Source organism: Hyperolius riggenbachi, chromosome 5, assembly GCF_040937935.1.
Source record: "Hyperolius riggenbachi isolate aHypRig1 chromosome 5, aHypRig1.pri, whole genome shotgun sequence".
NCBI lineage: Eukaryota > Metazoa > Chordata > Amphibia > Anura > Hyperoliidae > Hyperolius > Hyperolius riggenbachi.
In genome coordinates this window covers 243717948-243790036 of record NC_090650.1, presented here as the reverse complement: position 1 = coordinate 243790036, position 72089 = coordinate 243717948, and the positions used below count along the sequence as shown (strand labels likewise).

At 44.5% G+C, this 72089-nt stretch overlaps 1 protein-coding gene across 1 annotated transcript; it reads left to right on the top strand.

The window, feature by feature from the left end:
* The first annotated feature begins 34073 nt into the window (after nucleotides 1-34073).
* LOC137517602 (protein SON-like) lies at nucleotides 34074-62155 on the top strand. Its single transcript, XM_068234594.1, has 7 exons — nucleotides 34074-34081; nucleotides 37777-37956; nucleotides 39260-39446; nucleotides 39634-39828; nucleotides 39996-40088; nucleotides 42534-42827; nucleotides 61956-62155. The coding sequence occupies exons 2-7, from the start codon at nucleotides 37777-37779 to the stop codon at nucleotides 62087-62089; spliced, it is 1083 nt and encodes a 360-aa protein (XP_068090695.1). The 5' UTR covers nucleotides 34074-34081; the 3' UTR covers nucleotides 62090-62155.
* Nucleotides 62156-72089: the final 9934 nt, after the last annotated feature.

Sequence of the window (72089 nt, the reverse complement as noted above, 5' to 3'; positions counted from 1 at the left end):
TGTGATACCTAGAGGGAAGTGTGGGCAAGCCCTGGACCTCTCACCTGTAGGGAACTCACCCCCACCACCTCTAAACTGAATGCTAACTGCAACAAACACAATTGCTAACTTCCAGCTAGAGCAATCTCCTGCCTTTATCTGGTCAGCAGACGCCAGTCAGCCAATCAGGTGTACTGTTATACACGCTTTGCCTGCTGTACCAAATCTAGCAGGAATTGCATAAATTAGCATGCTCTTTAGATTGCTCTACCTGGAAGTTAGTTTGTTGCAATGTGTATACATCAATCAGGTAGTGTAATTAGTGTACTGCTTCACACTGACAGACCAAACTCACTGTGTAACGCACCGCAAACAGCTGTTTTACTGTGTAGTGATGGCCGTGCTGGACTGGTGCACACCATGGCGAGAGTGCAGGCGATAGCGGTTTTCAAGCACATATGGTCGCCGGGCTGAGGTAGCTTAATGATAGAACAGCAGTGACTGTCCAGCTGATCGAATTTGGTCTGTCCACAATGAAGCAACGACCTTATTATCTTTGGTATGCCCCCCAACACTTTCATGTAGCCAGCAGTCATTGCTTCATTGTGATAGACAAGCCTCTTCACCACGGCAAGGTAACGATCACAAAGGGGAATTGACACATATATTGTACATGCCTTTTGTTTTGTTGTTGCAGCCACAGTGCAGCCAGAAAAATTAGGCAGGCATGTACATGCACCAAAAAAAATTGTTATTGTTTTGTTAGCAGGCCTTAAAAAATCAGCAATTCACCTGGAGTCCTGGACCCTGTTGGGGGTGGCAGAGAAGGCAGTCAAGTGGCCTGCAGGCAGAGATGCTGTGTGGGGAGCAACGTAGTCTTGGGGCAGGCAGTCACAGGGCGTGCAGGCAGAGATGCTGTGTGTGGGGACTGACTTAGTCTTCGGGCGGGCAGTAGCCCTCCGGGATCCATGCCTCATTCATTTTGATAAAGGTGAGGTACTGAACACTTTTTTGACCTAGGCGACTTCTCTTAGCAGTGACAATGCTTTCAGCTGCGCTGAAGTTCCTTTCTGGCAGGATGCTTGAGGCAGGGCAAGCCAGAAGTTGGATGGAAAATTGTGACAGCTCTGGCCACAAGTCAAGCCTGCGCACCCAGTAGTCCAGGGGTTCATCGCTGCTCAGAGTGTCTACGTCTGCAGTTAAGGCCAGGCGGCATTGGTGGAGGGTGGATCCGGAAGGGCTAAGGCGAGACGTTGGACTAAAGAATGTCCACATGTCCGACATCACCATGAGATCGCTGGAGCGTCCTGTCCTTGCCTGCGTGGACATGGGAGGAGGAAGATTACTGGCAGTGGCACCTTTTTCCATTTTGCTGTGACATCACCCTTAAACGCACTGTAAAGCATAGTTGCCAGCTTGTTCTGCTCCAGTGTGACTCTCCGCTTTGAGGCAAGACATGTCTAAGATGGCGTGACAGCGTCGTACCTGGCATGCAGCATAGGCACTGGGGATCTGGGGTTGTGTAGCTGGAGAGGAGATTTCAGCAACAGTAGAGTAGCACTGCCACTCAGCTGAGGAGGACAACAGCAAAGAGGATTTAGCAGGAGGAGTAGGTGGAGAGGGAGAGGAGGTAGCAGCAAGCCATGGAGGTGTCACAACTAGGTCCACTGCACAGCCATGTACTCCCTGCTTGCCAGCGGTCACCAGGTTGACCCAATGGGCTGTGTAAGTGATGGACCTGCCCTGATCGTGCTTTGCAGACCAGGCATCTGTGGTCGGATGGACCCTTGACCCAACGCTGTGTGCCAGAGATAACACCACTTGCCTTTCAACTTCATGGTACAGTTTGGGTATCGCCTTTTTTGAGACGGAAGATGAGATGTTCTGTGTTAAATAGTCAACTACGTCCTGCCAATCTTGGGAGTTGATGGCACATGCTTTCTTCTGATCACTGTACTGTGGTCCAGGGCTGCACGAAATCACATCAGCATGACCTCAAACAGACCTGCCGGGTGGCCTGCCTCTGGCTCTGCCTCTGCCTGTTGTTTTTGGGGAGGATGAAGTGAAAGGTTTGCACTCACTTGACTAATTCAATGTGCAGTCACACAGGTGCAATGAAAGTTATGCAGTGACTGCTATTACAATACAATGTGCAGCTGTCCCACAGGTGCAGTTAACATGTATGCACGGACTGGTATATAAAACAGTGTGCGGTCACACAGGTGCAGTGAACAGGTATGCAGTGACTGCTATATAAAACTGCGTACTGTCACGCAGGTGCAGTGAATAGGTATACAGTGACTAGTATCAATACAATGTGCAGCTGTCACACACAGGTGCAGTGAACAATTATGCAGTGACTGGTTTATAAAACAACATGCGGTCACACAGGTGCAGTGAACAGGTATGCAGTGACTGGTTTCAATACAATGTGCAGCTGTCACACACACTGGTGCAGTGAACAGTTATGCAGTGACTGCTCTTATATAACACTGTGTGCTGTCACGCAGGTACAGTGAACATGAACAGGTATGCACGGCCAGACTGGTATTACAAAGGTGCAGCTGTCACACACACAGGTGCAGTAAACAGTTGTGCAGTGACTGCTGGTATATAGCTGTGCGTGCTGTCACGCAGGTGCAGTGGACACGAACAGGTATGCACGGTCAGACTGGTACTACAAATGTGCAGCTGTCACACACACAGGTGCAGTGAACAGTTATGCAGTGACTGCTGGTATATAACACTGCGTGCTGTCACGCAGGTGCAGTAAATATGAACAGGTATGCACGGTCGGACTGGTATTACAAATGTGCAGCTGTCACACACAGGTGCAGTGAAAAGGTAGGCACTGAATGTGCTGGGCTTGGCAGTGGCACAGTATAGGAATTAGCAAGGGTCAGCTGCGACTGACAGGGCTGTATATGCAAGTGTCAGAGGGACACACACAAAAAAAAAAAACAGATCACAAGAACAACATTAGCTCTCAAAAGAGCTGTTGTGGGGTGCTTTTTAGCAATAAGAAATAGCAAGGAGCAAGCTAACAAGCCTAACAACAGCCTAACTAAGTTTTCCATAATCTCTGCAGCAACTCTCTCCCTTCTCTCACTAACTACACAGCACACAGAGTGATATCATGGCCGACGCAGCTGTTTTTATAAAGGGGGGGGGGGGCTCCAGGAGAGAGTGTAGCCTGATTGGCTACCATGTGTCTGCTGACTGTGATGTAGAGGGTCAAAGTTTAGCCCAATAATGTAGTATAGGAGGCGGATCAAACTCACATAAAGTTCGCGATTCGCATGCGAACCGTTCAGGCCATCTCTAGTATTCATGAGTAGAACTGCTTCCCCAGGCAATAGGGTAGTAGCTAAAAGACACAAACATTATACTAAGAGGTTGTACTGTAACTATAACTTAATATATACTAGTGTCTGACATTCACAGAATATAAATGTAAACCAAGGCATACAAATTATAAAAATGATTACAAAAGATATATCCCGGTGTTAATATGGCCATATATACAAATATCACAAAAGTAATTGTCAACCGACCTGAATACAGACATGCACATAAATATGGTAAAACATATAAAACATATAAACAATACAACAATGTAAACAGTATAAAAATAACTCCATCGCCTATGGATGTGCTCTGGGCCTATGTATACAAGGGAAAGAGCAGTGAGAACAGAAGGGGAGGGTGGGGGAAGGGGGTTGATGCACAGGAAGAATTAAAAACGTGGCAATCAATTGAAAAAAAAATGGAGAAGGGAGTGAGAGGGAAAGGAAAAGTGTATACATTTAAACTGCTACTAGAGTATAGACATGAGTATAAGCAGTCTGATAATAAGATGAGAGCTGAATGTTATGCATTCATTCTTGGTGAGACTGTATTGTTAGGTTACATGGTGTTGGTGTTATGCATTGTTTCTTGGAATTGTACAATAGCAGGTTAGTCCAATTGGGTATGATGTATCATCTAAAAAGAAATTCTCTTATTTTGTGTTAATATTTTCAATATCCTTAAATTTATGTTCACGGCGGACTGTCATGAGACTGCATGCGATGGAATAATATGGCTTATATAGTCTAAGAATCAATGTCATTCATGAAAGCAAACTGATGAATCAGGGATGAGAAAAGGCAGGCATACAATTCAATAAAATATGTACATTAAAAGTGGATTGAATGTAAAGCAATCAAATTCTATATTGATTAATCTAAAGCTCAGATAAAACTGTAATGAAGGGTTGAGAAAATAATATAAAATACGCCTAGAGACTGAGTATTAAATAAATATATAAATGCAATCTAGATGTGAAGGAGTGAAACAGGCTGCATGCTTTTAAGAAAGAAAGAAAGAAAGAAAAAAAATGTACTTCCCACTGTTATATTTTGACATAGTGATAGCAATGTGCTGGGTAGACCATGACTGTGAGAAGCCCAGTTTTAACCTAGATCAAAATAGCAGCAGAGAAACAGTGACAATGACAAGTCTAATTTATATTCATGTAGTGCTTTTTAGTACTGGTAAATGAAAAGTATCACTCAAGCTGCTCAGGATGCAGTCATCAAAATTTGATGTGTGAAACAAAACACGCTGGTTCTTAAATGAACAGGAAAAGTCATACAGTAGTGAAAATATATACTCTGCAGCTTAGGCAATGTACAAGAGACTTTAACATAAATGTCCTCTTGACCAAGGATATGTAATGTTAGGAAATGCTGCACATCAGAATACTGTGGGCACTTTTCCTGCAGGAATTGTTTAAGATGGATTTAAAGGGAATCTAAAGAGAAAATGAACTTATGAGATAATGATTTGTATGTGTAGTACAGCTAAGAAATAGAGCATTAGTAGCACAGATATGAGTCTCATATTGTTTCCAGTACAAAAAGAGTTAAAGTGTAACTGTTGGCATAAAATAAAAAATCACTTCTTTATTTTTATCTGGTAAACAAGTAATAAAGATGCTAGCCAGGCAATCCAAAAGTTAAAAATCACTATTACTTTTCTTGTTAATAAATTATAATTCCCCACTTTACCTGACTCTTATTTGATACATTGCTGCACAAAGGAAGTTGCAGGGCATGCTGGGTTGTCTTTTTTTTTTGCTTCTTTTCTTTCCTTTCAGACTTAACTAATGCAGCCTGATTGGCTGAAACCTTTTCCCCTCCTGTTTTCCCCTCCCACACCTCTGTTCCTCTTTGATTGGCCAATATTTCTCATGCTGAGACAATGCACTCTCTATAGTGAAGGGTGGGCAATGCAGATAGATGAGAATAAGGGAGGAAATTACATCAGGATTGGCTTCAAAATAGACACAGTTAAAATGGAGAATCCTAAGAAGGATTTTCTCCTTTTTTACTATAGAAAAATCACTAAGATCAAAATGTGGACACTGCAATACATATGTTATGTAAGTAGAACAAATATTTATCTACTTATATGTCTTTTTTTTCTGAGATAGCATGGCTGACAGCTCCTCTTTAAGAAACTTCCATTGTCGTCTATGCAAAAGAGCTTCTCTGAGCTCTCCAACTAATTTAGGCAGAGAGCAATGCTATTTTCTAAACCACTTATCGCAACCTGTCTCTTACTGTTTCTTGTTTATTTAAGGTTATTCTGCCAGGAAGTTCTAAGGGTCATTAGCTCTGCGCTCTTTCATCATTTAAAATACAGAGTTTAATTTACAAACTGCAAATATTAGAGAATGATGCAATGTTATAGAAAAACAGCTATATAACTGAAAATAAGAAATATAAGAGTCTTTTCTGTTCTACTAATATTCATTTAACCACTTGAGGACCGCAGTGTTAACCCCCCTAAAGACCAGGCCATTTTTACCTAAATAGGCCACTGCAGCTTTAAGGCCTCACTGCAGGGCTGTCCAATTCAGCACACTACTCCCCCCCACTTTTCTCCCCACCAACAGAGCTTTCTGTTGGTGAGGTCTGATCACCCACCGGATTTTTATTTATTTTTTTATAAATATTTGTTTTATTATTTTTCTCATAAATGTTTTTTTTTTTTTTCCTCTAGCACCCTCCCTCCCTCCCCCCGCCAGCCAATCACTGTGATCAGCTGTCATAGGCTTCAGCCTATGACAGCCATTCACCCCCGAGCCAATGGAGGGGACAGCCATGTCACACGGCTGTCCCCAGTACAGCGCTGCCTTAGATCGCATTAACATTGGTATAACATTGGTGACCTTATAAACATGTATAATGCATCCAAAGACATAAAAGCTTGACAGATGTGCCTCTAGGTCTGTATAAAGGAAGAGGGGGCAGGATATACAAAGGAAGAGGGGACATGATATATGCATCAGAGAAAGGATAGTGTGGAAAGTGTTATGCACCATGAGAGTGGTTAGATTGTGGAATATATTGCCACAGGAAGGCCCGTTTTTAGGAGCGGGCAAGGCGGGCATTGCCTGAGGGCACATGCAAAGTGCACGGTGTGTAACATTAACACACCTTGCTGGGATCCACTCATCCGCACCACATGTACTTACTGGTCCCTGGAGTTCTGTCTCATAGTAACTGCGCCCCCTGATGACATCATAGGTGGGGCTGTTACTATATTATGGGATTTATAGGACCAGAAAGTAAGTACATGTGGCATGTGGATCCCAGCAAGGTGAGTTTACATAGCCCACTACTTACTTTGCGCTACTTAGATGGGGTGCTCACTAGCCACCTAACAGAGGGCTCTTTGGCCACCCAATGGGAAGGGGGACTACAAAACTGAGGGAGGGGGAAGCTGTATGGTCACCATACTATGCCTGGGGGGTGCATCTGGCTAACTAATACTGAAGGACTTCTCTTGCTAACTGTTTGGGGGGCTACTTCTAGCTAACTAATAATGGGACATCTGGCTAGCTATATTGGGGGCTACCTAATACTGAGGGTACCGTTGGCTAACAAATCACAATGGTGTGCCCAAATTTGTGTGTGTGTGTGGTGGGGGGGGGGGATGCAATTTGTACACTCTCCCCAAATTCAACAATTGCATTTAGAAAGAGTTTGGATGCTTTCTAGAGATGACTCGAACCTCCAATTTTTGGTTCGCGAACCTCGAACACGAACTTCCACAAAAGTTCGGGTTTGCGCGAACTTCGCAAACCGCAATAGACTTCAATGGGGATGCGAACTTTGAAAACTAGAAACATTTATGCTGGCCACAAAAGTTATGGAAATGATGTTTCAAGGGGTCTAACACCTGGAGGGGGGGCATGGCGGAGTGGGATGCACGCCAAAAGTCCCAAGGGAAAGTCAGGATTTGATGCACAGCAGCATTTTAAGGGCAGAAATCACATTGCATGCTAAATTGGAGGCCTAAAGTGCTTTAAAACATCTTGCATGTGTATACATCAATCAGGTAGTGTAATTAGTGTACTGCTTCACACTGACAGACCAAACTTACTGTGTAACGCACCACAAACAGCTGTTTGTGTAGTGACGGCCGTGCTGGACTGGTGCACTTCATGTCAAGATTGCTCTTCCTCAGTGATGTCAGGTAATGTGTGACTGCCTTATCAACTTTCGATGGTTCTTTCTCTACCATTGTTAAAGCTTACATCTATTTTTTTTTTTTCTGCTGACTGTTCAGTACTTTCAACGAGAATCTTATGGAGGGCAAGTTTGCCATTCATTCAACTGTGTGAAACTTAGTAATGTACCTGCCCTGACCGTGCTTTGCAGACCAGGCATCTGTGGTCAGATGGACCCTTGACCCAACGATGTGTGCCAGAGAATAACACCACTTGCCTTGCAATATCACGGTACAGTTTGGTTATCGCCTTTTTAGAAAAATAAGGGGATACCACTGCAGTGTCCCAATCACCACAAATTTTCGGAAAGTCTCAGAGTCCACCAGCTGGTATGGTAACAGCTGGCGAGCTAAAAGTTCCGCCAAGCCAGCTGTCAGACACCGGACAAGAGGGTGACTGGAAGACATTGGCTTCTTCCGTTCAAAGATTTCCTTCACGGATACCTGGCTGCTGCTGTGGGCAAAGGAGCAGGAACGGCTACCACCACACATCCAAGGAAGGCAGCAGGCACGCTGTGGGCAAAGGAGCAGGAACGGCTACCACCACACATCCAAGTAAGGCGACAGGCCTAAGTCCTGACTCAGGGAGGTAGTGACAAAAAATAACAATACAGGAGGACTCTTCCAAGTCCCTGCTGTATATGAGATGAATAAACTTTAAATCCTTTAACGACAATCTGTTATGGAGGGCAAGGACTGGCATCCATTCAAGTGAAAGGTATGCACTTATAACACTACAGGTATAATACAATGTGCAGTCACAGATGCAGTGAAAGGTATACAGTGACTGCAAACAGCTGTTTGTGTAGTGATGGCCGTGCTGGACTGGTGCACATGATGGTGAGAGTGCAGGTGATGGTGGCTTTCCAGCCCATATGGTCGGGCTGAGGTAGCTCAATGACAGAACGACAGTAACTGTCCAGCTGATCGAATTTGGTCTGTCCACAATGAAGCAACAACCTTATTATCTTGGGTGTGCCCCCCGAGACACTCATATAGCCGGCGGTCATTGCTTCATTGTGATAGGCAAGCCCCTTCACTGCGGCAAGGTAACGACCATGAAGGGGAATTGACACATGTACATGCCTTTTGTTTTGTTGTTGCAACTGCAGTGCAGCCAGAAAAATTAGGCAGGCATGTACACACACCAGAAAAATTATTATAGCAGCGGCCTTAAAAATTCAGGAATTCGCCTGAGTCCTGGACCTTGTTGAAGGTGGCGGAGAAGTCAGTCAAGTGGCCTGCAGACAGAGATGCTGTGTGGGGAGCAACTTAGTCTTGGGGCAGGCAGTCACACGGCGTGCAGGCAAAGATGCTGTGTGTGAGGACTGACTTAGTCTTCGGGCAGGCCTGACCGTGCTTTGCAGACCACGTGGTCAGATGGACCCTTGACCCAAAGCTGTGTGCAGGAGATGACACTACTTGCCTTTCAACATCACGGTACAGTTTAGGTATTGCCTTTTTTGAGAAATAATTGCGTAATTGTATCTTACACTGCAGTGTGTGGCTTTGCTTTTGTGTGCTGCTTTTCCTCAGGTGGTCATCCCATTGCAGTTTGTGCTTTTTCATCATGTGCCTTCGTAAGGTAGATGTCCCTACACGGGTCTTGGTCTTTCCATGGCTCAATTTTCGGTGGCAGAGAGAACAGATGGCATTGCTCTCATCTGAGGCAGACACACAAAAAAATTCTGGTGCAGTGAAAAGGTTGCAGTGACTGCTGGTACAACAATGTGTGGTTACACAGGTGCAGTGAACAGTTATGCAGTGACTGATATATAATATAACTGTGAGCAATAGCGGAGCTGCCGCCATGTAGGGCAGCGTGGCGGCGGCCTCCGCATCCCAGCCGGCGGTTTCCGAAATGCCCACGGAGCCGCCGGCACAGAGCAGGGCGGGCGCCGCCACGGCTGACAGGATGGCGGCGGGTCCCGCTGCTTAGCCGGCGGACTTCCGTGTGTGGGCGTGCGCTGACCAGGGACCTGGCCTCTCAGTGATTCAGAGGCAGAGGGTCATGCGCACGCGCGCGAGGCAGCAGGATCTTTATTCTCTGAGGAGACAGGTCAGCTAATCCGGCGATCAGCTGACCTTAGCCAGCCAATCACATGCTGACTTCAGCTCCAGCCCCTTGGGCGGGCTGGTGGAACTGGGCATCAGCATTTAAGCCCACAGGTGTCATTTGCTCACTGTCTGCTGTTGTGAATACTTAGGTGTAAACACTCAGACCTTAGCTCAGTTCCCTGGTGTTGATATCAAGGACATCACTCCTCAGTCTAGGATTGTATTGCATATTTATCTGTGTCTTGACTTTGGCTATCCCTGACTACTCTCTCCTCTTCTCGATTTTGTACCTTTGCCTATATGATTCTTAGTTGCCGACCCTGCCTATTTAACGGACTCTGAATCAGCCTTCTGTTCTTGTACTGCTACCGTCTCTCTGTTGCCGAACCTCTGCCTGTCTGACCTTTCTCTTTTCCCCAGTGGAACGTCTCCCACTGGTGGGATATCCGAGACGCCTGCCCTAGCAGACGATTACTGCCAGGTGCTGAGATCCCAATCTTCACTTGGGCCGAGGATCTCACACACGGGGTTCCCATTCAGAGGTAACCACACCTCTGAGGAATCACCGTGTGGTGGACATTTCCACAGTCTTGTATATTGTACATGTTGATTGTTATTCTTTCTGCTACAGTATCCAGAGGTTAGTCACATTTGCATTATTGGTGATTCTGCAGATCATCAATAATCGTGTGACATCTGCATTATTGGTGATACTGCAGATCACCAATAATCATATTCTCTCTGCTTACTAACACCGATCATTACAATAACACTGCGTGCTGTCACGCAGGTGCACTGAACAGGTATGCTGTGACTGGTATATAATATAACACTGCGTGTAGTCACGCAGATGCACTGAACAGGTATGCAGTGACTGGTATTACAAATGTGCAGCTGTCACACACACAGGTACCGTGAACAGGTGCAGTGACTGGTATATAACACTGCGTGCTTCTGTCACGCAGGTGCAGTAAACATGAACAGGTATGCAGTGATTGGTATAACAAATGTGCAGCTGTCACACACGTGCAGTGAAAAGGTAGGCACTGAATGTGCTGGGCCTGGCAGTGGCACAGTAGGAATTAGCAAGGGGCCAAGAGCCAGCTGTAACTGACTGACAGGCATGTATATGCAAGTGTCAGTGGGACACACACAAAAAAAAATAGATCACAAGAACAACAATAGCTCAAAAGAGCTGTTGAGGGGTGCTTTTTAGCAATAAGTATCAGCAAGGAGCAAGCTAAGAAGCCTAACAAGAGCCTAATGAAACTTCCCCTAATGTCTATGCAGCAACCTCTCCCTTCTCTAATTACTGCAGCCACACGAGTGAGGGAAATGGCCAATGCTGCCTGCCTTTTATAAGAGGGGGGCTCCAGGAGGGAGTGTAGCCTGATTGGCTACCATGTGTCAGCTGACTGTGATGTAGAGGGTCAAAGTTTAGTCTAATTATGTAGTATAGGAGGCGGGGCGAACTCGTATATAGTTTGCGGTTCACCACGAACGCGAACCACCGAAGTTTGCGCATTTGTGTTCGAATGCGAATCGTTTGGGCCATCTCTAATGCTTTCTTAAATTTAAAGGAAATACATAGTTATGACTGCTAAATGTAGCACTTAAAAAGAGTTTGCATGCTTTATTTACTTTGAAAGGGATAAACACCTCACCTGATTTGTGAGGTTGAACTTGATAGGCATGTCTTTTTTTTTTGAACCTAGATAACTATGTAACTATGTATGTGATATTATTTCTTGGATCCTGGATGCCATGTAATTCCATTGCAGCTGTTACTGCTGTTCCAGCGCCAATGTATTTTGGGTGCAGTTCCAGCATACCATCCAGTGCCCAGACACAGATCTAGATATGGAAACTACTTTGATATTAGATCTCCCACTTCCAAGATTGTTGAACAAATAATACTTTTTGACTGATTTTTGTTTTTTCACTTTAAGAATAGCAACAGGAAAAAACAAAATTATTCAATGTATGTACTTTCTTATAATTTCATATACATTAACATGCTGACAAACTGGTGATAAACAAACTTCCATCAACATTTGTCTTGGGCTTTGTTTGTGTACACCAATGGAGAGAAAGATAGATTGAAAAATAGATAGACTTATACTTCAGATAATTAACTTTTGCTAAAATGATAGCAAGAACGATTTTTGAAAGTGTTTAATTCAATCAATGATGTGTCGTAGTATGCTTTGGAAAAGTTTGCTTTTTCACTTGACATACTGTGAGATCAGAAGGAAATGAAGGATTAAACAAAGTGTGAGTGGTAATAATTAAATGCAGCTGCTTAAAACCTGTCTAAAAACCCAGCTATATCTGAAGGACAGATAATCTCTTTCATTCCTGATTTGCAATTTAACCTTTCATGTTTATTATTCATGTACGTACTAGTAAGATAAGTAAATCCAGATGAATAACCTTATTAGCCTTGTTATTTTATTAGAAGGCTCAATACCCTAATCACATTCTTACTATGATCTTTAAAAGTTTACCAATGGTTGATATTGAATCTTCAAAAAAATTACACTGATTACTAAAATTTCATATATGGGTATAAAGACAGATTTGCCAAAAGCAGATGTGCAAACAACTTAATATCTGCTCCGCCAGCAGTTCCAAGTCACCCAGTTGAGAAAAGAAATGGTATAAATGGTAATAATAATGGAAAATAAATGGTAATTTGAGAAAATTATGGAACATCCAATTGTTGATATTCATCTAACAATGTAATTAGCATCCTGGTACCCAGCTGCAGCCCAATTGATCATCTGCCCTTGGGGATTTTGAGTCAACAGAGAAAAAAATATCCTGGTGGCTTGTTCTGGTCTCTAAGTAACCAGTGCAGCTGCCATATTAAAGAAAGTAGTAGCAGTAGGGTATTGTACCGTGTTAGCCATCAGTAAAAGCAAGAAGTTTTAAATCAGGATGATACCATTTATTGGCTAACTGGAAAACATCTTGAAACCTCGTGTCTGTAAAAGACCCAGCTACTTACAGGATACCACCCACCTCCTGAACAAACTGACAGCCATTGGCCCAGTACCTGAGGGAACCATACTGGCCACAATGGACGTGGAGTCCCTGTACACGAACATTCCCCATGATGATGGTATTGCGGCCTGCCGTAAATATCTTCAGGGTCAGGGCATACCTGTAAAGCCTATTACTGGACTGATCAAATTCATTCTCACTCATAATTATTTCACTTTTGGACAGGACCTCTATTTACAGCAGATGGGCGTGGCAATGGGTTCGCGATTCGCTCCACAGTATGCAAATCTATTCATGGCCAAAATCGAAGAGGAATACCTCAATGCATGTGGCATAAAACCCTTGGCCTACTTCCGCTTCATTGATGATATTTTAATCATCTGGTCCGCAAGTGAGGATGATCTTCTCCAGTTCCACAGGAACTTCAATGCCTTCTATCCTACAATCAAATTGAAACTTACCTACTCTCACACAGAGATTAACTTTCTGGACACCACCATATACATCAGGGGTAACAACATACAAACCTCTGTGTATCGCAAACCTACAGACCGTCCCACATACCTAAGATATGACAGTTTTCATCCCAAGCACATTAAGAACTCTATAATTTACAGCCAAGCTATAAGGTACAACCGGATTTGTTCTGACAGGATGGACAGAGACAAGCACCTGGATCACCTTAAGAACACTTTCATTAAACAAGGTTACAGTCCTCCCATGGCTGAGGCCCAAATCAGGAAAGCCAGCAACATCCGCAGGACTGAACTCCTGAAATATAAGCAAAACCAGAAAGAGGAACGTGTCCCTTTGGTTGTCACCTACAACCCACACCTGGAAATCTTAAGGAGGATTGCTAAGGAACTTCATCCCATTTTACACAAGGATCACAGACTGAGAACGATATTCCCTAAACCTCCACTCTTGTCATATCGGCAACCACACAATCTAAAACAGATGATTGTCAGGAGCTCTTTGAATAGGCCTCAACAAAACGGAACATTACCCTGCCGACAAAAAATATGTGGGACCTGCAGACACATTTACTCCACTGACAGGGTAACGATACCAGGTTCACAACAGGAGTACAGAGTACAAGGTAAATTTTCCTGTGGGCCCACTAATCTGGTATATCTGATCATGTGTGCTAAATGCCCCAATGTTACGTACGAGGGAGAAACTGGACAAACACTGCGCAAACGTATGAATGGACACAGGCACACTATTAATGATACCAAATCTGGACTCCCAGTTGCTACACACTTTCGGTCCAACGGACACAGCATGGATGATCTTCGTGTCACTGCCCTGAAGGGCGGCTTCAAAACGTCAAATAACTGATTAATAGCAGAAACAAAATTTATAAATTGGTTCAAAGCTGTGCAGAAGGGTTTGAATAAGGACAACAACTTTCTATATTGGTATGAGATTGATGATATATGAACTGTCTCAGCCACTCTAGCTGAACTTGTGAACTAAGAATTTACGATACCTCTGGGTCAATCCTAAATACCAGGTCTGTGAGCATTGGAGTAAACAAGGATCCTTATCTTACCCCATTTAGATGGTCTGTTTGTATTAAGGCATCTTAATGACGTATTTATGCTTGAAAAAAATATCTGTTTTCCCTTTTGATGTTGCATGTATATAAGCTGTCTGTAACACCAGCTTGCAAACTAACAGGATGTAAACCTGACGAAGGCTGCAAGGCCGAAAGCTTGTTTATTCTTATTCATTTGTAGTTAGCCAATAAATGGTATCATCCTGATTTAAAACTTCTTGCCCATATTAAAGAAAATGACACAAAAAACATAGAAGCACCTATAATAATGAATGACTTTTAATTAGTACGTAAAAATCAACAAATGGACAAAACCTCCTAAAGCTTTTTCTTTTCTCAAATCGTGCTGTAGTGCCATAGGAGGAGGCATTTTTCTTTGCATTTAGTTGTATGTGGTGACAAACTGCTGATCTTGAGCCATTAGTTTCTCTTTCTGTGTCTAAAATGTTCCCTATTTCTGTGTATATCATTCATATATAAAGTATATGTCATATAAGTAAAAAATTTTTTACACTTTTCTTCTAGAACAATCTTTACAAATGTTTGTCTATGCTCTAATAGCGCATAGTGACTTGGCAATTGCAAATATGTTTGTAAACACACCTGAAGTGACAGGTAACATGAGATAAACATAGGCACATATAGTACTAGCCCTACTAAGAAATTGTCTAAAATCCCTTTCTAACTTTTTAACTTTAAAATCGACTACCGTGTATCAGTGGTGCTCAGCAGAGCTCGAATATTCGAGTAGCTCGAATATTCGAGCTCTTTTCCAGCTATTCGAGCTCGGTATTCGAGCTCCGAATAGCTGTAGCTAGTTGAATGGGCTATTCGCGTACACTCGAATAGCCCATTCACTATTCGAGCTATTCGAGCAAACGGCGCTATTCGAGCTCGGTACCGAGCTCGAATAGCGTCATAGCCCAGATTGATGTCCTTAGAGCCAATCAGAGGGCTCCCAGGCCCTCTGACGGCAGCCAATCACAGAGGGGGACCCTGGCCAGCCCCTACCCTATAAATAGCGGCCGCCATGTTACGTTTCTCCGTCCTTGCCTGAGACTTGCATAGAGAGAGAGTTGCTCCTTTGTGCTTTGGCTTAGCAAGAGCTTTATTGTGGTCATTTACCTAGCGTTTTTGCTCACATACACCTCCTATACACACCTATATTGTTGTTAGTTAGTTAGACATTGTATTTTAGTTAGTAGCTTTTGTGTTACATAGAGACAGGCCCGCTGCTGCAGGCTTACAGCTTTAGGCCTCAGGGCCTTGCCTGTGTGGGCAGCTGTCCTCCTGTCCTCTGTTTATTTCTCTCTATTCTATACCAGTATTTCTGCTGTCCTTTACTACTGATTGTATTAGTATTGTAGTTATATACTGTAACTGTACTAGGACACTCACTGTCACTGTTCATAGGCTACTAGCTGCTCCTGCGTGTGTGCACTCACTTTCTGTGTACACACTACACACACTCTATTTCCTTCTGATAACTGATTGATTATTGTAATTGAATATTGTAATTAGTTAGTTGTACTCACTGTTACTACTTACTGTACTAGGAGTCTAGGACACTCAGTCACTGTTCATAGGCTACTAGCTCCTGCGTGTGTGCACTCACTGTCTGTGTACACACTACACACACTCTATTTCCTTCTGATAACTGATTGATTATTGTAATTAGTTAGTTGTACTTACTGTTACTACTTACTGTACTAGGAGTCTAGGACACTCAGTCACTGTTCATAGGCTACTAGCTCCTGCGTGTGTGCACTCACTGTCTGTGTACACACACTACACACACTCTATTTCCTTCTGATAACTGATTGCTTATTGTAATTAGTTAGTTGTACTTACTGTTACTACTTACTCTTACTGTACTAGGAGTCTAGGACACTCAGTCACTGTTCATAGGCTACTAGCTCCTGCGTGTGTGCACTCACTGTCTGTGTACACACACTACACACACTCTATTTCCTTCTGATAACTGATTGCTTATTGTAATTAGTTAGTTGTACTTACTGTTACTACTTACTCTTACTGTACTAGGAGTCTAGGACACTCAGTCACTGTTCATAGGCTACTAGCTCCTGCGTGTGTGCACTCACTGTCTGTGTACACACACTACACACACTCTATTTCCTTCTGATAACTGATTGCTTATTGTAATTAGTTAGTTGTACTTACTGACTGTTACTACTTACTTACTTACTGTACTAGGGACACTCACTCAGTCACTGTTCATAGGCTAGCTCCTGCGCGTGTTTGCGCGTGCGTGCACTCACTGTCTGTAGTGTACACACACACTAAATTTACTTGTGATTACTACTGATTATTGTAACTGCTAGTTGTACTTCCTGACTGTTACTACTTACTTACTGTACTAGGGACACTCACTCAGTCACCTCACCCACCAACCCACTCCATTAAAGTACCCCACTTTTCACCCGCCCTTTTAAAAAACTTTTGTCTATACGCCCAAAACATCGAAGATGTCTGGAAGTGGCAGCCAGCGCGGTTTGAGCAAGGGGAAGGGCAGCAAGGGAATCAGGAGGAGAGGGAGCAGCATTGTGGCAAGCCGCGGGCGCGGGCGCGCCACCATGCACAGTTCCGCAGCAGCAGCAGCAGCGTCCGTGGCTAACATTCCTCCCATAGCCACTGGCCGTGGACGCCTTGGGCGCCGCCCAGCAGGAGCATCTGCAACTCACGCTGCAGAGACACAGCAGCAGCAGCGTGTAGCACCTGCTCCGATTTTCCTCCAGCCGGGTCGGAAACGTCCCATTGAGGAAAAGCATGCAGACACTGTGGTGCAACTGATGACGGAGGATGAGCAGCCCGCCATCAGCTCTGCATCCGAGGCCTCCACCCTCACCACCACCCCTGTTCGCAGCAGCCGCCCAGCAGGGCCTGGGGAGGAGGCCAGTTCACCGTCAGTTGGCGACCTGTCATTCAGCAGTCTTTTGACCCCAGGCATCATGAGTCAATTGTCTGCTGTTGTTGGCGATTTTGAGGAGGAGATGCTGATGGGCACTTTGGGGGATGAGGGTTTGGACAGCAAGACTGTAGCGACAGTCAAGCAGCCCATCCATGCATCAGGAGAGGAGTTTGGGGGGTCCTCATCCCAGCAGGACATGTTTCAGGAGGGGGAGGATGATGATGACCCGGTGACAGACAGAGACTGGGTGCCACCACCTCCAGGGGATGTCGTCCTCAGCAGCTCTGAGGAGGAGGAGGAGGAGGATGCTCTTGTGGGCCTTGCAAGGAGGCGCATCATTGCAAGCATTGGCAGCAGCAGTAGGCAGGTCCCACAGCCTGCTTGTGTCTCAGGCTCAGCAGCAGCAGCAGCAGCATCTGCCAGTACCACCACCAGCCGCACCCAAGCCCCCCAAGCCTCCCCCCAACCACCACAGGGAGACAGGCAGCAGCGCTTCCATGCCGTAGGGGGATGTTTCTGTCACCAATCTGGCGCTTTTTCACCATGCCCACAGTGTACAGCAAGTACGCCACTTGCAACCACTGTCAGCGGAAGTTGAGCAGAGGTGCAGACCCCTTAAAGTTCTGCACCAGCTCGCTCATCAACCACCTTGCTGCGAAACATTTCCACCAGCATCAGGAGTTCCAGAGGCTGAAGGCATCTGGTGCTGGCAGTGGCACCACACCCATCACTGCACAGCCTTCAGCAGCAGCAGCAACAGCAGCCACCCGCCCTCCTGCTCCTCCAGCAGCACCAGCAGGAGTGCGGAAACGCACTGCTCCTCCCCCCTCTGCAACTCCTGCCGCCGACACTGAGGCCTGTTCTGGCAGCCAGTCCTCAGTGGCCTCCTCCGCTGTGTCTGCTGATTCCCGTGCCAGCAAAAGGCCACGCCAGAGCCTTTTGAGCGTGTCCTTCCAGGGGGTGGTTAGGGCTCTGCCTCCCAGCAGCCGTCGCGTGCGGCAGCTGAACGGCTTGCTGGCACGGGCCATGTGCTCCCAACTCCTGCCGTACACGCTCGTGCAGGAGGGGAGCGACATTCGTGCGCTGCTTGCTTGCGCAGCCCCAGACTGGCAGCTCCCCAGCAGACACTTTTTCTCCCGCAAGGCCATTCCTGCACTGCACCGCTTTGTGATGGCCAATGTGGAGCGAGGGCTGGAGCACGCGGTTGGTGAAAGGGTCCACGTCACCATGGACTCCTGGAGCAGCCGCTTCGGGACAGGCCGCTACCTGTCCTTCACTGTCCACTGGGTCAGCTTGGTGGAAGGGGGTGAGGATGGGAGAGCAGCAGCGGGCACAGCAGCAGCAGCAACACAGTGGGTGGTGCCACCCCGCAGGGTCAGGGGAACTGCAGCAGGTTCCTCCGATCCTCTGCCATCCTCCGGCACACCTGGCCAAACCCCCCGCCTCAGCAGCAGCGTGAAGGCCCGCCACTGCCAAGCGCTGCTGCACTTGGTCAGCCTTGGGAAGACCAAGCTGACGGCAACCCATGTGTTGGCCAAACTCCAGGAGCAGGAGAGGATTTGGCTGACCCCCAGAGGCCTCAGAGTCGGAGAGGTGGTGGCCGACAATGGGGCCAATCTGGTTGCCGCAATAGACAGGGGAAACCTGACCCACATCCCCTGTCTTGCCCACGTGCTGAACCTGGTGGTGCAGAAGTTCTTGCGCACCTACCAGGGGATGGGCGAACTGCTGGAAACGGCAAGGAACGTTGTGTGTCACTTCCGGCGCTCGGCTGCAGCCTGTGCGAGCCTGGAAGACGTGCAAAAGGAGCTGGATCTGCCACGCCATCGGCTGATCCTTGACGTTCCGACTCGCTGGAACTCCACCCTGGCGATGTTGGAGCGTCTGGTTGAACAGAAGCGCGCTGTCAAACAGTACCTTGCCCTGGCCACTGTTTCCGCCGCTCAGAGAAGGGACAAGACCAGCAACATCCCGTCCATCGTCCCCGATGATGACTGGAGGCACATGCAGCAGGTGTGCTTAGTGCTGGCTCCCTTTCTGCAGGCCACTAACATGGTGAGCAGGGACCATGCTATGGTCTGCGAGTGGGTGCCCCTGGTTTGTCTGCTGAACAGGGCCCTCGATGCTTTGCTGGAACAGGGAGCGGCAGCCTTGGACCAGCAGGAGCGGCAAACAGCTGCACAGTCCACCTCTGAGGGGAAGGAGGAGGAGGACTTGGTGGAGGTCCCTGACCTTGCTGCTGATGAGGGGGATCAGCACAGTGCAGCTGAGTTGGTGCGGGGGTGGAGAGAGGATGAGGTTGACGAGGCAGAGGAGGAGGATGAGGACAGCAGCACTGCCGTCGATGTGCCAGCAGACGTGGCCCGCCTTTTCCCAATGGCAGCGCACATGCTGACGTGCCTGCGCAGAGACCCCAGGGTGATCCAGATGAAGCAGAGGGAGGACATCTGGATCAGCATGATGTTGGACCCACGCCTCAAGGGGAAGTTGAGCCAGTTCCTGCCGCCTGCAGGAGGAGACCCAGCGCAACAAATAAGGAGCTTGCAGCAGGCCCTTGTTGAGCGCTTGGAGGAAGCCTTCCCCCAGCCTTCCACCCCCACTGTCCAGCAGCCAGCACAGAGGCAGCAGCAGGTGCCTGCATCCAGCAGCAAGCGCCCCACAGACCTGCTGTCTCTCAGCCACGAGCTCTACAGGACTGTAGAGGCTCCGGCAGCAGTGACTAGAGAGGAGGTGCATGCAGCAGCATCCTCCACCGGTCACAGCCAGCGCCTGACCCGCATGGTGGCTGACTACATGGGGTCCTACAGCGGGCTTGACAGCGATGCCCCTGTTGATCCCATGGAGTATTGGGTCAAGCGCCTGGAGATCTGGAGCGAGCTGGCGCAGTACGCCCTGGAAGTGCTGTCCTGCCCCCCTTCCAGCGTGCTGTCCGAGCGCTGCTTCAGTGCAGCTGGTGGTGTGGTCACTGAGAAACGCTCACGTCTGTCTCACAAGTCTGTGGACAGACTGACGTTTCTTAAGATGAACCAGGCGTGGGTGGAAGGCGAGTTCCTGTCCCCTGTTGTCGGCGAGAGGGGGACATGAACTGGCTAAGAACCATCGTTAATGTGCCTTACCACCCTTTACCACCTCCTGGCTCCTGCTCACTAAGCCAGCCTGGTTCACTTTGACTATTACGTCGCCTGCAGCCACACATTTTACACCTACAGTGGGCTGCTGTGTACTGCCCTTCTGCTGTCTGTCTGTGTTTCCCACTGCCAGGGTACACAGATTTACCTTCTGCTGCCACTCTGCCACCAGCTATTACGTCAAACAATAGCTATATATCTGTGTAATTTGTTTTACAAACAAAACCAAAAAACCATTAAAAAAAAAAAAAGGTTTAATTTTTCTGAGGTGCCCGGGTTGAAAACTGTGTTGTCCCAGTTGTGTATTGGACACGATGTGGGCTGCACGACCGCTGTCTGGGACCTCCTGTTGTGTTCATTTACGGCCTGGTATCACCGCTAGGTACCAGGGCTATTATGTCACGCTGCCTGCCTGCTGCCACACTCACACTACTCCTCCATTCCTCCTGCTGCTGCTTTCTGTCTGTGTTTCCCACTGCCAGGGTACACAGAATTACCTTCTGCTGCCACACTGCCACCAGCTATTACTTCAAACAATAGCTGCTCACATTACTCCTCCATTCCTCCTGCTGCTGCTGCTGTCGGTCTGTGTTTCCCACTGCCAGGGTACACAGAATTACATTCTGCTGCCACTCTGCCACCAGCTATTACGTCAAACAATAGCTATATATCTGTGTAATTTGTTTTACAAACAAAACCAAAAAACCATTAAAAAAAAAAAAGGTTTAATTTTTCTGAGGTGCCCGGGTTGAAAACTGTGTTGTCCCAGTTGTGTATTGGACACAATGTGGGCTGCACGACCGCTGTCTGGGACCTCCTGCCTGCTGTGTTTATTTACAGCCCTGGTATCACCGCTAGGTACCAGGGCTATTATGTCACGCTGCCTGCCTGCTGCCACACTCACACTACTCCTCCATTCCTCCTGCTGATGCTGCTGTCTGTCTGTGTTTCCCAACGCCAGGGTACACAGATTTACCTTCTGCTGCCACTCTGCCACCAGCTATTACGTCAAAAAATAGCTATATCTGTGTAATTGGTTGTAAAACCAAAACTACAAAACCATAAAAAAAAAAAAAAAGTTTAATTTTTCTGAGGTGCCCGTGTTGAAAACTGTGTTGTCCCAGTTGTGTATTGGACACAATGTGGGCTGCACGACCGCTGTCTGGGACCTCCTGCCTGCTGTGTTTATTTACAGCCCTGGTATCACCGCTAGGTACCAGGGCTATTATGTCACGCTGCCTGCCTGCTGCCACACTCACACTACTCCTCCATTCCTCCTGCTGATGCTGCTGTCTGTCTGTGTTTCCCAACGCCAGGGTACACAGATTTACCTTCTGCTGCCACTCTGCCACCAGCTATTACGTCAAAAAATAGCTATATCTGTGTAATTGGTTGTAAAACCAAAACTACAAAACCATAAAAAAAAAAAAAGGTTTAATTTTTCTGAGGTGCCCGGGTTGAAAACTGTGTTGTCCCAGTTGTGTATTGGACACAATGTGGGCTGCACGACCGCTGTCTGGGACCTCCTGCCTGCTGTGTTTATTTACAGCCCTGGTATCACCGCTAGGTACCAGGGCTATTATGTCACGCTGCCTGCCTGCTGCCACACTCACACTACTCCTCCATTCCTCCTGCTGATGCTGCTGTCTGTCTGTGTTTCCCAACGCCAGGGTACACAGAATTAGCTTCTGCTGCCACTCTGCCACCAGCTATTACGTCAAACAATAGCTGCTCACATTACTCCTCCATTCCTCCTGCTCCTGCTGCTGCTGTCTGTCTGTCTGTGTTTCCCAACGCCAGGGTACACAGATTTACCTTCTGCTGCCACTCTGCCACCAGCTATTACGTCAAAAAATAGCTATATCTGTCTGTGTAATTTGTTGTAAAAACAAAACTACAAAACCATAAAAAAAAAAAAAGGTTTAATTTTTCTGAGGTGCCCGGGTTGAAAACTGTGTTGTCCCAGTTGTGTATTGGACACAATGTGGGCTGCACGACCGCTGTCTGGGACCTCCTGCCTGCTGTGTTTATTTACAGCCCTGGTATCACCGCTAGGTACCAGGGCTATTATGTCACGCTGCCTGCCTCATTGACTGCCTGCTGCCACACACTCATCCTCCTCCTCCTGCTGATGAATTTACCTCCTGCTGTCTGTGTGTTTCCACTGCCAGGGAGCACATACAATGGCGCTTCCAACATGCGTGCGCCACCAGCTATTTGTTACGCTCAAAAATAGCTGCATTTCTTTAAAAAAAAAAAATTTGAAAAGAGAAATAAGTGAAGAAGAAGACGATATAGAAGAAGATGAAGAAGATGAAGAAGAAGAAGATGAAGAAGAAGAAGATGAAGAAGAAGATGAAGATGATGAAGAAGAAGAAGATGAAGAAGATGAAGAAGATGAAGATGAAGAAGATGAAGAAGATGAAGAAGAAGAAGATGATGAAGAAGAAGAAGAAGATGAAGAAGAAGATGAAGAAGATGAAGAAGATGATGAAGAAGAAGAAGATGAAGAAGATGAAGATGAAGAAGATGAAGAAGATGAAGAAGAAGAAGATGAAGATGATGAAGAAGAAGAAGATGAAGAAGAAGATGAAGATGATGAAGAAGAAGAAGATGAAGAAGATGAAGAAGATGAAGATAAAGAAGATGAAGAAGAAGAAGATGATGAAGAAGAAGAAGAAGATGAAGAAGAAGATGAAGAAGATGAAGAAGATGAAGAAGAAGAAGAAGATGAAGAAGATGAAGAAGAAGAAGAAGAAGAAGAAGATGAAGAAGATGAAGAAGGTGAAGAAGAAGATGAAGAAGATGAAGAAGAAGATGAAGAAGAAGATGAAGAAGATGAAGAAAAAGAAGATGAAGAAGAAGATGATGATGAAGAAGATGAAGAAGAAGAAGAAGAAGACAATATAAAAGAAGAAGAAGATATAGAAGAAGATATAGAAGAAGAAGATATAGAAGAAGAAGATATAGAAGAAGAAGAAGAAGAAGATATAGAAGATAAAGAAGAAGAAGAAGAAGTATATACAGTACTGAACAAATTTCTGGACACAACTTCTCTTTTCATCTTTTTTTTTTAAAGGAACATCCCCACATAATCACTTGCTGTTGTTACTTGGAAAAAAAGAGGTTTCTTGCATCATTCACCCTCAAAACAAGTGTTGGAAGCTATTTAAGGCCATTTCGAATAGTCAGCTCGAATAATGAGCTTGAATACCGACTCGAATAGTGAGCTCGAATTCCGAGGTCGAATCGAATAGTAAAAATTATTCGACTCGAATATTCGACTGATCTCGAATAATTTACTATTCGAATTCGACCTAACTCGAATTTTGAAAAGGGGTATTTGAGCACCACTACCGTGTATACTCGGCTATAGGTCGAGAAATTTTGGACTGACTCAAAGTATAAAAGTGGGGGGGTCGCCTTATACTCGAGATAGTCAAAAATTTCCCCACTTATAGCCAGGAATGGGGGAGGCACCTCTTTCTCTTCCCCTTCCTGTAATGCAAAGCAGACAGTTTATTAAAAATCCACCTCCCTCCCACCACCATGCAAAGGAGCCTCTTGTCTATCTCTCCCCCTTGTGGAATCGCTAAAGTGGAAGCTTCTCACTCACTAATCTATCTGAGCGTAGCTGACTGTAGTCAGTCACGCTGGCTGGGCTGTGTATGCATGAGCTCACAGCTACGGCTCCTGTCATGTGACTTCATGTATCACATGACATCGGAAGCTGTAGCTTATGCATACACAGCCCAGTCAGCGTGACTACAGGGACTCAGGGAGAAGAGAGCTGTGCTCGGATGGATTAGTGTGAGTGAGAAGCTTCCACTTTAGCGATTACAGAGATAGAGATAAGAGGCTCCTTTGCGTGGTGGTGGGAGGGAGAGGGATTTTCAGTAAACTGTCTGCTTTTGTTATCACGTCGGAACACCGAATAGCTCAGTGAGTGATTGCTGGCTTCAGTGATCACACAGAGGGGGGAGAGGTAGAGAGAAGAGGCCTCTTTGCATGGTGGTGGGAGGGAGGGGGGCTTTTTAGCAAGCTGTCTGCTAACACTGCTAGGAAGGGGAGACAGGGGATAGCTATTGCCCACCAGTGACTGCACAGGCAGGGGGGCACAGGGGCCTCACAGCAGGAGCCACACAGCCAACAGGACACAGGGGCCACCCAGCATGAGCCACACAGCCAGGGGGACACAGAGGCCACACAGTCAGGGGGACACAGAAGCCACACAGCCAGGGGAAACGGGCCACACAGCCAGGGGGACACAGAAGCCACACAGCCAGGGGAAACAGGGGCCACAGAGCAGAAGCCACACAGCCAGGGGAAACAGGGGCCACACAGCAGAAGCCACGCAGCCAGGAGAAACAGGGGCCACACAGCCAGGGGGACACAGAAGCCACACAGCCAGGGGAAACGGGCCACACAGCAGAAGCCACACAGCCAGTGGAAACAGGGGCCACACAGCACAAGCCACACAGCCAGGGGACACAGAGGCCACACAGCCAGGGGACACAGAGGCCACACAGCCAGGGGGACACAGAAGCCACACAGCCAGGGTAAACAGGGGCCACACAGCAGAAGCCACACAGCCAGGGGAAACAGGGGCCACACAGCAGAAGCCACACAGCCAGTGGGACACAGAGGACACACTACTAGAGGGGCCTTACAGCCAGGGGGACAAAGGGGCCACACTGCTAGAAGGGCCACACAGCCCTTAACTTTGCTGCACAGACTTATATTTGAGTAATGAATAAATTCCTGTTTAAGAGGGTAAAATATTGGGGTCGACTTATACATAAGGTCGACTTATATCCGAGTATATACGGTATGTCAAAAACTACAAGATGTTTTTGACTTTTCCCCCATTTTTCCCTCTGTTTACCTTAACATACCTAGCAAATTTAGTGATTCTGGCATGTATGGGGGCTTTGCTATTAACTAGGGATGGGACGAATCCATAATTTTTTCGAATCCGAATCCGAATCTGAAAAGGTTCTCGAATATCTTGAACCTTTCGAATCCCGAATCTAACGAATCCTGCACATAAGAATTGTGCGATCCGTGGTATAGTTGCCCCTAGTATAAATAGCCAGGCATAGGTGCCCCCAGTACAGGTAGCCAGGCATAGGTGCCCCCAGTACAGGTAGCCAGGCATAGGTGCCCCCAGTACAGGTAGCCAGGCATAGGTGCCCCCAGTACAGGTAGCCAGGCATAGGTGCCCCCAGTACAGGTAGCCAGGCATAGGTCCCCCCCCAGTATAGGTAGCCAGGCATAGGTGCCCCTAGTATAGGTAGCCAGGCATAGTTGCCCTCAGTATAGATAGCCAGGCATAGGTGCCGCCAGTATAGGTAGCTTATGGTTCAGGTGCCCACAGTTTAGCTAGCGTAGCCAGGCATAGGTAGTCAGGTACAGTACATTGTGCCCCTCAAAGACAAACAGAATGCGAGTATAGTACTTTTCTTACTGTAGCAAGATGTCTGTGGTGGTCTCTGTCTTTGGCGGCAGCTTGTGTGAGGCTCAGGCGGCAGCTTGTGTGAGGCTCAGGCAACAGCGAGTATCTGGCTTGTGTGGGGCTTGGACTGCAGGCATTCATAAAGGGAGAAGGGTAGGAAAGGCTCATATGAGTTCAACCAAACCTTTTCTCAAAGAACAAGCACATGATAATCAAAATGACAGTATAGGTAGCTTCTGGTAAAGGTGCCCCCAGTGTAGATAGCCAGGCATAGGTACCCCCAGTATAGGTAGCCAGGCATAGGTCCCCCCCAGTGTAGGTAGCCAGGCATAGGTCCCCCCCAGTATAGGTAGCCAGGCATAGGTCCCCCCAGTATAGGTAGCCAGGAATAGATCCCCCCAGTATAGGTAGCCAGGAATAGATCCTCCAGTATAGGTAGCCAGGCATAGGTCCCCCCAGTATAGGTAGCCAGACATAGGTCCCCCCAGTATAGGTAGCCAGGCATAGGTCCCCCCAGTATAGGTAGCCAGGCATAGGTCCCCCCAGTATAGGTAGCCAGGCATAGGTCCCCCCCAGTGTAGGTAGCCAGGCATAGGTCCCCCCCAGTGTAGGTAGCCAGGCATAGGTCCCCCCCAGTGTAGGTAGCCAGGCATAGGTCCCACCAGTATAGGTAGCCAGGCATAGGTCCCCCCCAGTGTAGGTAGCCAGGCATAGGTCCCCCCCCAGTGTAGGTAGCCAGGCATAGGTCCCCCCCAGTATAGGTAGCCAGGCATAGGTCCCACCCAGTGTAGGTAGCCAGGCATAGCCCCCCCCCAGTGTAGGGAGCCAGGCATAGGTCCCCCCAGTATAGGTAGCCAGGCATAGGTCCCCCCCAGTATAGGTAGCCAGGCATAGCCCCCCCCCCAGTATAGGTAGCCAGGCATAGGTCCCCCAGTATAGGTAGCCAGACATAGGTCCCCCCAGTGTAGGTAGCCAGGCATAGGTCCCCCCAGTATAGGTAGCCAGGCATAGGTCCCCCCCAGTGTAGGTAGCCAGGCATAGGTCCCCCCAGTATAGGTAGCCAGGCATAGGTCCCCCCAGTATAGGTAGCCAGGCATAGGTCCCCCCAGTATAGGTAGCCAGGCATAGCCCCCCCCCCCAGTATAGGTAGCCAGGCATAGGTCCCCCCCAGTGTAGGTAGCCGGGCATAGGTCCCCCCAGTGTAGGTAGCCAGGCATAGGTCCCACCAGTATAGGTAGCCAGGCATAGGTCCCCCCAGTATAGATAGCCAGGCATAGGTCCCCCAGTATAGATAGACAGGTAGATAGGTCCCCCCCAGTGTAGGTAGCCAGGCATAGGTCCCCCCAGTATAGATAGCCAGGCATAGGTCCCCCCAGTATAGATAGCCAGGCATAGGTCCCCCCAGTATAGATAGACAGGTAGATAGGTCCCCCCCAGTGTAGGTAGCCAGGCATAGGTCCCCCCAGTATAGATAGCCAGGCATAGGTCCCCCCAGTATAGATAGACAGGTAGATAGGTCCCCCCCAGTGTAGGTAGCCAGGCATAGGTCCCCCCAGTATAGATAGCCAGGCATAGGTCCCCCCAGTATAGATAGCCAGGCATAGGTCCCCCCAGTATAGATAGACAGGTAGATAGGTCCCCCCCAGTGTAGGTAGCCAGGCATAGGTCCCCCCAGTATAGACAGCCAGGCATAGGTCCCCCCAGTATAGGTAGCCAGGCATAGGTCCCCCCAGTATAGATAGCCAGACATAGGCCCCCCCAGTATAGATAGCCAGGTAGATAGGTCCCCCCAGTATAGATAGCCAGGCATAGGTCCCCCCAGTGTAGGTAGCCAGGCATAGGTCCCCCCAGTATAGATAGCCAGGCATAGGTCCCCCCAGTATAGGTAGCCAGGCATAGGTCCCCCCAGTATAGGTAGCCAGGCATAGGTCCCCCCAGTACAGATAGCCAGGCATAGGTCCCCCCAGTATAGATAGCCAGGCATAGGTCCCCCCAGTATAGGTAGCCAGGCATAGGTCCCCCCAGTATAGATAGCCAGGCATAGGTCCCCTAGTAGGCCGCCCGCCCGCCCTCACGTAGGCCCGCACCCGACCTCCAGCCGACCCCCACCAGCAACGTCCCCCACCAGCAACGTCCCCCACGGGTGCCCCCAGACATACTGTACCTGTCGCTGTTCTGTCCGTCCACACCTTCCGATCTAGTCCGTCCGTCCACGCCGGGTCTTCTCCGCGAAAGCGACGTCTAGAGGCAGGGCGTCAACGTCATCACGCGGGAGCGGGAGCGACGCGCGGATGGACGCGAGGTCGGAGGTGGTCGCGATGACGTCACAAGCGGCGCAGGTAATGTATACGCGTGCGATGAAATGTTGCGGCGGGTTGCGCGGATTCGTCGGATTCGAATGCGCGCAAATGGCCTGGGGATTTGAATCCACTAATCTCGAATCTTTCCTAAGATTCGATGGATTCGTGGATTCGCCGGATTCGAAGTCCCATCCCTACTATTAACTGTGAATGGTGGCACCATTGACTTCAGTGCAATTTTAATTCATCATTCAATCAACCCGAAAAATCTCAGCTTGTTCAATCAAATGTATCCATCTATTGAGGGGTCCTCCATGTCTATTATGGTCTCTTATGCAACCCTATGGTCTTCATCTTTGCTCTAATTACCGCACAATTGCCCTCAATCCTCACATGAGCAAAGTACTTCTTAAGATCATACATCAATGCCTCAATCCAGTCATTGACAGAGCGTTACCTGATGATCAGGCAGGTTTTAGAAGAGGTCATGGCACTCATGATCATATTGCGAATATTCGATGGATCTTGGAGAAATCCCACAAATATTAGAACAATGTCTATATGTGCTTTATCGACTAAGCCTTTGATTGAGTCGAACACGATAAGCTGTGGAAAGCTTTAGGCAAACTGGGCGTGCCAGCTCATCTGGTTAAGCTGATAAGATCACTATATGACGGCCAAAAAGCCACAGTGCAAAAACCCTATGGAGACACTTATTGGTTAAAATTGGTAAAGGTGTGAATCAAGGTTGTATCCTATCCCCCTTCCAGTTCAATCTGTACGCCAAAGTGATCATGAGAAAATTAGATCTTGAGGAAAAAGAAATTGGCATGAATAGTGGTGGTCAGAACATCAGTAACCCTCGGTATGCTAATGACACAACTCTTCTGTCAGAAACGGCGGATGGCCTGCAGCATCCAATTAATCGAATCAAAGATGAAAGTGCAAAGTTCGGCCTCCTCCTGAATATCAAAAAGACCAAGATCATGACAACAGTAGATGACGGCAATATCAAGATAGCAGTTGACAACAAAAAGATTGAGTGTGTGCAGGAATTCACCTTCCTCGGCTCTCAGATCAATTGAAATGGTGACTGTAGTCATGAAGTAAAACGCCAAATAACCCTCGGCAGAAATGCGATGGCAAGCATGAACCAAGTATAAAAAAGCAAAGCCATTAGCATTACGACCAAACGTAGACTGGTTCACACCATTGTTTTCCCGATAATGTATGGCTGCTTTTTCATGTGTTTTTTTTTTGGCTGCTTTTGCACGTGTTCTGTGCTATGTGTGTCAATTTAATTGTCTTTTCTTGTACATTACTTCCCTTTTCTTTTTTTTTTAAGTATTTAGGAGACGTTTTAGGTTGTGTTTCAGTGTATTTTATAAGTTGAGGTAATAGATTAGCGCTACAATTGTTTTAATCCACACTTACATCTCACTGCTTCAATCTGACATCAACTCAGTTTGCACCATTTAAATCACAGCACATTTTATTTACACACATTTACTGTTACATCAAAATTTTGTGTAATTTACAATGCCTGGCAGGGGCAAGGGGTAGAGTTGTTGCATCTCTGGCTGATCCACCGCCAGCCAGGGGATGCTAACTACTGTGGAGGGAGTTGAGAGGAGAGGTGCAGAGGACCAAGGCAATTCAAGCAGAGGGAAAAGATGACCCCTGAACTCAAACCACCAACCATCAAGGCACCAGGAAGTCAACCAGCAAACACCCGAATCCCACAGAGGTGTAAAGTCAATCATGAAGAATAAGCAGGCTGGGTCTCCACCTGGATTTTGCGGTTATAGCTCAATTTATTAGTGGTATCATAGCCACAAACAGCATAACGTTTTGGCATGCAGGCCTTTGTCAAATGCTAATATATTCATGAAAATGAATCTATTACAAAATTTTACATAAACACACCCCCTAAAGGGAGGGCACAAACCTTAAAGGGAGAGTATCATTCCATACTATTAAAGGAAGCATATTAAATTACAGTCCTCATTTAAAGGGGCACTATGGTGAAAAATTGAAAAATTTAAAGTATGTGCAAAAATAGACAAATAAGAAGTACGTTTTTTTCCAGAGTAAAATGAGCCATAAATTACATCTCTCCTATGTTGCTGTCACTTACAGTAGGTAGTAGAAATCTGACAGAAGTGACAGGTTTTGGAATAGTCCATCTCTTCATAGGAGATTCTCAGGGATTTATTTATTTTCAAAAGCACATAGTGAATGGCAGTTGCTCCGTCGAAGTGCCAAAAAACTGTGTAGCGAGCAGGGAAGCTGGCAAGAATCATTGTTTACATCCTTTTTAGGGAATATCTTTATAAAGAATAAAATCCTTGCTGAGAATCCCCTATGAAGAGATGGACTAGTCCAAAACCTGTCACTTCTGTCAGATTTCTACTACCTACTGTAAGTGACAGCAACATAGGAGAAAATTAATTTATGGCTCATTTTTCTCTGGAAAAAACATACTTCTTATGTGTTTGTTTGCACATATTTTAAATTTTAAAATGATTCACCATAGTGTCCCTTTAAGCCATCAGGATTGAGTGTTTATCCAGTAATTCTCTCTTCTCAATACAAGAGTTTGTTTGTCCATTTGCCAACCCCCCCCCCCCCCCCCCCCACTGGGTCATTGAGGAGAGCCATGTTGAGGCTGTTATGAAGCTGATGTAACAGGAGATGGGCAGTTTTACACAGTTCTCACTACACTGTTAACTCGGAAATTAAGCCTGGTGATGCCAGCCTGTCTTCAGTGGCCACCTCAACACCCTCCACAGCTTTCCATGTTGTGCAGTGACACACTAACAGGTGCATCTGCATGATGATTGGGATGCTGGTCCATGCTATGTTTTCCCAGCTTCTGCCATACTACCTTGTGGAGATGGTGACCAATATTCGGGAGCTGCCTTAGTACGGGATTCCTGAGTGGCGGATCTCCAGCCATCACTACTTTTCAAGGACACTATTCCAGCACTGCAAGACGTGATTGTGGAGAATGCATCCCGTGCGCTCAATCATTTGGTGGGCGACAATGCCCATTTTACTATGGACTCAAGGAGTAACCACATCGGACAGGGCTGATACCTGTCCTTCACTATGCCACTGGGTCAATGTTGAGGAAGGGGGGCTGGCACAGTAACTGGTTTAGCACCAGCAGCACAGCAGGTAGTGCCAGCCCGTGAGGTCAAGGGAAAGCCAGTAGCAATGTCCTCTGAACCCGGTCCCTCCACAACTGTAGGCACACCCTGCAAGCAAAGTGGACCACCACCACTGCCAAGCACTGCTGAAATTGGTGACCCTGGGTACTGATGGCCCAAAAAAATCTGTCCGCCGTCCAGGAGCAGGTGCAGAGGTGGCTGACCCCCAGAGGCCTCCATGTAGGGCAGGTGGCTATGTGACAATGGCCTCGACCTTCTTGCCACCCTTCAGGATGGAGACATGAGTCCAGTGCCCTGTGTTAAACCTCATAGTGCTGAGGTTCTTGCAGACATTTACTGGGATGCATGCTGTACTCCAAGGGGCACAACACTTGTTGCCCATTTCTGCCACTCGCCCATTGCCACCATGTTGCTGTCTGACCTGCAGCCAAAGTGTCCAACATTGTTGAACTTTACCATGTGTCAATGTTGGAACAATTGTGCAAGCACAGGAGGGACATGTCCCAGTACCTCCTGGAGCAAAACATGAACAGCACTACAAGGCTCTGTGTGCTGACTTCTGCAGGGGTGGGGGAGATGCAGCATGTCTGCCTGGTATTGGTTACATTCCTGCAGGGAACCAACTTGGTGAGCAGGGAGCACACTTCCACCTGTGGCATGCTTCCAATGATTTTTTTTCTGGACAGGTCACTGTGTGATCTGCTCACCCAGGAAGAAGCTGCCCTGGATGAGATAAATCCAGTGAGGGCTCAGGGAGATGCAGAGGGGAGAGGATGTGGTGCAGGTGCCTAACCTTGCTTTGGAGGGGGAGTGTCAGAGAGCAGCGGCAGTAGTCCAGACTTTGGAGAATCCGGAGGCTCTGTGGTGTCAGCAGCAGCAGGAGGAAGAGGATGAGAAGATGTTGTCTGGCCATGAAGGAGTGCATTCACGCCAACCTTTTCGCCGTGGCCAGTCATATGCTTCACTGTCTCTGCAGGGACCCCCGGGTACACACATATGCATTCTGATCATAGCTGTGTACAGGAAAATAAAATATATGAATTCTAGGTAAAAACAAATGCAGCATGCAGTATATTTATAAGATGCAAAGCAATACACTCAAATGCAATGCATACATATGAATGGTTGATTGAGGTCTATGTCTCACTACACCAAACCACAGTCTGTCTCTTGAGCTATAAAACAAAGCAGAAATAATGTCACTTGGAACATTCCAGAAGTAAAATCTTATCTCAAACTGTCTTCCACTGTTTGTTGGCTGTTTAATTGCTTCAGAAAACAGGACTGTATTCAACCCAGTGTATTCAACGCAGCTCAGAAAATCTCTTTTGCATAGATGATATCTGAAGTTTTTTTTTAACTCTCCCTGTACTGGAAATCAATATGAGACTCTTTTTTTTGTAACACTGCTTTTATTGAAGAATATGGTATATTGAGTATAGTTTACAAAAAGTATATGAAACAGTTAACAGTTTGTCGTTATAGAAATCTATAATGACTTGAGAATAATATATACAGTAGAGCGAAGTGTGACATAGACCCATATGTTGAGTCTGTCTGGTAATCAACATATCAAGATCTATATTCTTGTGGATACAGTCTGCTTTTAAATACAGCTCAGATAGTAATTCAGCTATAGCTTAAACCAAATCCAACATTATCCAACATTCAAGAAAAATGAAAAGGAGAACAAAAAAGGAAAAGAAAAAAGAACAATAGGAACATAAAGGGAAATCAGAATATGTATGTTATAGGTCTAATGATAATTTAGGTTTGGTCTGCCCTTGTTTCTGCATAGTAGTATATCTAGTGGGTGGTACATATGTCCCATAATACCTTCACATCCACTGTATATTTGGACTTGAAGTATTCCAATATTGAATAGGAAGATGGATACCTCTCAATATGCAACAGTGCACATGTGGTCTTACAATGTCACAGAGGGATGTAGTTCGAGAAGTATAATTCCCACAAATTCCATACTTTTTCATGTAGGGGTTCTGTATCTCTAAGGAGAGCTGTAAGGTATTCCATAAGTTTAGTCCATTGGAGATTAGCTATAATTTTAGGGAGAGTTAAGGCCTCTACACTGCGCCACTGAGATGCTATAGTCAGTCTTGTGGCTGTTAATACGTGTGTGGCAAGTTTCATAGAATAGCGTCTAGAACCAGGAACAGGTTTGCCCAGTAGCATATGGATAGGGTCCAGAGGGATAAAAACATCTGTTACCCTTAAATCAGAGATGAGACTCTTGTTTGCTACAAATGTTCTATTTCTTAGCTGTACTACACATACAATTCATTATCTTATAAGTTCAGGTTTTTTTTTTTACACTGTACATGCTTGACAGTGATTATAAATGCTTAAGCATTTTTAAAGCAGTATTGTCACCATAAAAAACAAATTTCAACAGCAACTGGTCTGAGTGTATTAAGTGATAAAGATGCTAATCCTGCATTCAAAAGTTGCACAACTTTTTCTGCTGTTATGGTTTGGAATAACGTACTTTAGGAGCACTGGCCCTAGTAATCAGTGCCAAACAGTTGAATGCTGGGGGTTCTTTTTATCTATAATATATTCCTCCTCTTACATTTATTTCCATGCCTAGCCTTTCTGAAACATGATCCTCTGCTCACTTGTGTTTACAAGCAAGGCTGAGGTGACTCAGCGATTGGAGGAGAAAAGAAAAAAAAGACAGTGCAGTTAATAGTATACACCTCAGTGGGAGTGTCTGAAGACTCTGGGAGGAGGGCAGCTAATGAATACCCAATGAGCAAGAGAAGGGAAGGGGGGGGGGGGGGAACAAGAGCCAGGGAGGATATGATGTCAGTGTTAGCTTAGCAAGATGGCCACTGCCTTGAATAGGATTTTCTGCTTTTCCTTTATAAAATTAACAGGAACCATTATGTGGATAGCACAATACATCTGTTATGTAAGTAAAACTAATATTTATCTACTTATATATGTGCTTTTTATTTCTAGGTTACCATGGGTGTCGCTTGTTCTTTAAGAGCACATCGGTCATAGACCTCAATCAACCGTTCATTCATATTTATGCACTGCATTTGTGTGTTTGCTTTGCATTTTATAAACCTACTGCATGCTGCAATTTTTTTTACCTAGAATTCATATATTTTATTTTACTTTTCAATGCTATGATCGAAATGCATGCGCACGCAAATGAAAATGCAATACAAATATAGACACAAGTTTGCAAGTATAAATACAGTACTGTAAAGAGAAAGAGCCTTTATTGTACTTTTTCATTGTCATTGCCTATGTTTCATTTTCTGTTTGCTGAACTAAGCCGGATTCCTCATAACTTGTAAATTTACCTGGTCAACAGGCATGGTCGGAATTGCTGAATTCCGATTCCGTGGTAATTCCGTGTTCCGTCGATCCGGAATTCCGCTACCGGGTCATTCCGGCGGTATACGGAGCTGTTCCGCGGAATTCCGTGGAATTCCGACGGTATACGGACTTCAGAAATGTATATTATGCGGACTTCCGTAATTTACGTAAGCGTAACTCAATCCGTTTTTTTTCCACATTTACTGATTGTTTTTGGTTTCTTCTGCCTTTTATGATGATATGGAGATTGTTTTAAGAGTGTAAAGTCAATAAAATTGTTGTATATAGTCTCAAATGTGTTAACAGCTTACTTCCGTAAAAAAATTCCGGAATTCCGCCCACGTGCGCTGGGGGCGGAGGTACCGTTGCGGAAGTTCGTCATTCTTTACTTCCAGCCCATGCAGTGTTTGGAGTGGCCCAGTGAGAGTGACCTGAGAGAGACTGTCTGCACTGCAAACTGTTATTGTGGTAAGTGAGTAGTATACTTTTACATATATGTTTATGATGTGATGAATGCAATTAGTCCATTTTGTTTTAGTTAGAGAAATGTTACCATTTTTGTTTTTGACCCTCCCTGACCTGTACATCATTTGTATATGGCCCTGTTTCCACCATAGCGAATTCGCATGCGACGTCGACATGCAGATTTGCTTAGTGTATTGAAGTGGCTGGGGCTGTTTGCACGCGTGCGTCGTGCGTGCTTGATTTGGCGGCGGGCCAAATCTGCACGACGGTATTGCAGATTTTGCGTGCTTCTGGAATCCGTGCGAAACGCCGCTAATGTATTTAATAGGAAAAACGCATGCGTTTTCTTGCATTAGTTTTCCCCCGCGATTTTGCGTGCGATTTCGCACCTTTTCGAATCTTAAACTACCCTGGCAGTGTCATGGTTAATTTTGCAGTGTCCTGGTTAAAATTGCACGCGAAATTGTGGTTAAAACGCAATCATGTTGCATTTGATGGCGATTTGTGGCATGCACTTTCACGGCATGAAGTTCCCTTCGCGGGCAAGCTGGGCATGTTGGGCCTTTTTTATTTTTCCAGAGCCCATGGTGGAGGAGGGCCGGCAGACCGACACAACAACCCCCACAGAGTACAACCAGATTGGCAGCAGATTTGCCCACAAGTGCACTCAGATTGTTTGCAGATGTGTCCAAAAAAATGCAGTCAGATTGATTGAAACCTGTGCCCACAAGTGCATTCAGATTGGTTGAAAAACATGTGCCCAAATAGCAGTAAGATTGATCCTTGATGTTCCCACAAAGTGCAGTCAGATTGGTCGTAACGTGCGCACAAGTGCAGTCCGATTGGTTGAAACATGTGCCTACAAAATGCAGTAAGATTGTTCGCTGATCTTCCCACAAAGTGCAGTGCTATTTTTGTATGTGCAGATAGGCCGGTTTCCTCCCGGGTTCAGTGGTGCACTAGGATCTGAGTAGATCATAAAATAACAAACAATACTAGCTAAGCTATGTGCAGATAGGCCGTTTTTTCTCCCATTTTTACTCCACTGCACTATGATCTGACTACTAGGTCTGAGTGCTATGTGTGCATTCGCAACAGTAGACAATTGGCAACTGTGAGCGGCGGCCTTATATGTCAGAGTATATTTACAATCCCCGACCATGATCTCCCAGCCAATCTCCGTTATCAGACAGGCATGTCCCGAAGTCAGCTGACCGTCTTGTCAGCTGATATTCCTTCTCAACGCATAAAGAAGACAGCTGCGTTGATTGCGCGTGCGTGTATGCCGAGTCCTCCTATGCAGTGTGGACAAGGCAGAACACCGCACGTCGCCAGCTCCAGATGACACCAACTCTCCCTCCGCGTTCCCAGAGGAGAAAGCAGCGGCAGTGCTGTATTCCGCCACAACGGTAATTTTCTTATTCATTACAGATCCCTAGCCACGTCCGTAATTTCTAGCACTGTAGAAGCATATGAAAGTAGTAGATAATAGATATCCACTTCCGTAGTAGTGATTTGTAACTATATAAGTAGAGATGTCGCGAACCGCCGATTTTCGGTCCGCGAACTTCCACGTAAGGTTCGATTAGCGCAAACCTCCACAAACCACAATACACTTCAATGGGGAGGCGAATTGCAAAATGTAAAAAACATTACTATGGCCATAAAAGTGATGCTAAACATCTTTTAAAGGGTCTAACACCTACAACCCCAGGTGGAGGAGCGGGATACATGCCAAAAGTCCCCGGGAAAAATCTGGAATTGACGCAAAGCAGCTTTGTAAGGGCAGAAATCACCTTGAGTGCTAAATGACAGGCCTAAAGTGTTTTAAAACATATTGCATGTGTATACATCAATCAGGTAGTATAATTAATTAGTGTACTGCTTCACACTGACACACCAAACTCACTGTATAACACACTGCAAACAGCTGTTTGTGTATGCAGTATGAATTGCAACGGCTGTCGCATCAACACAAGTGCAGTAATAATGGGTATTACACTACTGATACAGTTAGTAACTGGATGTGGTTGGCCTGGCAGTGGCAGCCAGTATGATTTGCAGCGGCTGTCAGCGGTAGACAAGTGCACTGATAAGGTTGTTACTGCTAATAGTCACTGGGATGTGTGTGGTGGGCCTAACAGTGGTGGCAGCAGGCAGTATAAATTGCAACAGCTTTGGCAGCCAGCAGTAACACAAGTGCAGTAATATATACAGTTGAATTCAAATCAACATAAAAAAAAAAGAGGATTAGTTTGCAAAAGAACTGTTGTGGGGGGCTGTTATAGCGACATCAATTAGCCAGGAGCAACTTAACAAGCAAGGAGCATAACTAATATTTTCCTATGAGAGACAGTCTGCAGCAGCTCGCCCTACACTCACTAAAGCAGGCACACGAGTCAGCGTAATGGCCGCCGCTGCCTGCTTTTTATTAGGGGGGCATTGTCTCCAGGGGATAGCGTATTCTGATTGGCTAGTTTGGGCCTGCTGACTGTGATGTAGAGGGTCAAAGTTGACCGTAATGGAGCATTATAGGGTGAATCGAACTTCCTGGATAGTTCGCGTTTCGCCGCAATGCCGAACCCCCGGAAGTTCGGCTTGAACCGTTCGCCGGCGAACCGTTCGGGACATCTCTATAGATAAGCATTTATACAATAGTCATTGTACAGACTATATTATATAATGCTATGTTGCTGTCTTTGTCTCTAAACAGAAAACTCATAGCAATTAAACATGTTTTGATCAGAAAAATGTTTTCGTATGTGCAAAAACATATTATATTTTTCAATGTTATTTTTCATTGACTTCTAGATGGCTGCTGCTGCTGAAGCCGTTGATGGAGGGAGGAGCAGGGCGTCTGCTGCTGCTGCTGAAGACGCCGCTGATGATGGGAGGAGCAGGGCGTCTGCAGCTGAAGCCGCTGACGGTGGGAGGAGCAGGTCGTCCAACACTCGGCGACTAAGAAAGAAGGAGAAAACCTTCATCATTAAAGTAATTTTTTTTATATTTCTCCTTACTGTATTAATCCATGAACCCAAAAACTCATTAATATCAAAGCTGAATATTTTTGGAAGTAGTTTTTATTCTGTTTTTAATTTTTGCGATTTTAGGGGGATATCAATCTGTGTGTGCAGATGACTTTTACTGTGCACAATTATTAGGCAACTTAACAAAAACAAATATATACCCATTTCAATTATTTAATTTTACCTGTGAAACCAATATAACATCTCTCTCCAGTGATAAATACCAGCCCAAACCAGTACTCCACCTCCACTCTGCTGGCATCTGAGTCGGACTGGATCTCTCTGGCCTTTACCAATCCAGCCACGGGCCCATCCATCTGTCCCTGTGGCCCATGAAGAAGACTCACTCTGATTTCATCAGTCTATAAAACCTTAGGACAATGAGTCTTGATATATTTCTTGGCCCAGCCTTTATTTTTCCAGGCGCTTCTTGCGACCCTGTTGACTATTTTGAATGAAACGCTTGATTGTTCGATGATCACGCTTCAGAAGCTTTGTAATTGTACGAGTGCTGCATCCCTCAGCAAAATATCTCATCGATTTTGGACATTTCTGAGCCTGTCAAGTACTTCTTTTGACCGATTTTGACAAAGGAAAGGCAGTTACCTAATAATTATGCACACCTGATACAGGGTTTTGATGTCATTACACCACACCCCTTCTAATTACAGACAGAGATGCACATCACCTAATATGCTTAATTGGTAGTAGGCTTTTGAACCTATACAGTTTGGAGTAAGACAACATGCATGAGGCCTCTTTTCCACGAACTGTTGATAGGCAGTGAAATGCCTTTCAAACTCTCACAACCGCTCGCTGACGCTTGGTAAGTGCTCCCTGCTGGCTGCTGCCTGGCAACTGCTCACTGCTGCCTGGTAACTGCTTGCTGAGCACACAGCTCAACAGTTCGTGGTAAAGAGGTCTAAGGATGATGTGGTCAGAATACTCATTTGCCTAATAATTCTGCACTCCCTGTAGTACCCCGAAGATTTGCAATGGAAGGGCTTAATGTTCAGACTACACAACTACGCCCCACACACACTCAAGTCAACTCAACATCGTTCTTTTAGGCTCTCATAACTTTGATTTAAAATTCACTTACAGATAATCTCCTTGTATTGTTCACACAGTTGATAATACTGATAATAAGTCAATTCAACATTTAATTTACTTTCAGCAGTGTTGTTAGTACCATAGCAAGAGATGTATGTATTGTAAAGGTTTTTTTTTTGTTGATCATTAATTTTTTATTTTTTTTTATGTTGCAGACTATGTTACGGGGGGGGTATGACACTGCGAAGAGGGCGGCGAAGAGGGAGGTGATGGACCGGCTGCTGCAAGTCCTTCAGACTACTTACCACCGCACGTGGTCGGTTAAAAAAATTCAGACAATGTGGTCTGACTTTAAGTCCAAGACCCCACGTGCGGTGGCGAAAATAAAGTCTGACCTTGAGTGTAAGTAACAAATGTTTTTTTTCATATATGTAGCGGGATGTGTAATTTTTTTTCAACCTTGTTAATCCTCACGATTTTCCAATGTATCAGTGGCTTTATACTCTTATTGTTATGCAATGCACTGTTTAACCTTAGGTAATATCTTCTTCTATCTGTATTTTTAAAACAATCTCACATTTTTTTTTAGTGGATGGGTCTCAGCGCCGCAGGCGGTCCCGTCGTGCCTCTGCTCCTCCCTCTTCCAGACAGGGATTGGATCCTGCTGCTGTCCCCTCCCCTGAAGATAATGATGAGGAGGCTGGACCCAGCACCAGCCACAGATCAAGAAGTCGGCAGCGCCGTGGGCAAAGGCGTGCCCGTGGCCGGAGCCTGTCTGTGGCATGTAAGTATTTTATAACAAAGTTTTAACATTAATCAAATGAAAGTGGTACGTCTGTAAGGAAGGAGATTAGTACATAATTTAATTTTGCACAGAACTATGTTTTTTTTTTTTCTCTCCAAGAAAAAAAAAAAAAAGTTGCATGATGCCATGTTTTCTTTTTATCGTAGCATCTATCTCTGTGCGACTTCGCAGGCGCAGGCGCGGAAGACGACAGAAGTCTTCCAGCAGGCCAGAATCTGGTCAAAGTGGCACAACTGTGTGTAAGTAAAATGTACTGTTGTACAAAGAAGTACACACAAGACGGAATGTATCCACATATTTATAACAGTACTAACTTAACTCTTTTTTTGTGTGTGGAGGGGGAAATAAAAGTTGTACCGAGTGTTTAATGTGAAAAAAATTCCACTTTCAAATCATCTGCTGGCCAGTGACCACTGACCAGTTTGTTTTCTGTACACTGTTTGTTGTTAAAAGTCAATATTTATTACAAATATTGATTGCCACTACAAGGCCCAGGGAACTAACATGCGATGTAGTAAATTTGATAGTTACAATGATATAGTAGAGGTTCTTTGAGAAGTGTTTTTATCGTTATCGCTAATTTTCATTATGTATATAGTGCCAACATCTTCCTCTTCGATGCACAGAGTATATTGTGTTGTCAGTTATCTGACAAAGACTGTACGTGCACACAATGTACATCATACCAAAGTCCTATGTCTGTATTGCCCTCTATTCAACTACTTTTATCAAACAGTGTACAAAGTTTCTCATAATTTACCACATCAAATTTTGCTTTTGAGAAAGTCTTATCGATGTGTATAACGTTGCATCTAGAAAACATTCAATAAATATGTAACACCTTACTTAATGCAAAATTATATTTTGCTTGTGCGTTACATTATTAAACCTTTTACATGGTATTTGATGCAGTGTATTGATTTGCGGACGTTGTAGTGCATGTATCGTATGGTAGTCTAGAAGAATGAGTTATAGGAGGAAAACAATACAGACAGAAGGAAGAAATTAAAGGAACACTATCTAGAAAAAACTCGGCAGTTAACATGTTACAGATGACAGGTTTTGGGCCAGTCTACCTGTTTTTAGGGGTGATTCCCAAGGCTTTATTTGTTTTCAACAGCATTTACTGAACAACAGTTTACAAATATAACTGACAACATAGTGTGCAAGTGACGAGTAGGGAGACCGGCTGTTATCTTGCCATTTTGGCAGTTCAACTGCTGTTCATGAAATGCTTTTGAAAACAAAGAAATCCATGAGAATCACCCCATGACGGTGATGGATTGTGCCAAAAGCCGTCGGTTCTGTCAGATGTTTACTGCCTACTTATTTCAAGATAGTTGTCCTTGAAGAACTCCAGCCCGAAGTTGAATGGATTGGAATCGTAGAAAAGTAAGAGCACTGACCCACCACCACATCACCCTGCTTCCAGATTACAATACCTCATCCAGCCAGTGATTATGTCCATCCATAGTGAAACTAGTGTATCATCCCTAAATATTATGTAAGCCGGGAAGCCCATGGTTTAATTTCACAACTTGAAATGAAACTTTATCCCTAAGTGGCCATAAATAAATTGTACATACTGGGCCAACATATCAATTTAAGAAATGTTGACAAGCTTCAGTACTATGGCAGTATGCACGTGTGTAATGGTAGTTTAAAGGTATTCCTTATCCACTAGCCACAACAATTTCTTCAACATTTATGTGTCTTTTTTGGATTGTGATTTTGCGATACACTAATTTTGGCAGTCATATTTCATTAGTCATACTTTTTGAAAAACAATGAGTATGTATTTTGATTCTGGATGAGATCATTCATTGGCAAACTTAGACATGAGTAAACAGTGACTTTTCGGCTTATAAAAAGCATTCATCGGAGTGGTTCCTGACTAACAATGAAAAACACACTTTCTGTACACTGACATAAAGTTTAACAATTTTTCTGCAAAGATAAATGTAATTATACATGACTTAAATGTTACTCAGTCAGAGAACACTTTTCCTGCTATCCAAGCTGAGTTGATAAGATCAACATTGCCCTGAATGAAACGTAACGTACACTCTGGTGACTGGCTAGCCATTGTAAATTCCAAGTTCAAATTGAAACTGGGCTAGTCACATCACATCACATGCACCATTAATTCTAAGCTAAAGAGAATTGTGGCATTTCAAACCAACGTATGCATGGGGAAAAAAAAGAATAGTGCCAGTAAACACCATCTTACAAAGCATATGACACAAACAATGAAGTAAAAAATTTAAATAAATCAATCATTTTGCGCATTGATAAACCCATTGTACAAGCATGAGAGGTTCTTAACAAGAGTCCTAGTTTAAACCAGGTTGTACAGATTTCATGAAATGTGTACATTTTGAATCTTGTGTACATCTCATTTTTTCCTTTAGAAGCCACCCATGAATACAGTGAATGTCAATGTATAAGTTGTGTTTTCAATGTGTTTGTCATGAAAAAGTACAACGAAAGTATTATAATGTGAAAAATCACTGTTTACTTTTCTCGAATCTAGCCTAACCAATCAATGCTATCACTGGGTTTCATAATGCCTTGCTTTTACTGATGGCTGATACGGTACCACACTCTACTGTTTATTCTTTTATTATCAGTTTTTGTTCATGCGTAGTGTAATATTTTATTTTTCTCCATCTTTTTCTTTACAGCTTCTTCTCATTTCGAGATTCTGGCCGGCCAAGTCTCAACCCTGCAGCAGGAAGTGGTGGTTCTGACTTCCACTGTTCAACAATTAGAACAGTGGAAGTCAGAACAACAAACGACTCTTCAGCAGCAGCAGGCGGACTTTGAGGAGCGACTTCGGCAGCAAGAGGCAGCTTTCCGCCACCAACTGCTGCAACAAAGGCAGGAGATGGAGGGCCAAATTGAGGAGCAAAGGCAACGCATCCTCGCTTTCAGGGAGGAGGCAGGACAGCTCCATGACTATTTTGGACAACTGGCAGGTACAAGGAGGATGTAATGTTGGTCCTGACTCCTCCTGGGTTCCGAATTATATCCAGTGGCTTGCAAAAGTATTCTGCCCCCTTGAAGTCTTCCACATTATATCATATTACTGCCACAAACATGAATCCATTGTATTAGAATTCCACGTGAAAGACCAATACAAAGTGGTAGACATAAATAGTATTTATTGAAATATGGGCTACAAGGTGTAGAAAAGGCCGCCCGAGTTTTGATATAGCCTACAAGTGCTGGAAGCCGAAATATTTCATTCGCCACTATCCATGGCGGCCTGGAGGGGGAATAGTAATTAACACGGCCCTGGGCTTTTTTTGTAGCCAAAGTTTTTGTATGGGTACACGTGAGAAAAAGTGGACTGAAAATCATACATGATTACAAACATTTTTTACAAATAAATAACTAAGTGGGGTGTACTTAATTATTCGGTCACCTGAGTCAATACTTTGTAGAACCACCATTTTTTTGCAATTACAGCTGCCAGTCTTTTAGGGTATGTCTCTACCAGCTTTGCACATCTAGAGACTGAAATCCTTGCCCATTCTTCTTTGCAAAACAGCTCCAGCTCAGTCAGATTAAATGGACAGCGTTTGTGAACACCAGTTTTCAGATCTTGCCACAGATTGTCGATTGGATTTAGATCTGGACTTTGACTGGCCCTTTCTAACACATATATATGTTTTGTTTTAAACCATTCCATAGTTGCCCTGGCTTTATGTTTCGGGTCATTGTCCTGCTGGAAGGTGAACCTCCACCCCAGTCTCAAGTCTTTTGCAGTCTCCAAGAGGTTTTCTTACAAATTTGCCCTGTAATTGGCTCCATACATCTTCCCATCAACTCTGACCAGCTTCCCTGTCCCTGCTGAAGAGATGCACACCCCCAGCATGATGCTGCCACCACCATATTTGACAGCGGGGATGGTGTGTTCAGAGTGACGTGCAGTGTTAGTTTTCCGCCACAGAGAGCGTTTTTCATTTTGTCCAAAAAATACCATTTTGGTCTCATCTGACCAGAGCAACTTCTTCCACATGGTTGCTGTGTCCCCCACATGGCTTGTGGCAAAATGCAAATGGGACTTCTTATGCTTTCTGTTAACAATGCCTTTCTTCTTGCCACTCTTCCATAAAGGCCAACTTTGTACAGTGCATGACTAATAGTTGTCCTATGGACAGATTCCACCACCTGAGCTGTAGATCTCTGCAGCTCGTCCAGAGTCACCATGGGCCTCTTGACTGCATTTCTGATCAGCGCAGTCCTTGTTCGGCCTGTGAGTTTAGGTGGATGGCCTTGTCTTGGGAGGTTCACAGTTGTGCCATACTCCTTCCATTTCTGAATGGTCGCTTGAACAGTGCTCCGTGGGATGTTCAAGGCATAGGAAATCTTTTTGTAGCCTAAGCCTCCTTTAAATTTGTCAATTACTTGATCCCTGACCAGTCTGGTGTGTTCTTTGGACTTTACGGTCTCGTTGCTCCCAATATTCTCTTAGACAACCTCTGAGGCCCTCAAAGAGCAGCTGTATTTGTACTGACATTAAATTACACACAGGTGCACTCTATTTAGTCAATAGCACTCATCAGGCACTGTCTATAGGCAACTGAATGCACTCTGATCAAAGGGTGCCGAATAATTATGCACACACCACTTAGCAGTTATTTATTAGTAAAAAAAATGTGGACTCATGTATGATTTTTGTTGCACTTCTCATGTGTACACCACTTTGTGTTGGTCTTTCATGTTGAATTCCAATACAATTGATTCATGTTTGTGGCAGTAATATGACAAAATGTGGAAAACTTCAAGGGGGCCGAATACTTTTGCAAACCACTGTATATATGTTTTGTTTTAAACCATTCCATTGTTGCCCTGGCTTTATGTTTAGGGTCGTTGTCCTGCTGGAAGGTGAACCTCCACCCCAGTCTCAAGTCTTTCGCAGATTCCAAGAGGTTTTCTTCCAAGTTTGCTCTGTATTTGGCTCCATCCATCTTCCCATCAACTCTGACCAGCTTCCCTGTCCCTGCTGAAGAGATGCATCCCCCGAGCATGATGCTGCCACCACCATATTTGACAGTGGGGGTGGTGTGTTCAGAGTGATGTGCAGTGTTCATTTTCCGCCACACAGAGCGTAGAGTGTTGCATTTTGTCCAAAAAGTTCAATTTTGGTCTCATCTGACCAGAGCACCTTCTTCAACATAGTTGCTGTGTCCCCCACATGGCTTGTGGCAAACTGCAAATGGAACTTCTTATGCTTCCTGTTAAAGAGAGACACTGAAGCGAAAAAAATATATATGATATAATGAATTGGTTGTGTACTATGAATAATTACTAGAAGATTAGCAGCAAAGAAAATATTCTCATATTTTTATTTTCAGTTATATAGTGTTTTTTCGCAGATTACATTATCCTATAATAATGTGCAGATTACACAACACTCAGCATTCAAAATGAGTCTTTCAGAGCAGTCTGTGAAGTAATGAACTCTCCTCTAGCAGAGGAAAAGTAAACAGTTCAATTACAGTTCAGATAATAAAAGTCAGATAACAGCCGTTTCCACAACTAAGTTAGTGGGAGAGCTTACTAGCTTTTTGGCATAGAGATAACAACTGGAGTTTCTAAATTCTTCCTGTACTGGAAACAATTAGACTGATGTATCTGATCTTAATGTTTTTTTTCTTAGCTGTACTACACATACAAATCAGAATATCATCTTTTTTTTAAGCTTCAGTGTCTCTTTAACAATGTCTTTCTTCTTGCCACTCTTCCATAAATGCAAACTTTGTACAGTGCATGACTAATAGCTGTCGTATGGACAGTCTCCCACCTGAGCTGTAGATCTCTGCAGCTCGTCCAGAGTCGCCATGGGCCTGTTGACTGCATTTCTGATCAGCGCTCTCCTTGTTCGGCCTGTGAGTTTAGGTGGATGGCCTTGTCTTGGGAGGTTTACAGTTGTGCCATACTCCTTCCATTTCTGAATGATCGCTTGAACAGTGCTCCGTGGTATGTTCCAGGCATAGGAATTGTTTTTGTAGCCTAAGCCTGCTTTAAATTTCTCAATAACTTTATCCCTGAACTGTCTGGTGTGTTCTTTGGACTTCATGGTGTTGTTGCTCCCAATATTCTCTTAGACAATCTCTGAGGCCCTCACAGAGCAGCTGTATTTGTACTGACATTAGATTACACACAGGTGCACTCTATTTAGTCATTAGCACTCAGACATCAAGTAATGTCTATGGGCAAATAACTTCCCTCAGATTATTATTTTTTTCTGTTTTAAGAAACAAAAGTTTAAATTTTGTTTTATGTGTTTTATATTTGTTCACTTTTTAAAAAAAAGTTTAACAAAGTTGTTGCAAATTGCAATAAAATATTTATTATAACATGTTCACTGTTGGATTCTATGTATTGAACAATGTATGTATAACTACTAGCTGGTGACGATTGATAACCATCAGGCTCTTGCTTGCCTGGCATATTTTTATGTCGGTTGTATGCACCACAAAATATATTTACTGTAACACACAAATGTTCATTTGTCAAGGTTTAGAGATTTGCAATATTTTTCAAGCATAATTTGTTTCTTGCCTTACATCAAATTTGATGATATGGGGGTCAAACACCTCTCCTAGTTATTAACAAAGAATTCACTGTATCGGTTGAAAAGGGCACCTGGCCTACATCTATGAAAAGTGCGACGCCATAGAGATCAAAGTTATTTCTGGAAATATGGGCTTCTACAAGGTGTCTAAAAGTGCACCTGAGTTTTGATATAGGCTACAAGCCCAAATTATTTCAATCCCCGCTATCCATGGCCAGACCCGAAGTTGTTATATGGGCTACACCTGGTGCATTATTTGTCGCCGAAGTGTGTATATATGTGCTCTACCAGGCGCCCTATCCTGTTTAAGGATATCAAAATTCACCCTTGGATACAATATTAAGTAGCCAAGATGTAAAGTCTTTGTTCAGATTTTTAAACAAAATCTTTCATGCCATATTATATGATTTTGTTTAAAGCGGATCCGATATGAAACCGTAAATATAATAACAAGTCACTTGTCTATGTATCTTGTCTAAAGTTTAGATGGTTTACTCAGCAAATCTAGCTGCAAACACCTTCAACAGTGTATTTTTCAACAGTACTATTTTTTCCTGTGATACAATGGGATCAACCATGTATTCTGCTTGTCAGTCAATATTACACAATTACACTCAAGGCAAGCTTATCTGTATCTAGGCATGCTATTCTGCATATCTGCATATTCTTTGAATATTCCACTCCTATCTCCTCTATTACACAGAACACTGAGCTGTATTCTGTATCTGCACTGCAACTCTCAGATTGTGATTACTCTGCCCCTGAAATCTATAGCTAGCAACACCCTTTTTAAACAACCCAGACTGAAATCACACAATCCCTTGCAAACACCAAGGCGTTTTCGAGAAGCTGTGGGCATGGCTTGCTTAGTTTATAGGAAATTAGGGTATTAAAAAACACAAGTATTTTCCTTAAGGAATGCCCTATAAACTATATGTAATGAAAACAATTATGCAATGAGTAAAAGTTCATCTCGGATCCACTTTAATAAATCTCTGACATCACTCGTTGTTCGAGGCACAGGGTATAACTTCCATAAGATGGCTTGGCAGTAGCGTAAGTCAATATTGGTTTTGAGGCAGCAGGTAACGGCTGCAGGGTAGACATGCCCTTCCAGAAGTCCAGAAGTTGAAGTTGTCACAGCAGCAGCGGTAGGTATCACAAGGTTTGACACAGCAGCAGGTAATAATGTCAGCAGCGGTACAGGTCCTCGGACCCAAGAGAGACCAGGATTGAAGGATATAATGTCCAGCAGTTGAAGTTGTCCCAGCAGCAGAAGTAGGAATTATAAGGTTTGACACAGCAGCAGGTAATAATGTCAGCAGCGGTACAGGTCCTCGGACCCAAGAGAGACCAGGATTGAAGGATATAATGTCCAGCGGTTGAAGTTGTCCCAGCAGCAGAAGTAGGTATCATAAGGTTTGACACAGCAGCAGGTAATAATGTCAGCAGCGGTACAGGTCCTCGGACCCAAGAGAGACCAGGATTGAAGGATATAATGTCCAGCAGTTGAAGTTGTCCCAGCAGCAGAAGTAGGTATCATAAGGTTTGACACAGCAGCAGGTAATAATGTCAGCAGCGGTACAGGTCCTCGGACCCAAGAGAGACCAGGATTGAAGGTTATAAAGTCCAGCAGTTGAAGTTGTCACAGCAGCAGCGATAGGTATCGCAAGGTTTGACACAGCAGCAGGTAATAATGTCAGCAGCGGTACAGGTCCTCTGTCCCTAGAGAGACCAGGATTGAAGGATATAATGTCCAGCAGTTGAAGTTGTCCCAGCAGCAGAAGTAGGTATCATAAGGTTTGACACAGCAGCAGGTAATAATGTCAGCAGCGGTACAGGTCCTCGGACCCAAGAGAGACCAGGATTGAAGGTTATAAAGTCCAGCAGTTGAAGTTGTCACAGCAGCAGCGATAGGTATCGCAAGGTTTGACACAGCAGCAGGTAATAATGTCAGCAGCGGTACAGGTCCTCTGTCCCTAGAGAGACCTGGATTGAAGGATATAATGTCCAGCAGTTGAAGTTGTCCCAGCAGCAGAAGTAGGTATCGCAAGGTTTGACACAGCAGCAGGTAATAATGTCAGCAGCGGTACAGGTCCTCGGCCCCTAGAGAGACCTGGATTGAAGGTTATAAAGTCCAGCAGTTGAAGTTGTCACAGCAGCAGCGATAGGTATCGCAAGGTTTGACACAGCAGCAGGTAATAATGTCAGCAGCGGTACAGGTCCTCTGTCCCTAGAGAGACCTGGATTGAAGGATATAATGTCCAGCAGTTGAAGTTGTCCCAGCAGCAGAAGTAGGTATCATAAGGTTTGACACAGCAGCAGGTAATAATGTCAGCAGCGGTACAGGTCCTCGGACCCAAGAGAGACCAGGATTGAAGGTTATAAAGTCCAGCAGTTGAAGTTGTCACAGCAGCAGCGATAGGTATCGCAAGGTTTGACACAGCAGCAGGTAATAATGTCAGCAGCGGTACAGGTCCTCTGTCCCTAGAGAGACCTGGATTGAAGGATATAATGTCCAGCAGTTGAAGTTGTCCCAGCAGCAGAAGTAGGTATCGCAAGGTTTGACACAGCAGCAGGTAATAATGTCAGCAGCGGTACAGGTCCTCGGCCCCTAGAGAGACCTGGATTGAAGGTTATAAAGTCCAGCAGTTGAAGTTGTCACAGCAGCAGCGATAGGTATCGCAAGGTTTGACACAGCAGCAGGTAATAATGTCAGCAGCGGTACAGGTCCTCGGCCCCTAGAGAGACCTGGATTGAAGGTTATAAAGTCCAGCAGTTGAAGTTGTCACAGCAGCAGCGATAGGTATCGCAAGGTTTGACACAGCAGCAGGTAATAATGTCAGCAGCGGTACAGGTCCTCGGCCCCTAGAGAGACCTGGATTGAAGGATATAATGTCCAGCAGTTGAAGTTGTCCCAGCAGCAGAAGTAGGTATCATAAGGTTTGACACAGCAGCAGGTAATAATGTCAGCAGCGGTACAGGTCCTCGGACCCAAGAGAGACCAGGATTGAAGGATATAATGTCCAGCAGTTGAAGTTGTCCCAGCAGCAGAAGTAGGTATCATAAGGTTTGACACAGCAGCAGGTAATAATGTCAGCAGCGGTACAGGTCCTCGGACCCAAGAGAGACCAGGATTGAAGGTTATAAAGTCCAGCAGTTGAAGTTGTCACAGCAGCAGCGATAGGTATCGCAAGGTTTGACACAGCAGCAGGTAATAATGTCAGCAGCGGTACAGGTCCTCTGTCCCTAGAGAGACCTGGATTGAAGGATATAATGTCCAGCAGTTGAAGTTGTCCCAGCAGCAGAAGTAGGTATCGCAAGGTTTGACACAGCAGCAGGTAATAATGTCAGCAGCGGTACAGGTCCTCGGCCCCTAGAGAGACCTGGATTGAAGGTTATAAAGTCCAGCAGTTGAAGTTGTCACAGCAGCAGCGATAGGTATCGCAAGGTTTGACACAGCAGCAGGTAATAATGTCAGCAGCGGTACAGGTCCTCTGTCCCTAGAGAGACCAGGATTGAAGGATATAATGTCCAGCAGTTGAAGTTGTCCCAGCAGCAGAAGTAGGTATCATAAGGTTTGACACAGCAGCAGGTAATAATGTCAGCAGCGGTACAGGTCCTCGGACCCAAGAGAGACCAGGATTGAAGGTTATAAAGTCCAGCAGTTGAAGTTGTCACAGCAGCAGCGATAGGTATCGCAAGGTTTGACACAGCAGCAGGTAATAATGTCAGCAGCGGTACAGGTCCTCTGTCCCTAGAGAGACCTGGATTGAAGGATATAATGTCCAGCAGTTGAAGTTGTCCCAGCAGCAGAAGTAGGTATCGCAAGGTTTGACACAGCAGCAGGTAATAATGTCAGCAGCGGTACAGGTCCTCGGCCCCTAGAGAGACCTGGATTGAAGGTTATAAAGTCCAGCAGTTGAAGTTGTCACAGCAGCAGCGATAGGTATCGCAAGGTTTGACACAGCAGCAGGTAATAATGTCAGCAGCGGTACAGGTCCTCGGCCCCTAGAGAGACCTGGATTGAAGGTTATAAAGTCCAGCAGTTGAAGTTGTCACAGCAGCAGCGATAGGTATCGCAAGGTTTGACACAGCAGCAGGTAATAATGTCAGCAGCGGTACAGGTCCTCGGCCCCTAGAGAGACCTGGATTGAAGGATATAATGTCCAGCAGTTGAAGTTGTCCCAGCAGCAGAAGTAGGTATCATAAGGTTTGACACAGCAGCAGGTAATAATGTCAGCAGCGGTACAGGTCCTCGGACCCAAGAGAGACCAGGATTGAAGGATATAATGTCCAGCAGTTGAAGTTGTCCCAGCAGCAGAAGTAGGTATCATAAGGTTTGACACAGCAGCAGGTAATAATGTCAGCAGCGGTACAGGTCCTCGGACCCAAGAGAGACCAGGATTGAAGGTTATAAAGTCCAGCAGTTGAAGTTGTCACAGCAGCAGCGATAGGTATCGCAAGGTTTGACACAGCAGCAGGTAATAATGTCAGCAGCGGTACAGGTCCTCTGTCCCTAGAGAGACCTGGATTGAAGGATATAATGTCCAGCAGTTGAAGTTGTCCCAGCAGCAGAAGTAGGTATCGCAAGGTTTGACACAGCAGCAGGTAATAATGTCAGCAGCGGTACAGGTCCTCGGCCCCTAGAGAGACCTGGATTGAAGGTTATAAAGTCCAGCAGTTGAAGTTGTCACAGCAGCAGCGATAGGTATCGCAAGGTTTGACACAGCAGCAGGTAATAATGTCAGCAGCGGTACAGGTCCTCGGACCCAAGAGAGACCAGGATTGAAGGCTATAATGTCCAGAAGTTGAAGTTGTCACAGCAGCAGTTGTAGGTATCATGAGGTTTGACACAGCAGGTAATGGCAGCAGTACAGGCCCTCAAACACTAGAGACCTGGGCAGAAAAGTATAACGTCAGGTAGCTGAGTTGGCGGCCGCAGAAGTAATTTTGTTTTGGTTAGAGGCAGCAGAAATTATTTTTAAATAAAATACATTAGTTCCAGCCAGGCAGCGGTTGCGAAGCCGCAGTTCGACCCTCGCCACAGCTCGGACATCACTATTTTTCAACCCGGACAACACACAGAGTTTTTTTTTTTTTTTTAAAATGCAGCAGCAGTCAGCAGACAGTGTTGGAGTAGTATCAGCAGGCCGTGAACCCTCACTGTGGTACCACGGCACTTATTTTTATAACAAAATAATTGGGTTCAGCAGGAGTAATTTTTTTGGACAGCCGAGTATGTATTGTAGCACCCAAGCCTTTTTTTTTTTTTTTTTTTTCTTTTTACTTTTAATTTGTTACACCAGTTGTGCCCTTGCCACAGGTGGGACATCACTATTTTTCTACCTGGACACCGCATAGAGTTATGAATTTTTTAAAAATAAATGCTGCAATAGATGTTTTTTGGATAAAAGTGGATCCGAGATGAACTTTTTCTCATTGCATAATTGTGTTTGTTACATATAGTTTAAAGGGCATTCCTTAAAGAGAACCAGAGATGAAGTACCCTCATGTATTTTACCTTATAAATCAGTGGGAAAATGACAGTAAACACCTAATCTGCTCTTTGTTTCATTGTTCTCTGTTTAATCTGACTGTTATCACCTCTGATAAGAATCCCCGACTGAGCTCAGTCTAGCTTTGCTACGGAAAGATTATAGCCGAGTCTGTCTTCTCTGGTGTCTTTTCAAGCCCAAGCCTGCCCCCTTGTGGCTCTGCTATAATGACTGAGCTATAATTATTCCCTGCAAAGAGAGAGTGAATGCTCAGTCCGGGATTCTTATCACAGCAGATAACAGACACTTTTAGCAGTGATGATGAAACAGAGAGCATGGTAAGTGTTTTCTCTCATGTTCTTACTGATATATATGGTAAAATACACAAGGGTGCTTCGTCTCTGGTTCCCTTTAAGGCAAATATACTTGTTTTGTTTAAATACCCTAATTTCCTATAAACTAAACAAGGCACACACACAACTTCTTAATAGAACCTTGGCGCTTGCAAGGGATTGTGGAATTTCAGTCTGGGCAGGTGAAAAAGGTGTTAATATCTATAGCTTTCAGAGGCATAGTTTCACAATCTGAGAGATGAAGTGCAGATACAGATCAATTGCCTTTGTAATGGAGGAAATAGGAGTGCAGTTTTCTCACAAAATTCAGATATGCAGATTTGCATGCCTAGACACAGATAAGCGTGCCTGCCTATGTGTGTAATTGTGTAATAGTGACAAGCAGAAAACATTTCTGCTCACATTGTATCACAGGAAAAAATAATATTGATGAAAAATATACCGTTGAAGCTGTTTACAGCTAGATTTGCTGTGTAAACCATCTAAACTTTAGACAAGATAGAGTATATAGACAAGTGACTTATTATATTTAGTTTTTCATCTCGGATCCGCTTTACATTAAAAAATTTTTGGGAGATTGTATCCAATTAATATATAATTTTGCGGGAGAGCGTGCGAGGGATTATGACCAGACCCTTTTACTCACTCTCTGGAATCAGTGACAGGGCCTTTGAACTGGTCATTGATCCAGGACTCATTCATTTTAATAAATGTGAGTCTGTCCACATTTTCTGCGGACAGACGGGTCCGGTAGTCGGTGACCACCCCACCTGCGGCACTGAATACCCGCTCAGAAAGCACACTGGAGGCGGGGCATGACAGAACCTGCAGTGCGTACTGAGCAAGCTCAGGCCAGGTGTCCAGCTTCTTCACCCAATACTCCATGGGGTCATCTGTATCCATATTGTCTGTTGCACTGGATGACCCCAAGTAGTCATTCACCATGCGAACCAGCCGTTGGTGGTGATGACTACTGCTGCCGATAGTGCTGCTGCTGGTGGGAGTATTGGGTGATTGGGGCGTATAAAATCCCCTCATCACAGCCAGCAGATTAACAGGTCGGGTGGGGTTGGTGCTCGTATTACCGCCACCACACCTCTGCTGGCTGTGACTAGCTGGCTGTCGCTGAGTAGTATGGGAAAGCGGAGGTTCAGGTGGTGGTGGAAAGGCCTGCTCCACTCGCCTGATTAAATCCTGCCGGATCGCTGACATTCGGGAGCTAAATTGTTGGGTACATCCCATTAACTCCCCCACTTTCCCCTTGCAGCGTGGGTCCAATATGGTGGCCACCCACAGATCATCCCTCGCTTTCAGTCGGATTATCCGGGGGTCCTTCCTGAGGCAGAGGAGCATGTGAGCAGCCATGTGGGAAAGATGACCGCTTTCCACCTCTTCCTGGCTGTCAGAAAGGGCATTTTCTGCTTCATGCTCCTGCTGCTCATTAAGGTCGTCCCACCCCCGGACGATTAGCTCTCCCGCATGTTCAGGCCCTGACTCTGTCACCACCACCTCCTCCTCCTCCTCCTCCTCCTGGGCCTGAGCATCCTGGGGCTCTCCACCACTTGCCCCAGCATGGACTTCCTCTGCCAATTCTATCAGGTGACCCAGTGTCCTGTCCAGCATTAGCACAAGGGGGAGCACTTCTGAAATGTTGCAGTGCTCCATGCTGACCACCTTAGTAGCCTCATCAAAAGGCGCCAAAACATTGCAGACCTCCCTGATCTGCCGCCACTGGTCCCCAGTCAGATTCTCCGGAGGTGGTCTTGACGAATGGGAGGAGGAGGCTGAAGACAGGTAATGGATGACCGCCATTTTTTGCTCCAACAACCTTCTCAACATGTACAGTGTGGAGTTCCACCGCGTCTGGCAGTCAACCATCAGCTTGTGCTGCGGCAAGCTGTGGATGCGCTGCAGTTTGGCCAAGGACGCGGTGGCGGTTGCGGAGCGTCTAATGTGGCCACACACTTTACGTGCCAAAAGCACGACGTCACTCAAACCCTCATAGGTTCGCAGAAACCGTTGCACGATGAGGTTGAGGACATGTGCGAGGCAAGGCAGGTGTGTGTAGCCACCAGTACGAATGGCGGCCAGAATGTTGGTGCCATTGTCTGACACCACATTACCTGTCAACAGATCTCGGGGGGTCAGCCAATGCTGGATCTGCTCCTGTAGGACAGACAGGATCACATCTCCCGTCAGACTCCTGTGTTGCACTGGCTCCATCCTCAGCACAGCTTGACAGCGCTTGTGCTGTAGATTAGCGTAACAGCGTGGCCGCTTGCTGGGAGGCTCAGCAGCGGCCTGACCTGCTACAGAAGAAGTGGCAGAAGGGAGGGAGACGGGCCTCCCCTTGACCCCCCGGGGCGGCACCACCAGAGCCCCACAGCTCATACCCTCCCCAGCGCCATGAAGGGTGACCCAGTGAGCTGTCACAGTCAAATAGCGTCCCTGCCCATGCCTGCTGGTCCAGGCATCGGTAGTGAGGTGCACCCTTCCACAAACCGCGTAGTCCAACGAAAGGGATACACGCCCAGCTACATCCAGGTGTAGGGCAGGGATAGCAACTCGGGAAAAGTAATGGCGGCTGGGGACCCGCCATTGTGGAGCCAAACAGCTCATCAGTTGGCGGAAGGGGGCACTTTCCACAAACTGATAGGGCAAGAGCTGTTGGGCCAACAGCTTTGCCACGAGCCCATTGTTGCGTAGCGCTATGGGATCATTAGGGGGGAGAGGCCTCTTCCGTGCAACCATCTCAGTGAGAGAGGCCTGGCGCTGGACGGCAACATTTTGTGGGGAGGATACAGCTGGTGATGAGCACACCGTCAAGGTCTGGTTGCCGCCACCAGCCTGGCGTGCAGAGGGAACAGCCATGCAGTGGGACTGCGCAGGTTGCACAGGACGCACAGAGGAACGGCTGAGAGGAACTGCTGCATCTCCTCCTGCCGCACTCTGTGCACTGCTGCCTTTACCTTGGCTGATATTTTTTTTTATTAAGTCCCACTGCACAATATGACTTGTTTTAAGGTGGGAACGCAAACCTGATGTCCCAAACCCAGATGCTGCTTTCCCTCTGCTCACCGTCACACTGCACAGGTTACACACTGCACGGGAAGGATCCTGTGAGTGATCAGTGAAATAGTCCCATGCTTGGGAGGTCCGGCCCTTTCTCTTGGTGTTGACCGGTCGCTGACCAGCATGGGACTGGGTGCTCACAGATGGTGCTGCAGGCTGCTGGACAAGCTGCTGCTGCTGCTGTGTTTGGCCCTGCTGATTAAGCATGCTGCTGCTGTTGCCTATCACACCACCAGCGGAGTCCATGCCCCCCCTAGACTCCACCTGATGCACCCTCCTGACCGATGGACGCCTAACAGGTTCACTTTCACTGCTGCTGTTCGGTGAATTAGTTGGCGTCCAATTTTTGTCGGCCACCTCATCATCACCCACACAAGACAAATCGTCCTCCAAATGGGGACTTGACAATTCCCGACGACGAGTGACTGGGGCATTTCTTGGTGGAGTGGATGGAGAAAAAACTGGACCCACTTCATTCACCACATCCTCCACCAAACTTTGTGAATTGGGTCCCATAGTCTCATGCAGGGCTTCTCCCCACAATTGTCCAATATTACCCTCGTCAGCATTACCTTCAAAAAGATTGGGGGAGAAGCCAGACTCTGCAACATGACCAGCTGCCACAGAGTCTTCCCTGCTATTTGCACTGCTGCCACTGCACATCAGCTCTTCAGATTGGGTGGAGGGCTCCGCACCGATCCAGTCAACCAATGAGGCCGCATCCTGCTTGCCAATGATGCGGCGCCTAGTGGTTGGGAACATAGAAGTGATCCGGGGAGTTCCCCTGCTGCGCCCAGGAAGAACCTCAACCTGATCTGTTTCTGCTACATTGCTGGGCCCTGCCTGCTGCTGGCGTCCTGATGAGGAGGAGCCACCTCGTCCACCAACACTCTTGATGTGCCTCATTTTTTAAATTTTTTTTTTGGGGTCGGGGACAGTAATGAAATTAAAGAAGAAGGGAGGGGACTTACAGGCAATCAATGAAGAAAATCAATGAAATAAATGAAGAAAAAAAGTATAAATGAAAAACTGACACTATGAAAAAGAAATAAAATACACTACACTATCTAGCTTTATCTAACCACTCTCACTGACTTACTAATTTCAAAATACTCTCAGTCACTTGTCACTCAATACTATATCTATCACACTAAATCTGTCTCTCACTCACACTACTAATACAGGCCTGATCTAACTTCAAACTGCTCTCACACTGTCTACAATCACACTACAATCTAATCTATCTCTCACTACTACTAGTATCTATCTAATATATATAGCAATAATAGCAATCACAGTGAAAAAAAATGTCTCAACAGCACACAATATAATAATGCAGCTCTGAGCTCTCTCTTTCACAATTCTCCTCTAACTAAAACCCACACATGACATCAGCATAAGCCTGTCTTATATACTAGAGGGGTGGGATAGACTCTGATAGGTTGCTAGGATGTGGTTGCTAGGGCCTGTGATTGGTGTAAATTTATGAGGACAGTTATTGGACAGTACTTTTCCGTTTAAATCAAATTTCCGTATATTTATACGGATTTCCGCATTACATACACGGAATTACGCTTTTTTTTACCGCGCTAAATTTCCTCTGATCATGATTGGTCAACTCATTCCGCATCTCCTCATTGGTCAATTCATTCCGGTTCCGTTTGGTCGGATTTCCGCGGAATTCCGCATTCCGGATTGTAAATTCCGGATTCCGCAGAACGATCCGGAAACCCAAATTCCGACGGAATTCGGAATTTTAGATTCCGCGGAATTCCGGAAGCCCATGCCTGCTGGTCAAATAAACGCAAAATATTATTTTTTAAAGGTTTTTTTGAATACAGATTTTAAAAAGTGTGTCAGTAATGTTTATAAAAATGTTTCTAGCAGTCCAAAGTTCCTCTTTAACTGAACTATCATGGTTAATTCAATTTATACACTGTAGAATTATTTCACAGCTACTGAATAGTGTTTAAAGGAATACTGTAGGGGGGTCGGGGGAAAATGAGTTGTGGTCTAGTGGTCCCCCTCAGACATCCTGTGCCCATGCAGCCACTCACCGATGCTCCGGCCCCGCCTCCGGTTCACTTCTGGAATTTCAGACTTTAAAGTCTGAAAACCACGATGCCTGCATGGCTATGTCCTCGCTCCCGCTGTTGTCACCAGAAGCGTACTGTGCAGTCGCAGATCATACTAGGCCTGCGCAGTACGCTCCTGGTGACATCAGCAGGAGCGAGGACATGGCAACGCAGGCGCAGCGGTTTTCAGACTTTAAAGTCTGAAATTACAGAAGTGAACAGAAGGCGGGGCCGGAGCATCGGTAAGTGGCTGCCCGGGCACAGGATGTCTGCGGGGGACCACTAGAAGCCCTAGGTAAGTTCAACTCATTTCCCCCCGACCCCTTACAGTATTCCTTTAAAGCATATACAGTGGTTTTCAAAAGTATTCGGCCCTCTTGAAGTTTTCCACATTTTGTCATATTACTACCACAAACATGAATCAATTTTATTGGAATTCCACGTGAAAGACCAATACAAAGTGGTGTACACGTGAGAAGTGGAACGAAAATCAGACATGATTCCAAACATTTTTTTTACAAATAAATAACTGCTTTTTCTGCTGTTATGGTTTGAAGTTATAACATACTTTAGGAGCACTGGCTCTTTAGTAATCAGTGCCAAACAGTTGAATGCTGGGGGTTCTTTTTATCTATAATATATTCCTCCTCTTAAATTTATTTCCCTGCCTAGCCTATCTATGTTTTTATAAACATTACTGACACACTTTTTAATACATGTATTTAAAAAAAAAACTTTTAAAAAATAATATTTTGAGTTGATTTGACCAGGTAAAGCGGGGTGTTTGTAATTATTCAGCCCCCTTTAGTCTGAGTGCAGTCAGTTGCCCATAGACATTGCCTGATGAGTGCTAATGACTAAATAAAGTGCACCTGTGTGTAATCTAATGTCAGTACAAATACAGCTGCTCTGTGACAGCCTTATAGGTTGTCTAAGAGAGCAACAACACCATGAAGTCAAAAGAACACACCAGACAGGTCAGGGATCAAGTTATTGGGAAATGTAAAGCAGGCTTAGGCTACAAAAAGATTTCCAAAGCCTTGAACATACCGCGGAGCACTGTTCAAGCGATCATTCAGAAATGGAAGGAGTATGGCACAACTGTAAAAGTACCAAGACAAGGCCGTCCACCTAAACTCACAGGCAGAACAAGGAGAGCGCTAATCAGAAATGCAGTCAAGAGGCCCATAGTGACGCTGGATGATCTACAGCTCAGGTGGGGGAATCTGTCCATAGGAAAACTATTAGTCATGCACTGCACAAAGTTGGCCTTTATGGAAGAGTGGCAAGAAGAAAGCCATTGTTAACAGAAAAGCATAAGAAGTTCAGTTTGCAGTTTGCACTTTGCCACAAGCCATGTGGGGGACACAGCAAACATGTGGAAGAAGGTGCTCTGGTCAGATGAGACCAAAATGGAACTTTTTGGCCAAAATGCTATGTGTGGCGGAAAACTAACACTGCACATTACTCTGAACACACCATCCCCACTGTCAAATATGGTGGTGGCAGCATCATGCTCTGGGGGTGCTTCTCTTCAGCATGGACAGGGAAGCTGGTCAGTGTTGATGGGAAGATGGATGGAGCCAAATACAGGGCAATCTTGGAAGAAAACCTTTTGGAGTCTGCAAAAGACTTGAGACTGGAAAAGACTTGAGACTGGGGCGGAGGTTCACCTTCCAGCAGGACAACGACCCTAAACATAAAGCCAGGGCAACAATGGAATGGTTTAAAACAAAACATATCCATGTGTTAGAATAGCCCAGTCAAAGTCCAGATCTAAATCCAATCGAGAATCTTTGGCAAGATCTGAAAACTGCTGTTCAGAAACGCTGTCCATCTAATCTGACTGAGCTGGAGCTGTTTTGCAAAGAAGAATAGGCAAGGATTTCAGTCTCTAGATGTTCAAAGCTGGTAGAGACATACCCTAAAAGATTGGCAGCTGTAATTGCAGCAAAAGGTGGTTCTAGAAAGTATTGACTCAGGGGGCTAAATAATTACGCACACCCCACTGCAGTTATTTTTTTTTTTTAATGTTTGGAATGTATGATTTTCGTTCCACTTCTCACGTGTACACCACTTTGTATTGGTCTTTTACGGGAAATTCCAATAAGATTGATTCATGTTTGTGGCAGTAATATGACAAAATGTGGAAAACGTCAAGGGGGCCGAATACTTTTGCAAACCACTGTATTAATTGATTGTCCACTCAGGTACATAAAATATTTTACAATACAATTTATTTTCCCATGATATAATGTAGTGATCACCCTGATTAGCATTACTGACATACTTGTCAGTCTAAAAGCAATCATGCCTGTCTTTCTGTCTGAATATATAGCCACAACATCCACCTTACTACTGCATGACATTCATCATCACATCTATTAGAACACCAAGTCTCATGCAATCCTTTGCTTAAAGCAAACCTGGAGTGAAAATAAAATTATGAGGTAATGAATTGTATGCGTAGTATAGCTAAGATATAGAACATTAGTAGCAAAGAAAAAAGTCTCATATTCTTTTACAGTACAGGAAGAGTTAAGAAACTTTAGTTGTTTCAAAAGAGCTTTTCTGACCTCTCTGACCCAACTTTGGTCGAACACAGTCTTGTTTTCTGAAGCACTTAAACAAGAAACAGTGAGAAACAGGTTGATATAAAGCTTTACTGCAGGGAAATTCAAAAAGTCAATAGCTCTGATCTGTTTTATAGTTTAAAATACAGAGTGTGGTTTATAAACTGCAGTTATGACAGAATGATGCAATGGTATAAAAAAGCTATATAACTGAAAATAAAAATAACAGATTATTTTCTTTGCTATGAATGTTCTATTCATTATCTGTACTACACATGCAATACATTATATCATACATTTGTTTGTTGTTTTGTTTTTGTGCTTTTTGCTTCAGGTTTGCTTTAATTACTTTATCTGCCTGACACTAATAGATTAATGCAAAAATAATACACTGATTCTAATTTACTGATATTCTCCTCCTAAACATGTGCAGATTTTAAGGAAGCTACATGCCTAGCAAACTTTATACTACTGAATTGTTAAGTTTTCAGTCCTCTGCGAAAAGGGCGCTCTCCTAGAAAACGGGTCATGGGAAACAATTAAAATTATATGCAAGTTGTGGACAAAAAAACAAAGATACAGTAGGTTTATTTTTCTCTTAATTTTGAATGTAAAACTAATATTACATACGGTATCTTGTATTGTATGAAAAGCTTAAGAGCTGTCCTAGTAAAACTGAGCACTTTATTACTATTTTAATATTTATCCATTATGTAAAAGATGAGGGAATACATTAGGCATGGGGTTTCATCTCTTTGTGAAATATGCATGCGATGTTGGAAGAATTTCATTACCATTATGTTAACATATGGCAAACCATTTACCAGATAAGTGTCATGTTTATTTTAAATATACATAATATGTAAATAAATGATTAAAGCCTTGCATGAAAGTTTGCTCAGAGAAAGTCACTTATCTAAACCGGGGCCCACATGCAATTCACTTTTTCTTCTGAGTTTTCTCCTAGGTGATATTTTTAAATTTGTCAATAAAATGCCTTTTAAACCACCAAAAAGCAAGGAAATACTCAAAATGACTTTGTTAGTCCCTTTTCACCTACTGTTTTGTACTTTTTTAGTTGAAAAAAGCTGGAAAGTAGTTTTAAATCGAAGATGAAAAATTATCTCCTAGGAGAAAATTCAGGTGAAAAAGTCAATTGAATAAGGCCTCCGGGCCCATAAGCAATTAACTTTTTCTCCCAAGTTTTCTCCTAGGTGATATTTTTAAACTTCTCAATAAAATGCCTTTTAAGCCACCAGCAAGCAAGAAAATGCTCAAAATAGTTTAGATATTGTCTTTTGCCTACTTTTTGGAACTTTTTCAATTGCAAAGTGCTGAAAAGTTATTTTAAATAGAAGATGAAAAATTATCTCCTAGGAGAAAACACAAGAGAAAAAGTGATTTGCATATGGCCCCTGGTGTCTGTCTTAAATAAAACCTTACAGCCCCTTTCCAGGAAAACAAAGGGTTAAGTGTAAGTGTAAGTAGGGGCAGGTTAGTGTTGGGAGTAGGTAAAGGTGGGGGTTAGTGTTAGAAATTATGGTGATATTGTACTATCAGTATGGTCTGGCACTCAAATCTGGGATTGTTTTATAGTTTCCTTTAGATCAGTCAGGCATATCCCCCAAAACACCAATTAGGCAGCATGTCATGTCAAAGAAATAATGTAATTAGGCGTTGTGTACTCAAAACATCATAATTGTGCAGCCTATTCCCTAATATAATTAATCAACATATACCCCAACATTATAATCATTATTATTATTATTTAGTATTTATATAGCGCTGACATCTTTTGCAGCACTGTTCAGAGTATATATTGAATTGTCACTTAACTGTCCCTCAGAGGGGCTCCCAATCTGACCCCTACCATAGTCATATTTTTATATCTTAGTCTAGGGCCAATTTAGAGGGAAATCAATTAACTTCTCTGTATGTTTTTTACACAGAATGTCCCCCAACAATCTATATATATAATAGAGTAAGTGCCTCAACCTTCAAGCAAGAAGAAGAAGTAGCACCCTGCCCCCAGGGCTGGTACAAGCAAGAAGAAGGGGCTGGTCCAAGCAAGAAGAAGAAGTAGCGCCCTGCCCCCATGGCCGGTCCAAGCAAGAAGAAGGGGCTGGTCCAAGCAAGAAGAAGAAGTAGTGTCATATCAAACCAAGGGCAAAGAGGGATAATTTGCATATTCAGTAGCAGTGCATTGTGGGTAACCACAAATGTTCACTTATAGCTGAATTATTGCAGATTTGCTTCTGTTTTAAGAAGGAAAATTACACCGAGCTTTGCTTTTTTTTTTTTAGTAGGAGGGCTTTTTGGTTTCTTTTATCCTCCTATACACTCTTAGTAGTTTGGGTCACCCTGAGCTGCTTGGCTACTCTGTTGTACTGGTTCAAGGCCTAACTCATACAGCCATATCAATCCTTGCCATGTACAGATCAGGACCAAAAGTCTGAAACAGGCTGTCACATGTGGGTTTGCTATTGCTATACACCAGTGGTTCTGGATGCTTGCTTGGCTTACTAAGGGCTCTTTCACACTACAGACAGCGGTAAAAATGCAAAAACGCTGCATTTTGGCTGCAGGTGTTTTCAAGGAGTTTAGCGTCAACACATTACTATCAATTGTAAAGAGAAACGCCGCGGTCAGCCCTAAAAAAGCTCCTGGGAGCGTTGAAACGCAACGCTCCAAAACACCGAGTTAGATGTGAAAGGTAAAATGAAAGTCTATGGATTTACCTTAGAAAACACCAACTTCGGCTGTGGCGTTAAAACGCCGAAAAAGTCCTCTGGTGTCAAAGGGCCCTAAGGGTGAAAAGGAATTATTTGCATATTTAGTAGCAGTGCATTGTGGGTAACCACAAATGTTCACTTATAGCTGAATTATTGCATATTTCCTTCTGTTTTAGGAAGGAAAATTTCACCAAACTTTGCTTTTTTAGTAGGAGGTCTTTTTGGATTCTTTTATCCTCCTATACATTCTTAGTAGTTTGGGTCACCCTGAGCTGCTTGGTTACTCTGTTGTACTGGTCCAAGCCCTATCTCATACAGCCTTATCAATCCTTGCCATGCACAGATGAGGACCAAAAGTTTGAAACAGGCTGTCACATGTGGGTTTGATATGGCTGTGTAAAGTTTAAAGCTATAGGCTTGCTATACACCAGTGGTTCTGGATGCCTGCTTGGCTTACCAAGGGGGAAAGGGGGTAATTTGCATATTTAGTAGCAGTGCATTGTGGGTAACCACAAATGTTCACTTATAGATGAATTATTGCAGATTTCTTTCTGTTTTAGGAAGGCAAATTACACCAAGCTTTGCTTTTTTTTAGTAGGAGGTCTTTTCGGTCCCTTTTATCCCCCTATACATTCCGAGTGGTTTGGGTCACCCTGAGCTGCTTGGTTACTCTGTTGTACTGGTCCAACCCCTATCTCATACAGCCATATCAATCCCTGCCATGTACTGATGAGGTCCAAAAGTCTGAAACAGGCTGTCTACATGTGGGTTTGATATGACTGTGTAAAATTTAAAGCTATATGCTTGCTACACACCAACGGCTCTGGATGCTTGCTTGGCTTACCAAGGGGGAAAAGGGGTAATTTGCATATTTAGTAGCAGTGCATTGTGGGTAACCACAAATGTTCACTTATAGCTGAATTATTGCAGAATTCCTTCTGTTTTAAAAAGGCAAATTACACCAATACAGTGTGCGGCATTGCAGGAAGTGACGACAGTGGAACGCACGATGGAAGACGGAAGAGGTGAGTCATCCCCGCCCGCTGCCTCTTACTAATAGTGGCGGCTGCTACTGTGCTTAATCAGGAGATGGAGCGCACATGGGGGACCCAGTTGAGGGGGCTTCAACCCCCCTCCCCGCCACTGTGCCCAATACCCCCTTCCTGCCCTCTACCCTCTTATGCGGCGTATGCTATGCCGCGGGTCGGCTAGTGTATATATAACATATTATGTATATGGTATATATTGGACAATATATACCATATACATAATTTACAGTGTGTATCCCCAAAATAGGCAACTTGTCTTCCTAAACAACATAATTATGCAGTGTGTACCCCGTATAACATTAGATATCATGTCCTCCAAAACAACAGAAATATGCAGCGTGTACACGTCAAAAAAACATTAGACAGACTGTTCCCCAAAACAATAATATCATGTACTCTCATAATATAAATAGTTGCCTCATATAAAATAAAGCATCATAAAACACTCAAAATATATGAAATGGTATCCCCCCCCCCCCCCAAAAAAAAAAAAAAGTAATTAATGACACAATGTGCTCTCCGTTCACCCAAATCATAAGAGTTAAGTGGTACCTAAATAATAATGACAATGATGACCCTGATCACCTTCCAGATCACTAAACTTACCTGTGTTCACTTCCTCTCAACAGACTGAACTTCAAAATTAGAACTCAGTGATGTGGCAACAGCATATCCCTCATTATTACACAAAACAGCCTCCATTCACAGAGCCTTGCTGATTTTTCCTGCTGGGTCTATGCATTGTGGACGTATGGTTATTTAGTCTTACAGAATGCTTGGGTGGTGGTGGTAGTAGCTTGCTGAAAAGGTGTTTCTCTGCAACAGTTCAACAGTTTCTGAGACACTTGTTAGCATAAAATAAACATGGTGCAAAATGCAATTGAATGTTTGTAGGAAACCAAACCTGGTGCCCTCTGCCAGAAAGTTCTCAATGGGAAGAATGTTCATCTTTCAACTTGACAATGACCTGAAGCAGAAAGCAAAATTGACCACACAGTCGCTGGAGGAGAAATAGGTAACTGTTTTTTTTTATTGACTAATTAAAGTCTGGACTTAAACATTATTGAAAATTCTGGAATGACTCTAGAATTTTTATCCAATAGTCATGAGCTTGAAAGGTTTTTTAAAGAAGAGTGAACAAATATGGCACAATCTGCATGTAGATCATGCATCTCAAGGCTATTATTAAAGCAAGTGGTGATTCTACAAAGAACTGACATGAGATTCATCCATTATCTATCTAAAGATGGCTGTACAGGATACAATAAAAGTATTCATTGTATAACAATTTGATAAAAAGGATTGGTTGTACAGAAAAATCTAAAGCTTTTCTTTATTTTTCTGATCATTTTTTATGTAAAATTGAATGGTGTAGGGTAGATTGTCAATTTTTTATTGTATAGATCCAAGCAATATTTTCAGAGTTTTCAATAATTTTTTTTTTATAATTGGGTAAAAAATTATCACATCTGCATGATACATTGGTCATATTTTTCAAATGTAAAAATCAATCAGAAAAATTAATTGTAATTCTTCAATTGAAAAGAAACTAATATATATATATATATATATATATATATATATATATATATATATATATATATATATATATATATATATATATATATATATATATATATATATATATATATATATAATGTGTTTTCATTACAGGCTGCAAAAAAACATGTATGGAAATATTTTTTTTAAAGGTGGTGATTATTTTCCATTCCCTCAAAAAAATCACATATACTCATGGTTCCCATGTTGAGTATAAAAATGGCCTATGCATAGGACGCATGCGCGAGCTTCCTAAGATGGCCGCATAAGAGGAGAGCTCCGTCCGCCGCCGCCACTTTCCGCTTCACTACCCACCACCGCAACCTCACAGACGAGCGGTTCCAGAGTGGATCACCTCCGCTTACACCCCAGAGCCAGATGACCAGCAAGGGAGCCCAAAAAAACACCTCCACAGCGGGCGCAATGGACAGATACCTGCGCCCCCCCTCCAGCCAAGATGGCGCCGACCACGCAGCACAGCCAGAAATGCCTCCAGTGGATCAGGCGAGTACAGGGGGAATTACACAGCCCCTCACAGCTGCACTATTAGAACAGACACTAGAAAAGCACTATCACACCCTGCATAATTCTCTGCAGAGCATGATCCTAGCTGCAGTGCAAGATCTTCGCTCGGATATATCAGGGCTAGGGGAGCGAACGCAGGCCCTGGAAGATAGGGTGGAAACCATGGCCATTAAGCAAGCTGATCTAGCAGAGGAACAACAGCTTATGCAATCTGATATAAAGGCAATGCGGGCAGCACAAGAGGACATGGAAAACAGGGAAAGGAGGCAGAATGTGCGCATCAAAGGGGTATCCATGTCACTAAAGAACGAGCACATAGAAGCCCACCTCAAAGAACTGTTTCACACAATACTCCCTGACATGACAGAGGAAATGTGGAGGCTTGATAGAGCCCACATATCCCTAGGGGAGCAGCGACCTGGTTCTCAGAGGCCAAAGGACATTATTGCAAGATTGCACTACTATGAAGCCAAGGAAGCTTTACTCAAAGCCCTCAGAAATAAATCCTCTATTTCATTCAAGGGAGATGACATTGCAATATATAACGACCTATCCTTGATAACACTGGCGAAACGCAGAGCTCTCAGACCTGTCACACAACTGCTTAGAGAAGCTGGCATTCTATATAAATGGGGGTTCCCGTTTCGGCTGATAGTGAACAAACAGGGCCTAACTTTCACTCTTTCTGATTTTGATGATGCCCCCCTATTCCTCAAGCAGATGGGCCTTAAACTTCTAGACAACTCCAACCCCCGGTCTCGCACATCACCCGTATCCTCCCCGCCAAGAAAGGTGCGCCATGTGTCAGAATGGTCTAACAAACGCTCCATTCGTAGCATCACCTATCCAGATAAACCAGATGACATGGAGGACCAACCGTCTGGGGTATGACGTGGGGCACACGAAATTTCTTATCGGCATCAAGATCTCCCTGGATCCTTTATAAAGCACTGCGGGGGGACACTCAATCACAGTCAATGAACTCACTGCTCTCATCTTAGTGGCCGCTCCTTAAATGTACAATTACACTACTCCGCTCCCAACCAGAAATTGGAATTAACAACAACCATGCATCTCCACCCAGAACTCATACCTTATCTTGATAGTAAACCTCTGAAGAAGGCGGCGGATCTTAGTTCTCTTCAATATCTCTAGATACCATCACCTATGTGGACAGCTAGGTGGCTCATTTTGGGACTCCTCATGTACCTCAGGGGGCTCTCCCCTCAATTTCTCTGTCTGGCTCGACAGACAGTTAACCTGAGGCGATCCCCACATAGGCAGCAGTTTTATGCTGCCCCTACATCTCACCACCAACCAATTGGTGGCTTAATATTCCGAGACTTTGAGTATGCCATAATCTATGAAGCGTATGTTTTTATTTTTCTTAGTTTATATTCCTATGTTCTCCCTGATATTTCTAGGTATGCTGGGTTTGTCCTCAATCCATATATGCATAATCAACTACTACTAGATCATGGTTAACTTTATGACTTTAAACACTAAAGGCTTAAACACACCTCAGAAACGATTTTCCCTTTTTAGAGATCTAAAACGACTAAATATTGACCTAGCCTTCTTGCAGGAGACTCATTTTTGTAAAAAGGACCAGTCTCGACTGTACAATAGACTCTTCTCTGAGGTGTGTTTAGCCTCAGGTCCCAAGAAAAAAGCTGGGGTAGCTATACTCTATAGAAAGACTCTCCCACTGCAAATTTCTAAACTTATCCCTGACCCTAAAGGTCACTACCTGATCATTATAGGTACCCTCTTAAATAGGCCTATCACACTGGCTAATGTCTATGCCCCTAACCAAGACCAAATCTCGTTCTTAACAGCCTTCCTCAAAAAGTTATCTAAAGTGGCTTTAGGCACTCTGATAATAGGAGGGGATTTTAATCTGGCATTTTCAGATATTAAAGATAGATACACCCCCCTGGTAGGACTAAGAAATCTCCCCATAGTCGCAATTCTCGCAAATTTAGAATCCTCTTAAGAAAATACAGACTATTGGATCTATGGAGAATCTCCAATCCCACCTCCACAGAATACACCTTTTTCTCCCCTCCTCATGCATCCCACTCCCGCCTTGACTATCTGCTGGCTACAGCTTCCACCCTCCCCCAGCTGAGAGGAGCTGAAATACATCCGATCGCATGGTCAGACCACCAAGCAGTAGTAGCGGAAATTGACTTATTTTCCTGCCCACATAAGCCACACTTCTGGAGACTAAACGAAAATCTGTTACAGGATAAAGACCTTTTATCTAAACTTACAGAAGAACTGCAGTTCTATTTTAAAACTAACCAAGGCTCTGTCACATCCCTTGGGACTATCTGGGAAGCCCACAAAGCTTTCATTAGAGGGTTATTTATCTCAGAAGCTACTAAACGTAAAAAAAAGATGACATCTACACTTTCAACTCTCCACTCAAAACTTAAACATGCGCAAACCCTATATAGAAATGACCCCTCCCAAGCATATTACTCAGCTATACAGACTATTAAACATGAAATACAAAAGATCCACTCTATACAACTAGAGAAAAACCTGAGATGGACCAGACAACTATTCTTTGAACGAGGCAACAAACCACACACCATCCTTGCACGTAAATTAAACCCAAACTCATCTCGGCAGCATATATATTCTATTAAAGACCCTCAAGGGACCATACACTACCACCCTCAAAAAATTGCCCAAATCTTTACAAACTGTTACCAACAACTATATAACCTCCCCCAGACCCTCCCCCCACCCACACATCTATCTAGGATAGATGAGTTCCTAGATCAACTAACCTTACCAAAATTAACAGAAGACAACAATAAAATCCTGAACTCCCCGATAACAGAGGAAGAAATTCTAGAAGTGATTAAACTTCTACCCAATTCCAAAGCCCCCGGACCAGATGGTCTTCCTTACTCCTACTATAAGAAGCTCAGATTTATACTTTCTCCCTACCTCACTCTCCTAGCCAACGCATTAATGAATAAAGAACCAGCCCCAACTTCATTCTTAAATTCATTTATTACAATGATACCCAAAGAGGGAAAGGACCCGCAACTTCCGCAGAGCTTCCGCCCAATCTCTCTCCTAAACGCAGATCTCAAAATCATTACAAAAGTTCTAGCCAATCGATTGAACCCTATCCTAACATCCTTGATCAATAATGATCAGGTAGGCTTCATAATGGGTCGTCAAGCCGGTGATAACACTAGAAAAGCGATAAACCTCATAGAACTGATGAATAGATCAAATCAACCTTCTCTGCTTCTGAGTCTAGATGCGGAGAAGGCCTTTGATAGGCTCTCTTGGCCATTTCTGTTTAGAGTCCTCGAACACCAGGGATTTGCGGGCCCTTTCCTATCCATCTTACACTTTTTCTACTCTTCCCCATCCACCTCAGTTAAACTTCCGTTCGCATCTCCGACTCCCATTCCAATCCTTAATGGCACGCGTCAGGGGTGTCCTCTCTCACCTCTCCTATTTGCTCTTAGCATCGAACCCCTGGCGTGTGCCATTAGACAAAATCCAGACATACTAGGAGTTAAACAAAGATCCCAAGAATATAAAATCTCCCTTTTCGCAGACGATATTCTCCTCACCCTGACCCAACCCCTCACCTCGCTCCCCATACTGCACGCAATATTAAAGGATTTTGAATCCATCTCAGGTTTTAAACTCAACCAAGAAAAGACAGAAGCCCTCCCCATTAAAATTCCGCAAGCCTTACTCACTACTCTCCAACAAACCTTTCATTACAATTGGAAAAAAACCTCCATTAAATATCTAGGTATCCACCTAACTCATACCTATTCCACTCTATATAAAGCAAACTTCCCATCCTTAATACAATCCATATTACAGGACCTCCACAAATGGACAGCATATAAAATATCCTGGATAGGACGGATATACTCCCTCAAGATGAACATACTACCACGTATATTATACTTATTTGAGACCCTGCCAATTCGAGTACCACCCATACAATTTAAAATACTACAGCGAGCTTTTCTAAAATTTATCTGGAATAACTCTCGTCCCAGAGTTAGTGCCTCAATCCTAATGACATCCCGAGAACAAGGAGGACTCGGAGTGCCTAACCTAAAACTATACTATCAAGCAGCTCATCTCAGACAATTGCCAGAATGGTCAGATTTAAAACTACGTACTAAATGGGGTCTCATTGAAGCAATGAGTATATACCCTGTTTCTTTGCCAGCTCTGATCTGGCCTCGGACTCCCCCTAGGACCCCCCTATCTCAACTACTCCCTTCCATGAAATTTACCTTGCAAATTTGGAGGTCCACAGTACAAACAGCTAATCTCAGGTCCCAGATCTCTCCACTATATCCTATCTTAGGGAACCCGGCTTTTGTTCCTGGGATGTCAGAGGAATTCATGGGCAGATGGTATAGTCTTAAGTACACTAATCTTAGTCAGTGGATAGATCTGTCCTCGGGAAAAATTCTCACTAAGGATTCCCTTGGAGACAAGATCCAGTTTAACCCTAAAATTCATATGGAATACAACCAAATTTATCATCTCTTAAGGTCCTTGTTGACAGGAATAAAACCCCTATACTCCTATACCCCCTTTGAACGGTTATGTGACACCAGAAGACACCAAAAGGGTCTTATTTCCTCAATTTATCTGCTACTTATGGACAAATCTGGATCCACTAAACCTAATCATGTATACATGACCAAATGGGAACGAGCTCTGAACCAAACCATAAGCCCAGAAGAATGGTGCTCTATATGGGAAAATGCTAAGCTCACCTCCATGTGTACACACGTAAAGGAGAATATTTACAAAATACTTTTTCGATGGTACAGAACACCTGACATACTATCTAAAATTTATCCTGAAGTCACTGATAGATGCTGGAGGGGATGCGACCAAATAGGTACTTTGGAGCATATCTTTTGGTACTGCCCTAAAGTACAACCCCTATGGGCTAATATCCAATCGATGATTTTGAATATAACGGGAACATCGGTTCCCATGGATCCCATATATATGTTACTGGGCAAACCTATCCCCAAAATTAAAAAATCTTCTATGAGATTAATTACACACATATTGACAGCCACTAGACTTTCCCTAGCGTCCTGCTGGCGCAATTCATCTCCTCCTAGGATGTCTGAAATCTGTGCTAAAATTAACTGGACCAAACTAATGGAATCCCTAACGGCTGCTCTCAGAGATACAGAGCTCAAACACAATAAGATATGGGACCCATGGGAAACTTACTTTCTGAACTATGACCCCCCATGAACAAATAAAATACCTTATCAGCTAAAGGCCTAGTATATATACTTCAGGAAGGTGACAACATCTCTGATACAAGCCTACCTATGTAGAAGAATCCGACCCACATCATACCTCTTGGGACCTGTTGTACTTGCTTAATACAACACATTGGGCTATATGAGGACAAACCCGGTCTAATATTATTGTTCTCTATCTATGTTTCATACCTACTTCTTTTCTCCTATCCAACTACCCTCTTACCCCACAGTTCCTTCTAGTATTTCTCTCTAGCTCTCCCACCTTTATTGTTATAATATAAATGGTTACTTGTTTAGCTCCCCAATAACCTGAAAATAAGATGCTAACCAACCCATATGTTATGCTGTATAATTTGCTATTATACCTGACGAGATTAATATGTAAGGACACACAGAATCTTCAAATATGGATGCTTTTTCAGATGATATTGGCATGTAACTTTACCTTTAAAAAATCAATAAAAATTTGTGTTGAACAAAAAAAAAAAAAAAAAGGCCTATGCATGTGCTAAGACAGGCTAAGTAGGAGTGAGCCATTGATTGTTGTACTACTGAGTGACTCTCTATGTCACTACCAGATGAGGTGAATAATGTGAGTGGCTATACTTTATGTGAATGCACCCTGGTGTCAGAGCCAGCGCTACCATTCAGGCAAACTAGGCATTTGCCCCAGGGCCCCCGCCACTTCAAAGGCCCCCTGCTGACAGAGTTGTTTTCCCCACTGCTGTTTATGTGTTTTTACTAAAGAGGCTTGAAAGTTCAAGCCAAGTGTATGCAGGCTGCCCCGCCTACCAGCACACTTCAGGAAGTTCTGCTGCCCACCCCCAGGCCTTCAGCAGTCAGCTGCTGCTGATCTGTGAGGTATAGTGATACTAAAGAGTGTGTGTGTGTGTGTACAAGCAGGGGGCAGTGAAGCA

Bases quoted from the DNA above. Each gene is read 5' to 3' on its own strand.
- LOC137517602 (XM_068234594.1), top strand. From the start codon at position 37,777: ATGGCTGCTGCTGCTGAAGCCGTTGATGGAGGGAGGAGCAGGGCGTCT. The intron at 39,447-39,633 runs GTAAGTAACAAA...ATTTTTTTTTAG, and splicing joins AATAAAGTCTGACCTTGAGT to TGGATGGGTCTCAGCGCCGC. The intron at 39,829-39,995 runs GTAAGTATTTTA...TTTTTATCGTAG, and splicing joins CCGGAGCCTGTCTGTGGCAT to CATCTATCTCTGTGCGACTT.